We start from the raw sequence: 72,089 nt of genomic DNA on the forward strand, positions 1-72,089 counted from the left end.
AATTCTGAACAGAAACGACAAGTGTACCTTTTCACCTCCCATGTTCTACATTCAGCATTTGCCATTTATTCTGTAACATAACTGAAATCTATTATTTTGATTGTTCAATATTGTCTTTATTTTTCCTCAACAGCACTGAACTTACAAATAGAACATTACCATAATTTTATCTTGCAAACATCTTACAGTCTCTGGAGTCAATACAGTCTCTAGGACAAATAAAAGCCAATTAAATAAAACTGGGTGCTGACATACAGGTCAGAGTGACATCTGAACTTGATGGTATGAAGGAAATGCAGACGTGTAACACATTGACATATAATGCTTAGAAAAGCTTAGAAAGCTTAGATTTCATATTTAGTGATAAAATTGTTACCATGGTGAGTACATATGAGCAGTAAAAATGATTCTTGAACAGGTAAGATTTATAGAAGAATGAGGATAAAAGGAATTAAAATCAAACTTATATGTAGAAATTAGAAACAAATAAAATTTTAAATAAATAAGACAAATATCAGAAGGAGGATTTTTTTGAAGAATTTGATAAAATTATTGAGAATTCTATTATTTCAAACTCAAAACCCAGGTTTCAAATAAGGTTTAGGTGAAAGAAAGCTTAGAAAAAATGGAAAATCAAATTCAGATTTCTGTCACTGAGTGTAGAAAAAAATCCCTTTAAACTGGGTTCATCATATGCTGAAATATTTGACAAAATATTATGACCCAGATTACCCAAATACACAACAAATACTGTTAAAAGAATAGGTAAAATAGAACATTTATATGATAAGAAAATTTAAATGCTGCATAAAATTCAATTAGGAATATGAAGATAGAAGGTGATGTGAAAAAAGACTGCTGCAACAAGAGAGATTATTCTTGAGTAAATAATGTCTTGGGACATTTTTCCCTATTTCCATGATTCTTAAACAAAACCTGACTTATGGGAAAGGAAAGGTAACACCTCCAGCTCAAGGCATCTCAGAGGTGCCGTGGACCTCGTTGTCATACTTTGCATCTGTTGTGTCTGCACCAAGTATTCGACATCACAGAATTATTCTGTACGTCAACAGCAAGTCTGTCACTTTGAATTTATTGTATGTGAACAGCTTGTCTAATCTGTCTGGCTCCAAATGGCTACAAACTGGCTGTGAGACCTGGGCCCTAAGCCTTCATGTTTTCAGATGCTTCCGCATTTTTTAGGAAAGGATTAAAAAAGGTGTATTCTCTGTGTCAAATTGCAAAGCAGTTCTTATTACACAGTAGCCAATAGGCCACATAGAATAATAAAATCTAGGCTGACCAGAGAAGAAAATGACTGAATGAGAAGTGCAGAATAAAACCTATGAGATTATCCTGAGAGCCCAGAAAAAAGAACAACAATTCCACATCCAGCTTAGAACTAGGGATGTATATGTTGCATTAATGATACAACCAGGTTATTCACCATTTAGAGAAAAAAAAGTAACTGATCACTTGTTGCAGAAATATAATAAATATTTACAAAATACATTTTTTTCTTCTTGTTCAAATTTCTTATTCAGTCCCACATCTGCTGTGCTACCAACACCAAATTGCACCAAATGTTCCAAAAACTGAATGTGTTTATATATATATACATATTTTTTTTTATTTACACCTGCACAGATGCTCTTTGTGTTTATAAGGGACAATCTTTGCAGATGATCTTCCTTTCTCCTGTGCTCTCACTGTTCTTGGCAGAAGAAACAATCACATATTTTCCCTGAAAGAAAGAAAGTAAGGCTATTGAAAACCCTGCAACATTTTTCAGAAAAAAAATTCATTGCAGAAATTAATAAGAAATGAACTGTCTCTCAAAAGTTGCATGACTAACTTAAAACCAAATCTTTTCACCTGAGGAAAATTTCCCTTTAATTTAATTACATTATATAAAATTTCATTTATTAAATACATTCATCCATATTTTGATAGGGATTTTCTCTTTTGCCAAGAAATTTTATATGTATTAACATGATGTAAAAATTAACTTTTGGTGTCCTCGTAGAAACACCACTTAAAAAATAAAAAACAACAACTTTTTCACTATTAAGCTGCAGAAGCTTACTAAGTCACAAAACATTACAAAGAATAATAGAAATTGTTTGGAAACATTGTTACAGAACAACAGTAAGCTGGTTCCAGTCGTTCATTAGAGGCTGAAGTCAGATTACTTCTCCTTCTCGTGAGCTAAGAACATGTGCTTGTAGAAATAACATGACAGAGGTAGCACAGTAAATTGTTAAGATCTGTTAACTGGATGGAGAGGCTATTCCAGTAGTTACAATGATTGTACAAGAGGAATAGTGTTTTTTTTTGTCCAGTACTTAGGGCCTTTTAGAGTACAATTGTGTCATACAATGAAGAGCCCAAAGACCTTTCAAGATTTCCCTATTGTAGAAAAATTTGTTGCTTGAAAGTATGTGTATCTTCCCAACAGATGTTCAAATATGCCACTTTTCTAAAGTTTCTAATTGTACAGTGAGGAACCCAAAATAATGTATCATAGTTTTTCAGAAGTACAAATTGTGTCCTCTTGTACTAGCACAGTCTGAGAGATTTTGTTTTTTGTAGTTATGTTCAACAAGTAAAATAAGCATTACTGTGAAATGTAAAACATGCAAATGCCTCAGAGATTCATATATACCTGTCTTGGCAAAGCAATGTTTTTCACACAATGCTTTTCTAAGTCAATTGATTTTTATTTTCTTTTTAAGAAAATTTAAAGTCTTACAAAGAGGCTAAAAATTATTATCTGAACAAATCCCTTTATTTCTTCTACCTTCATTTAAAACAGTGAAATAAAGGGTAACACAAACACCTCCTTGGAAGAATTATAGAAGTTAGTTTAGTTACACAATTTACATAATTTCCCATGTATTAATGGGAAATTAACAAGTAATTGTCCCCTTAATTGGTCAGAAAATTATCCTGGAAACTATTATTCAAATTTTACTGCTTTCTTTCTCACTCAGCAGAGAAACAAATTTTTAATTACACACAAAATTTGATCCACTGTTGAGTTTACTACATAATCAATCTGCAACATTTGTGACAAGGAGACATAGGTCATATTTACAGTGTAAGTTCATCCTTGGTCCTAATGCTACCAATAACAAAATAGCTTTTATTTTTCTGTTATTCAATATATTGTTGTTTCCATTCCTTGGAAACATAGGAAATTTTACTTCTGAAATGTTTTGGCTTGATCATGTCAGGTTCAAAGTATTGTCAAGCTTTTCTGCATTCACCTGAATTTCAGATTTTGCAGAACTATCCCTAACAGAACTATTCAAATAATTTCTTTTCTATTACTGTTTTTTTAAAAACAGACTGTAGTTTTATCTTTTTGATAGCCAGAGCTTCATTTGCAGCTATTTTCTGCAAAATCATGTGCATCCTTATTTAAAAAAAACCAAAACATTAAGAAATGCATGTAAACACTTGCAAATACACCTTTAAAAGTGCTAATAAACAAGTACAACAAATCTGGTTTTTAATATAAATTTGCCATTTTTTTCCAAGTCAAAATGGGGTGGATACATAAGTACGGATGCATTTTTGCCATTGAAAATGTAGATATTTAGTAGAAATGTGCAACTTTAATTTCACTAAATACAGCTGAAGCAGCCTAAAAACTTGAATTCTGTGGACTACTAGCTCAACTTTCAGTGAGAAATAGTGGCAAAAAGCGATCTTTTGTTTGTCAGTAAAAACATCTTCACAGTTAGAGAAATATCTGTGTGCATCACAGGAGAGGAGAATTGAAGGTCAAGAGGCTAATTCTGTTTACCACAACATATGTTCTGTAACTGACTTGTAGCTCTGTGATCTGCAGAACTCTCACTTAATAAGGAAGGCTTAAAGTAGAAAAAAAAGCAAGTTCCTTTTAATGGTAGTTCAAACCACTAGGGTTTACCAAAGGAAAGGAAAGCTAATATTGGGGGAAGGGAGTTGCTGTATTTTCATTTTGTTCTTTGTTGTCGTTATGTTTAGAGGGAGAGGGGAATGTTTGAAAGCATTTTTTTTTTTCAGAGAACTCAAAGGAGAAATAATGATGGGGAGGATGAGCTTTTATCCTTTACAGAGAAGACCTACAAAAAGCTGCTACTCAAAACCATGAACATACAACAAGGTGAGAAGCAACACAATCCACTTATATATAAAGAAAACTCTGGAAATGACAACTCTCCAACTGTAAGTGTCACTGAAAAAATAAAAAGGATGGGCATGGGCCATTAAATGTACTATAATCTATTCAGTGAGTTTAATGTAAGAGTCATCATGAATTTAGTGCTTTTTCAATGATTTATAATGCAATGGCATCTAGAAGTCACTCCTGGGGTAGACATACTAATATGCTATGTTGCTTCTGCATACTGATTAAGTAAAAAAGACTCAAACCAGAGAAAAAATTGCTAACTAACCTAAAGAATCTAGAACCCTCTTATGATAATATTGCAAAAGATATCTGTCACACTGCACTTTTCCATTTCCAAATTAAGAACATGTACAAAACCCCTGCAGATCCCTTTTATTCTTCATCATCTTTCCTATGACTTTGAAAATACCCAAGATAATAGTTAAATATTTCATAGAATGGGTTGAATGCAAGATTCACATAATATGTCTATTACTGCAGTATATGGAACATTACTTTTCTTATACTTTACACAGATTTAGATTAACAGAGCATAGCAGCATTTGCACATCATGCTGAGAAGACATTCAGAAGCTCCAGCAGGTTAATATATTTGTGCATATATGTGTTTCATACTATGCTTGACAGACACTTAAACAGAGAAGGCTTGGGTAGACCTCCCACCACCAGAACTGATAGCCTAATTTCAATATAACTGGGGAAACAAAATCCCTTTTTTCTTCTTCCTTGTCATTGACATGTGAAGAGATTGGATTTTCTATTTTTTTTTTTTTTTCAAATTGCCTGCTGCCTGTGATCCTTTGCCAGAAGCGGGTCTTTCAGGTCACTCAAAAGATCACCAGCAAAAGTTTAATACAAAAGCGAAAATAAAAAATTGTTGGCAAGTCTACTACTATTGTTCACTCTACTACTTATTAAATTGTTATAGCACACTGAGAAAACTCAGATTAAAATCAGCCCAAAATTATCTACATGGAGGCTAGGGTTGGAAAAGGGTAACGATGTGAAAGGGCAAGGATAAAAAGGAGTAATGCAGACTCTTCTGTTGATTCACAAGGTTCAGAGTGGACTCCTTTCCAAATTTAGCCCTGGACTAGACCAGTGGTTTAGGTCAAAGGTTTTTAAAAGAATTTAAAGGTTCAAACAATTTAAAAAAAGATTTTAAAATAATTTAAATTGTTTAGTCCAAGTTTAATAAACTAATAGTTTATTTGGGCAATCTCCAAACACATTCCACATAAGGAAAACGCAGGAGAAGCAAATCAGATAAGATTTGTTTTCTTTTTCTCTGGGCCTTCTCCGCTTCCCAGGAGAAAAATCCTGGGCAAAGGAATTTTTTCAGAGAATGTGGATACCACGTAGCAGGGGAGCAGATAGCCCCATAATTCCTGGAGGAATTATGGAGGCTGTATGCCATGGTCATAAACAGGAAAAAGTAAAACTGAGGCAAAAATCTATGTTCTACTGGGCATTGCCTTCTACTGCATAGTGTGGTAGACTCACACTTGTGCAGAAGCATCATGAAGAAAGGAGAACATACTAAGGAAGAAAATATTTATATGGGGCACAAGTGAATGACTGACTAGAAGGTGATGCTTCCCTGAGCCATGATGTTTGCTGTCTCACAACATAATACGGAAAGTCAGTACCTTATACACTGACGTTTGGAAAATTTCTCTGTTTTCTCTTAATATTTAAAAATTCTTTGATTTCCTTACTTTTCTCAATACACTTCATTATCTTCTGTGTGAAGGTATGCCACTCATTAGTGTCTGCTGTCTGGCTCTCATCCTGTTGAACTTGGCAGACATGAGGACAGGAGATAGCTTACAGCACTTGCCTTCAATGAAACAGACATGTTCTGCCTAGATTTATAATCTGGATTTGGGGCTCTTGTTTTTCCCTTTTCAGTTGTGACTTTGACAAGACAATGTGGGGCAAGGTGATCTGAAAATACTAACTGAAGAACAGAAAGGTCATCCATAGCTGTGAAAATGTCAATTGGATAAAGAGGACCTTTATTCCGGCTGTAGCATATGTCTCTATATGCTGGGAATAGAAATAGAAAACCTACAAAAACTTAGGTTTGTCGAATCAACTTTTTACTATGTAGTTGTGGAAGGAAGTGGTTTCTTTGCACATTTCCATTCCAGTATACATGCTGATATGAAACCTGCAAGATGGAGAACAGCCATCTCCAGAGCTATCAGGATGCTATACCTGGCCTTGTGAAGAAAAGTGGCTGAAACTTTTGTATGGGTTAACTCAGAATGGTGCCAGATGATGCCTGTAAGTTCACTTCCATGGCTGTAAAACTATGCAGGCCCGTAACTTCATGACTCTCAACATCACTGTTGTGAGGTTATCTGGAGTGCAGGCTGGCTGCAAATCCGATCTGTCTCCTTAATAACTGACACTGAACCTTTCAAAGGCTTTGTCTGCACAGCATGTGGTGTTGCTGAGGATAGTGGTCAAAATAAGTCATCCTACGCCTAGTCTGTTTACGCTACAGAAAGATTTACACATAAACTCACAAGGAGATAGAGTACACCTCAGCTTTTCTTCCTGAAAGCCTCAGAGATTGTTTAATAGAGACAGGTAAACATCTCTCCCTCAGTTTTTTCAATGTTTTAGTGAATTTTAGAAATTATATAGAATTTCTTTCTTGCTTTGTACACATGCCACAAGAAAAAAAAAAGAAAAAAAAATAATTCTCTGACTGCCAAATGAAGATAATTGTCTTTAAAACATTCAGGAGAGGTAAAAGTACAACACTATACTGTAATGTATTTAGTTTTCTAAATCTTTACCAGTATAGAATGCAATATTTTGTCTCTTTCTAACTCTTCTGACACATTTAGTGCCATACTTGCCCACATATCACTGACTTCTCTAATATAAAGGTCATCTGGAAGCTAAATTACAAAATGCATTCCACTCAGTGTTTTGCTAATTAAGTGTCATGTGGCCATCATCATGATCTGTAATTTAAGACAATGGAGAACACTTTTTCTCTTTGCTCCTGAGAATATTCACTCAACCAAGTGATCATCAGATTTACTTGTAAGGATGGATATGTCAGAAAATGTTGTCTAGAAAGAGTTAAAGAATTCTAGCAGGTCAGTGGAAATGTGACTGTGACAGATTAAAGGCCTTTGGGCGTGTGCTCATGTAAGATCAAACACCTTTTTTGTCTGCCTGGTACTACATCAACAAAATATCTGCTGACTGTGGGATCACAGAGGGGAATAATTTCTTTTTCTTTTCACTGTGTATTATTCAGTGCAATACAGCCTGAGCAATGGCAGTGACACTCCTTGTAATCATTTTTTAGTGCATTTTCCAGATCTCTGCTGAGAGGTGTATGGCAGCACCTATTGCTTATTGTTTAACTTTTATTTCATTGTGCTGTGGAGAGATAACTGCATCCCCAGTTACAGCTCCAGATATTTTAATTGGTATAGACCTGGAAATACCTCTATTTATAAAAGAGAATGTTCAGAAAAAAATACTATTTAATGAGTGTAGTGACTTTTTCTCATTATTCACTACTCTAAAACAAGTGTTCCAGAAACAAAGACACAACAGGCTTTTGTTAATTAATTCCCTGGCACTTGAAGTGGCTGTATTATGAGCTCATCAGCAAGGTATCTTATCATTTCTCAGGTGTCTCTCTGACCAGTTGTTGAAAATACAGCTATTTGTAACTTTACACGAGACAAGCAACATAGTGCAGAGATCATTTGTCTAACAAAAAAAAACCCCAAAAAACAAACAAAACCCACAAAAAATATCCCAAAATAAAACAAAACCCCACCCCCCCAAAAAAAACCCAAAAAAACAAAACAAAAAAAAAAAAAACAAAACCAAAAAACCCTAGACAAGCTGATCTGACCATGTAGCTTTAAACACTATCATATCAATTTACCAATGACATGTCTTCCATTTTCTTATGTTGTCACAACATCAGGTAATGAGCTCTGACTTACAGGAATCTGTTTGATGAACATCATCTTGTAACAATGCTGGTTTTTTACTGATTCCTGAAGCTTCCGTGGTTCTAGATTCTTTTAGAGTCTTAATATTTCCTAATTATTCTGCTTTAAAAGCTTACAGTGGTTTACCTTGAAATGGACAATGTGAAGCCTTTTCTGCATCCTTTTGAAAACCTCCCAGTTCATTTTAACCTCTGATATTTAGATCTCACTCTGCTTTCCCACATCTTGTCAGTCTACAGATTGACCCCAGACCCCACTGCTTTACACAGCATAACCCACCACAGGTATGTACTGCTCCAAGGAGTAACCAATCAATACAAATGGTTTAGGCATCAATCCCCTGGGGAAAAACCTTGCACATTATTTTATTCATTGCAGTGACAAGCGACATCACAATGAAAGAAGCTTGCAGAGCAAAGTAGTAGAATACAAGACTCACTGGTGGAATGTGTCCAATGGGTAGAGAACTGTACTTACTGTGATATATGTTTGCAAACAGGAAAATAGGAGGGAATGCAGAACTCTGTTCTCCTAAGTAGGTAGACTGACCATCGTGTTAGTATTTCTTTGCTCCATATTTATTTCTGAGGAAAAAGGAAGGCAATTTATGGGGCTAGGGGTAAACAAATATTGAATAAAGTAAAATAATCAAAGTTCACAAAGAGTATACATCCCCAGAATCACAGAATGATCTAGATTGGAAGGGATCTATAATGGCCATCTAATTCAAAGCCTCTGCAATAAGCAGGGACATCTTCAAATAAATCAGATTGCTTAGAGTCCTGTCCATGTCTTTGAAATATTTTCAGGGATGGGACATCTACCATCTCTCTGGAACAGAGACCTGTTCCAGTATTTCACTACCTTCATACCCAAAAATTTTGCCTTATATCTAGTTTGAGACAACTTTGAGACCAGATCTGCAGCTGCAGTTATATGGTCTGTTTGGAAGGCTTTTGACTCTTCAGTACTGTCAGGGTTTAAGCCCAACTGGTAGTAAACACCATACAGACACTCAGTCAACACCCCCTATCCAACCTCTTCCCACAGTGGAATGGGGGGGAAAATAAAAAATAAAACTTGTAGGTAGAGATAAAAGCAGTTTAATAATAGATAACAAACTAATATATAATAATAGTAAATAATAACAAGAACAACAACAATATTAATAATCAAAATGGGAAAAGGAAAAACAAAAAACATACAAACAAACAAACAAAAACACCAACAAGAGATGCACTGACTAATGCTATAGCACATTCCTAAACCTAGACTGGCCAGCCTTCTGGGAAACTCTCCCAGTTCATATACTTGGCATAGCATACTATGGTGTAGAATATCCTTTTTGCCAATTCAGGTTGCCCATCCCAGCGATGCTCTCTCCTGTTTTTCTTAGGTGTACCTGATCACTGGCAGAGCATGTGCACAGACAAAAAAAAAGCCTTATACTTAGGATAAATACAATTTAACAAAAAGCAAATTGACATGAATATTATTAACATTCTGAATCCAAAACACTGTACCAGCTCCTGAGAAGAAGTTAGCTCTATCCCAGATGAAACCAGGATGAGTAACAAAGCTTGAAGCCCTATTTCTGAAATAGCAATATGTGGAGGGATAGCATGTAAGAAAATAAAGATAGTGCAGAAGGTAATCTCACCTCTGACGAGTTGCAGCTGTACTAATCACCAAAGATTAGGAACAGGCCTGCCCTTAACAGGCCACAGCTGTGTCCAATGAGGATGAGTGCTATAAAAGAGTGAGTTAGCTGGAATTTGTTGGCTGTGCTGGGAAGGAGTTAGTACTGTGAGGAGCTGCCTGTGTGATATCACCAAGAAGGCATGAAAGCTTTGTAATAAAATGCAAAAAGCAGTAAGTTATGGTACATTTCATGCATTTGTGTTCAACCATTTGCTGGTTTAAACCTTGTGAGAAACAATCTCCTCTTGGGTAACATAAATCCACCAATTTACATCATAGCATTTGACCCAAATTCACCCATTTATCCAAGTTATAATTGATGGTTTTTCATTCAATGATTCTTGATATAGTTAAAATTAGAAAACTGAGGTGCATCCATTCTAATGACTACAGAAGTTTGGTAATTTTTTAAGATCTTCTTCTTTATTCATTTAAGTAAATTGTTTCCTTAATGCAAATGAATATGAAGTATTAAACTAGTAGCAGAAAGCATCCTTTCTCATGAACATAAGAATATTTTTCTGTGTACAATATTATGCATAGTCTCTTACTCCTTTTTAGAATTTCCTTTTGGGTTTTTGGAAAGTCTGGATATGGGTACCTAGGTGTACCATCTGCACAAGCTCAGAGTTTCAAAAATTTCCTTCCTTTCCTTCTATGATTTTCACAAAAAATAACTGAGTACATCCTGCACATATTCTGATAAATGCTTGATTTCAGTGCTGGAACTCAGAATGCAACTAAGTAGGAAGGAAAAGATAATATATTTCCTGAAGCTATTATTTATTAGTCCATTAACTGAAGTCAAGCTACAGGAAAAGTGTATGCTCATGCTATTTAATATCCCTTTGCATTCCGCTGCCTTCTACTTGTTTCTAGGGAAGCATGAAAATAGGGTATTCTGAAGGTGAATGAATAATTGGAAGTACGAGGAAAGTGACTCATGAGTAGTATGGCATCACAGCATGAAACCTATCCAAACAGACTGCTCATGTAAGTGAGACCTTCACCACATCTTCCTGGATGGAAACCAGAGCTGCAAATGAACTTTGTTGTATAATTGTTTCCAAACTCACACTAATATCACTTATTTGGGGCAGAAAATCAGAACAGGTTAGAAAATCCTTTAGTAATTGGTGAATGACCAAAGAGATAGATCTACTGCTGCATGCTAAGTAAGGTCTTAAAGGTTTAAGCTCTCTAATTCAGAAAACAATAATAATTAAACAATACCTACGTTCTCAGCTGAACACGCTTGTTAGATAGTATAAAAATCTGAGATGAGGAGAAACTGCTAAATGCAGAAACTGTAATGCCAGTGAGGACGAGGACTTATTCACCAGACAGAGCGAGTGTCCTACTAGGCTGACTCAATAGTGCTGATTGGAACTGGACTACAGGAATTGGGGTGGTTTTGTAAGGGAAAATAATTTATTTTCAATATTTTATGGGAATGGACTAAATATTCTTACTCTAGATTCTACTTTTAGTTAATATGTGCTTTTTTTCAGATATATTTTCATGAAGATCTACCTGATTTTTTTCATTCTAGATTTTAATAGGCTAAACAATTTTAATTGATGCAATTATAAGTGCATTAGTATGTCTATTCTTGTTTCCTTACAATCTCACAAGGTCTGGACCATTTTAAGAGAAGAAACTTCACCTTTTCATTCCTATTCACGTAGAGCTAATTAACTTTCTATTTTCTCTACTTTTATTTACTGCTTTCCTTCTGAAATTTAGTGACCAGATTGTGAATGAGAAAAGTAATGTAAACATTGAACCCAAGATATTGGAACTATTAAGTCATGAGAAGACTGTAATGGAATGAATGTGGAAGTGGTCAGCAAGATGAAGAATTCATATAGACCAAAATAAAATAACAAAAAAGAAAGGAGGAACAGATTAATAGAATTCAAGACCAGTTGGAAGAGTAAGCATTGTAAAAGTGGACTCTGTTTCCAATATTTATCTTCCTCTTGGAAGACTGATTAGAAACTCATAGATAAGATAAAACTCATCAGAACATGGTGGGTAGTGAATGGGGAGGGTTGTGTCTTCATATATGTGTGAATATTTAAATGTAAAAAATTACTTTCTTTAAAGTAACAAGACAAAACTTCTATTTTCCTATAAATATATAGAAATTTATCCCTTTAGCTATTTATAATCAAGAATTAGACCTTTCCTTTACACTTTAATACAAGCCTCACAAGTGAGGCTTGTCTTCATGTGAAGACTAAATGTTGTCCTTAAGTATGCAAGCCCTGGAAATTGGCTTCTATTGCCTTGGGAAATTTCCTTTTCACTAATACAATCTGTATCCTTTTCATTAAAAAGAGAAGACATAAAAGTAAGTAACAATAATGTATCACTCCATAGCTTTTAAGTTTTGACAGCTAGCAATTATTAAATCTTTCTATCAGTGCAAGCATCTATCATCTTTAAATCTCCGAACAGTACAACAATATTTGTAGCTGATATTAGGTGATTTGTATGTAAAGCAGTGGAATTCCAGAAATTGTTTACATTAATATGCAGTGTTATATCTTCTGCGTGATAAATACTAAATTTCAGCTAGAATGTGCAGATTGAGAAAAGACATAGGAATATATTTCGCAAGCTTTCCCTTTACCGGATAATGTTTTACACTGAGCCACTCTCTAGTAACGTAAGAAATTACAGGATTTCACTTAGCTGTGAATGCACTTAGGAACACTTTTGAACAGGAAACAAAGATTTGAAGGTTTTAACGTTTAATAGTTAACCTAAAAATTTACCAAGAAAATATCTTCAGTTTTGTGAATTACAAAAAATTTTCATGGTAAAGAAAACTATTTTTCTACAGCATTACTATTTTTTCCTAGGGATATAATAGTTACAGTCATCATTTTCTGAGCTGTAGCATAGAGTGTTCCCATGTAAACTTTAGTGTAGTTATTTTCTCTTAATGTGATATACAGATATTCCAACTTTAAGAATATAGGTAGAGCGGTACCCTTTCCCTTTTTCAAGGAAACTATTGTGGCATCTCATTCTTTCTTCAGTCAAGAATTGATTATTACCGTAAAGACAATAACTGAGACTTCTTTGTGATGCTTTTTACACAATCGTATCACCTGTTCTTTCACAGGCTTGTCCAAATAGGATTATGAATGAAAATTATTAGAGATGGTAGGGTCCTTACATAAAAGAATTACATTGTGTAAAGCTGCTGTATGTGTCCAGAAGCCAACCAGTTATTAAGTATCTGGAATTTTCTATTGTTAATATAGACTTCAACTCAACAGTATCTTAGTACCAAAGCATTTAGACATCTGCCTAAATAATTTGACTGGAATTTAATAAGATTCAAGCAGAGATTTGAATACTTTTTAAAATTAAAGCTTCAGAATTACATGTTTAGAGACAGGGGCAACCAAATTGAATGCTTTCTTTTCTATTTGTATGCCTGATGCAATGAATCTTGCAGCAATCAATTAGGCAAGCTGCACTCTACAATGATCTTAATCTTACATGTTGTCTTTTTGATCTATACTCAGGAGCATAATAAGAAAGATATGTAGTACTGTGCATATACCAGCATCATTTGAAAAATTAATTTAATTTTTAAAATATATCTAAGTGAGATAACAGAAAATAATTTTGTTGCTTCTTAAAATCGCATATTAAATTCTACTACATGATGTTTAATTAATAAAATATAAGAAAATAATGAAATTACATTAAGCAACTTGCCACAAATTTTAATAAAGCACATTTGTTGAGCTCATATAGCAGTAGTGTTCATAGGCTGAACACCACACAATCTACTGGGTTGCAATTTTTCTCATTTAAAGGAAATGGCAAAACTGATTGATTTTATCACAACGGAGAAAGCCTTTTCATCTTATTTGTTTTTTAACCTTCACTTCATGGTTTAAAGAAAAAAATACCTGTTCTTATGGTCATTCATTGACCCTTAGATTAGCTCACTTTGTTAGAGCATGGTGTTAATAATATCAAGGTTGTGGCCTTGATCCTTCTATGGGCCATTCACTTAAGAGTTGGTCTCATTGGTTCTTGTGGATCTCTTCCAACTCATAATATTCTGCGATCTGCTGTGATTTATTTGCAGAGCACAGAAACAACAAAAGATTGTCTAAATTTCACATTTATTGACATTGTCTAGTAATTCCATTTCTATTTTGTTGTTTTATTTTTGTTTTCTCTTTAGCGAGCTTGCACTCTCCTTCTTCTGCCATGCTAAAGCCTGGCTGCAAATATTGGTTTGTTATTTAATATCATACTTGCCTGAGGCTTCTTAAAATTTCTACTTGGCTTAGCCCTCTGCTGTCAATCAGTGAGCTGTTGCCTATCTTGTGTTAGTAAGGAGTGTAGCATTCAGGAATTGTGAGCATAAGGAGGAGCAGAATATCGTGACAGACAAAAACAGCCCAATCCCCGTCACCCTTCTGTCTGTGGCATAGCATTGAACAATCACCTAATAACAAAAGAGTATGCATTGCCTAATAATGAAAACAGAGGTTTGTATCACAGGAACAGATCAAAAAACATGAGACCACTAGGCCAGATTTGCTGGTGGATATAAGAATTTTCTTTTTTTCTTTAATATTGTACAGCAATCAACTCAGCAAACATCATTTTCATAATCAAGGTGTTGTTCACATTTTATGCTTACCAAAGTTGTGGCTGCAGGATGACAGGAAGGATTTGTGAAAGGCCACAAATAGATTTGCTACTTTGGAGGCACTGCAGGGAAGTGTTTTGAATCCTGATAAGAACAAATTATTTTAGTACTTTTTTTAACCCATCCTCATCTTTCTACTAGTGTTCATGATGCAAGAGACTTCTAGTAGAAATTCAACACTGTTCTTGGTTCAGTAGTCTTTAAAGTTACTAAGTTGCAGTATTATTAATAGGTATGTATGCATATCTTTGAATATTTTGGGGGGATTGTGGAGGCTGGAGGAATGGTGGAAGACAATATACATGAGAAAAAAATAGTCTTTTTTGTCATTTAACAGCTAGAGATGAAAATTAATTTTTCAAGTGATAATTGAGGTCTGGCAAAACTCACATCATTTGCCATGGTGCATAGGTATGACATGTAATAAATAAGGTTTGTTAGTTAATTATGCGGCCATTTTCTTTCCAGAAAGTTACAGACGAGAGAGAAAAATCATCATATTCTTGTGTGGATCACAAGGATTAAGTCGTTATTGCTTCCATTATATTGATTTGACCTACCATACCTCAGTAACACTTTACCTACTAGCTGTATTCGTGCTTTATTTTCCATAAATGGATTGTCATTGTCAAAGACAAGTTGAGTATCTCCACAGGTATGGTCTATAAGAATCAGACATCCATCTAAAAAATAGTTGTAATGAAAAATAAAACATCTCCCTTCTAACTTTCTCTTTCCATTTCTGTGGCGAAGCTATCATGCAGTATTCAAATTTTAGCTGAGACCTGACCAAAATGAAGCAGACTCATAGGGAAATGCTAAAAATAGATTCACACAGAACCCAGAACTGGGGAAGAGTAAAATATTACTTGGAGTACTAGGTTTGTTGTCAGTGCTAGTAACTAGCATGCTAACAGGTTACCATTGGAAGAAACAATAAAAAAACTTTCCCTATTCATTTATTGCATGTTATTTATGATTTTATAAATTCTTTCTTATCAATTTCCAGCTGTTTGCTTTTCAGACTGAATGGTACTAAATTTCTTTTGGTTGTGTATTTGAGTACTTTCTCTTTTCCTACTGCTTGGAGAGAATGTTGTTCGGGAGATCAGGAGAACAGAAGGTATTCAAGATGCTGACATCTCATAGGTTTCTAATAGGGAAAATTTTATAAGGGTGTTATATTCTCCTGTACGGCATTCTTAAGAGTAAATTTGTGTTCTTTACCTCTACAGAGCATATAAATGAAATTTTACTGAAATATTTAATAAGGGCACAGCTAAAGCCTAACCTGAACTGAATAATTGCACCACTTCTATTTGAGTTTTCTTTGTTTTCAGGAGAGAGAACATGTACATGTACTAGAATGGAAGAGAAAAAAATTGCGCAAATACTGAAGCTAACTTTTGTAAGTTACACCACTGATATATGGATATAAATATACTCCTGAATTCTTAAATTTCTATGTGAAAACAAAGCATTTTTTAACATATTAGTCAATATATAGGGCTTAGGAAAAAAAAGTATTATCTGAATCCTTATTATCTGAAAATCCATCCAGGACTCAACATATTTTGAAATAATTATGGCAAACAGAACTACAGGAGAAAGCTTATATGGGTGTTGAACTGCTGCTGAAAATTTCTGTAGATATTTATACATATGAACTCAGTATCATTCTGCAGAATGATTATAAGATGGTAAACAAATTTAAGTCTTTGTGAACAGAATAACCAATATGTTTTGGTTGCTTCATGTTAAGTAAACATAAATTTATTAAGGGAATGTTAAACGCTCATTCAGCCTAAGTCTATGGATAATTTGTGTCTTCAGAATGGCAAAAAGACCCTAGAATTTATGGCTAAATTATAGACTGTTATTCAGCAGAGAATCGTTTCCTCCTTTACAAACCTAAGCCATCCTAGTGATCTCCAAAGATGCAATTTTACTCATTAATATTTTACATAGTGTGTCCAGAAATCCTAGTGACAATATTAGTTTTCTAGCTCTATCCCCGAGTCGAGGCTACAGCAATATTATAAATTCCATAGGAGCAGCTGACAAGGAGAGCAGCTTGGCATTTAAATATAATATTAGTTCATTAATATATGGATATTATAAGGCAAATAGAAACCATTCAAATCCAACTAGAAAGAGTTTCTTCTGCATAAGTAATACTTCTGTAAATAATTGCTTAGACATAAGAGATAGCATAGAAAATTTTGAGTTTGTGACATGAAAGCGCGTGATAAAAATAGCCTGCAATCCATTACCCAGAGAGCCCTACTTTTAGGTTTTCTTGGATTCCAAGTATACATTAATAACAAAAATACTTATATTTTTAAATGGGTTTGGGGGTGGTTTTTTGGTAGTGCACTTTTAAATTCATTTATTCAGAACAAACAAAGAAATATGCATTTAAATTTAGTGTTGTAGTGTGAAATTCCCGGTAAAAGACAAGACACTTTGAATCCAAAGCACAAAAACTTAGTAGGTATATTCCCTCCCCAAATAATGTTCCAAAGACTGACAAAGAAACTTTTTTTTTCTAATTTAAAACAGATTTCTTCATATGAAAAAACCTTAGCATCTTATAAAAATATTACTGCACTTATGCCCTTTTATATTTTATGTTCTGCTTTTATTATCTTTTGATTACTATATTTTGATATCAGAGAGGAATGAATTTTGCTTTGAGTGGATTGTCCCTACAAGTGTTTTAAAAGCTAAATATGCTTTCAACTTGCATTTCTGAACAAAGTAGTTTGGATTGTACTCTTTTGTTTTCACAGGTATTTTTTGTTCTATTTAATGTTTTCTAAAGAAATTTTTTCCAATATCTTTCTTTGCATGTTTAATTTATTCAGACTCTGTCCTTTAAAAGCTGTTGTTTTCCTCTCAAATATTTTTGCAAAAGTCAGCATGTCCATAACTAAGTTGCTAAATTTAATAATTCAGTAAACATTTAAACATTCAATGGCATTCAATATACACTGTAAAAAAGTATTGTTTTAAATTATTTGTAATCACATTGGTGTATTATCAAGTTTTTCTGTTATAAATGTATAATCATGATTCTCTAATTTGCTGCAAAGACCTTGTTACTATCAAAAATAAAAATAATTTGAAATTACAGAGGTAAGCAAACAGAAGTTCTTAAAGGAATAACGTGTAAAGTATAGAACTCAGTTACAGTACAAGGCTACAAAGTAGACAGTAATTATTCCTTTAAGTAATATTTGAAAAGATATAATTTGGCAGTAATAAACTATCAATATGAAGAACATATGAAGACAATGCTAGTAAGAAAAAGTTGTGAGTTTTTCTTGAGTGTTTTGACAAGAAAAGAAATGCTAACATAGAGATAACTTTCCCAAAGGTGACCTCACTTATTTCACATACTTTTAGACATATTCAAAATATATTCTTTGCTTCCTCAGTGGTTCTTTCAAACTGTGAAGGCAAAGGGTGTGAAGTCAGAGTTCTTTTCTGCACCCCAGATTTGAAGCTATATAATGGATCATGTTCTTTCCAGATAGGGCCATCTCAGAAGGTATTTTGCTGAGTAGGTTTTCTGGTTATGCCTGAGTGGTTGTATTTTTAAAATTTTTCAGCTATCTTTGACAAAGAGGACAAACAATGGATTTATAGTAACCTTACGTCCTCACGTAGAGCGAAGAATTTATGGTTTTGCCTAAAATTGATAAAAGTCTACATAAATATGTCAAATTTATTCACCTTCACTTTAGATTTTATCTTTTTTTATGGTAACAACTTCAGAGAAAGGTATTGTTGTGTGTAGAAAGAGCAATATTTATTGTAGCTACCTAGCTGCACAAGAGAAAAGATAGTCTTGTTGCACACTAGGTGATCAAAACACACAAACCTGCTTTGGAAAACTTAAAAATGTAATCTTTATTCACATGGTCCTTTTTGCACTGATAGGTGTTGCACTGCTTATCAGTACTTGTTCCCTGTTGGATATACGTGCAAGTGTGAAGTACACATTCATTAGCATTCTGCCATATGTCCCATGGACAACTATCCAGGCATGAATTCTGCATATAGACTCCTTCAGTTTTCCCTAATTAGGAAGAATCATTCATGACCATCTGTCAGCCTCTATACCCAAGTCCTAGGTACATCCAAGGACTTGGATGCCTAGAAAGTCAAATTCAGTCAGCAATTACTCATCCTGCCATGCCAATAAAGCTAATAGTGCTCAAGGTAAATTAACATGGTGTGTTCCCTCTATTTCTGACTCATGGCTAAGAAGATGTTTTAGACTAAGGGGATCTAACTCTTCCTGAGTGGCCTGTGAGGAGCACTGAATTAGAAGTTTACCGTAGCCTCTTTTTTTGTTTAAAAAGCTTTGTTCTGGGACAATAGATACAATAAAACACTTCTGTGTGTTTCCCCTCCAGAGAGGGAAAACATCATGCAGTTTAATATACAAAAGTAAGTTTTCAGCTCTTATTTAGAGTTTTTGATGCTGTTTTATCAGTTAGTTGAAATTATTCTAGTTTTTTGGTCTGAATTAGAGTGCCTCTATTTATATCTCTGTTCTCATATTTAAATGAAGTATTTTTATCTGAGTTTTGTCACTTGAATCATTTTGAGAGGCAAATTCTCTGCTGATACTGATAAATAATTTAATTTAATTGATGTGCTTATTTACCTTCATATCAGGGTATTTTCTGATGCCCTGACTGAAAACTTCTCCATTCCAAACTGGGTGGTTTTCTATATATGTGTAAAAAGGAATTGCAAGTTTTTGTTTTATCCTAAAATAAAATTCACATCAGATTCCATATAGAATGGCAGCAGAAGTGTAGCTCTTAGGAACGAATACAAAAATAATTAGATGAGCAATGGATGTATCTTTGAACTCTTGTCACCCATTATTTGAGTTGCATGTTATAGGATGTACTCTAACAGGAAACATACAGTCTAGTGGAGGATGAGCCTCACAAGAAATGAGCAAGTGCAGCACTGAAACATCATGAGCTGGCTTTGGTGCACAGTAACTCTGTGCAACACCCTGTGTTTCCCATCATGAGTGACTGCCAGAATGAATAGAACTAAAATCATGGACTAAAGGATCTAAATGAGTATTTTATGGACACTTTACAGGAATGGATCATAGACTAAGCAAATTATGTCAGTATATGTATCAAAGGGTGGGGAGTAAAGAAATATCTAATGAGAATGTATTGGACATTGCATATATTGCGGACTGAGGAGTGTCTGGCTTTGGCTGCATTGTTTTTTTTTTTTTTTGCATAGTAGCTCATAGGGTGTTAGGGTTTTGATCTAAAACCAAACCAGTGTTAACACACCGCTGTTTTAGCTGAACAATTGCTGCTGAACAGTGCTTACACTGTATGAAGGAAGTTTTTTGTTTTTGTCACTCCATCCCATAAGCAAGGAGTCTGGGTGTGCAGAAGAACAATAGGGACAGCTGCCCCATCTGACCAAAAGGTCAGTCCGTACAACACAGCATCATGAGCAATGAAAGCTCAGGGAAAGAATGAGAAGGAGGTGACATGCAGGCTTAAGATATTTGTCTTCACAAGTAACCAGCACACATGACAGAGCCCTGTTTTCCTGGAAATTGTTAAGTATCTGCCTGTGGGTGGGAAGGAGTGAATTAATTCATTTTTTCATCTTTTTTCTTTTAAATTTACTTGCATGCACAATTTTTTATTTGGCTATTAAATTGTTTTTTTTATCTCAACCAACGAGTTTTTTCACTTTTACCCTCCCCATTCTCTTCCCCATCCCACCTGTGGGGGAATAAGTGTGAAGCTGTGTGGGGCTGAGCTACCTACAAGTGTTAAACCAGAAAAAAATTTATCAGCTGTATATGTGAAAATAAATTTTGAAACACTTACTAAATAGAAAGAACTGGAAAGGAAATATTAGTCCAAGATGGGACAGGACCAAGTCCTGTTACATGTAGTTGACTTCACTAGTCAGTTTCTCAGGTTTTAAAGAATATTCACACATTTAACAAAAGTTTCTAGCTTTCTGTGGTTTGGGGTTGTTGGTTGTATGTCCTTTTAAACTAATCATTATATTTAAAGTACACCAATAGTCAAAATAGTAATAGGAAATGTAGCAACCACTGAAACCCAGAACTATTTCAAATTATGCATCACACAAGGAAAGCCACCTCCTTTTATACCCGTGAAACTGGTACTTGATTAGATATGTTCTGCTTTGCTAAGCTCAATACCTTTTTTTTTCTCCAAAAAATAGTCTACATATTATATGAGAGAATCAACAGCAGAGTTTGAATTCAGAGCCTGAAGAGAACAATTTATAGTGAATTGAGGCAAATGGCACAGATGCTTACAGACAGTGCATATTGTTGACAGTGCTCATCTCAAACCAACATCCCATAATAACCAGAGGTTATCTTACAGTCAAAGCAGGAAATATGAGAGCTGGTAAGAATTATGACACAGAAGATTTCACTGCTCGGAGGCTGCAAGCTGAGAACTTCTTATGGTTAGAGACATTATAGACAATTTGACCTTGCCTCTAGGTCCCAAAATTCTCCTGTGTCACATATGCCATTCTTTGCTCTTATCGTGGAGCCTCAGTAGTTCTCACTGTACAGCTGCTGTGCCCATCAATTTGTATTATATTTTTCTTAAAATATGTGATTATACAGCACTTGCTGATTAACAAGCTGAGCTTTCTATTCACAGATTACTCTTTCCTACTGCTACATTTTATCATTAGCCTAAAAATGTCGCAGTTTTTAGTTTAGCTGCAAAAATACTAAAGCAAAAAAAAAAAAAGAAAGAAAATGTTTTAATTATTAGCTCTTTAATACCAGGACAGGTACTAATTAATACAATTTTTCACTGAAAAAAATTTACTTTTTTAGTAGAGGGAACGGATTTCTCAGTGATCCTGTGGACACTAGACATCTATGGGGAAAAAAAATAGCAGAATTTGGAGGTGGTCCAATCTGGGCACTAGAGTAAAGCTTGGTCTGTTAAAACACTTTCTTCCTATTCATTGCTGATTTTATGTAAATCTAAAAATCTGAGTCCAGTTGTGGAGTTTTGCTACTTCTGACTATGTGTTCAGTACTGTGCAGATAAATTAATAACCCTTCTGAAGTGAAGCATCATTTCTTCTATTTTTATAAACCTTGAAGGTAGTGTAATTACTTGCTGAAATTCAGGTTAAATCTGTGTACATCTAGTCCACTGAATGAGGCTAAATTTCTGGGGGCATTTAGGCACCTAGATTCTGTGCTAACTGTGGGCATTAGATGCCTAAGTATTTTTATAAGTCTTCTACAAAATTAAACTGAAGAATTAAGAACAAAGCTTAAAAGATATGAAAGAGAGTTGCTGGAACATCTGTTGGACCTCAAAGGTATAATTGTGATACATGCCACATGTCACCTTCAGTGACTATGTCCCACCAGCATTGAAAATTAAGAGAACTGGAAGGTATCCATATGTCAGCCAAAAGACAACACAGTCTTGGGCAATAATAAACACATACTCTTATTTTATCCACTTAGAAGAACAGTGTTTACATTTTTTATATGAGATGATAAATTAGGTTTCATATTTTGTAATTTATTTTGTGCTGTTAATGAGAGATTACATTACCAAGTCCTCCAAGAACGTGTATTTGTAAAGACACAAAATAATAGTGCCTGAATTAGGATAATCTTAAAAAAACCTTCAAGGAGGAAAAAAAAATAGGTTTGTCAATATTTCAACAACTTCTAGACTATTTTCAAATGTAAGAGTTTCTTAGTAAGTTGAAATTACTAAAGTACTGAGAGAGCTGTGTTTTATAGGCAAAATGACTCTGGGAGTATAATATGAGCAATTATGACAGACACATGTAGAAAGAAGGTCAACAGAAGGACTAAATTCCACTAATTCCAAAGACAGGCAGGATGTTGTGAAAACTTCTCTTCAGACACACAACCTAGATATTTTATCATTAAATTTAGAATATATGGAGAAATATAAATAAATATATGGAGAAAAACAAATTTGATTTACTTTAAGAAAGTTACAAAACCAACTTTTCTCCAACTTGCTTTGAATGAATGCATTCCAGCATTGTGCAAACATACCTCAAAGGTATTTAGAGATATTTCAGCCTCTCAACACTGAATTTTGCACTGTTGTCAGGGGTCAGACCCTTTGTTACCAAATATTTTCTTTTTGAAAGCATATATGCTACAGTCTTTTCTGAGATGGCCTTTAGGCAGACGTAGCTGATTCAATCGTTCATTTTGTTTCCCAGCTCAGAACTATAGTGTTTCTGATACTCCAAGGACAACATTATTGTTTTGTTTTCAAGCTATTTGGTATTTAATTTATTTACATAGTGGAATGGGTATTTCCACAATAAATTTTTCTATTCTACGTAAAGAATTTAAAGTCTATTTATTCGTAATCTGAAAATAATACTATAATGTGGGCATTTTTCAGGGCTATTGTTTAAATATAATCACCTAAAATCTACTCTAGATCCCTAGTGTGAAAAACTGATCAAAACTTCATTTTTGTCAGTTCAAAAAATAAAATCATCTTCACTGGGGTTTAGTTTGCTCCTTTTATATGCTTCAGATCAATAAACTAGGAGAATTTAGTGTTTTTTAAATGCATACAGTTCTGGATCTGCCATGATTCAGCAGCAGTATATGTAAATACACGCATATGTAAGTATTTCAGAGATATTAAAGGTAAGAATGACCATCAATTGCACAAGATTATTGTAATTATCATTGCCATTCATAATCAACTTAAAGAAAGGTTCTGTAGGAAAGGGAAAACATAATCATGTAGCAAGTGATTTACCATTTTAATAGCCTCATGGCATCCTCATATATTATTTTAAAGAATCTGTATAATTTGTCTATTATATATATGCGATTAAAAAGAAAACCAAAACAAAAGATATATAAATGACAAATTTTTCCTTAAAGAGCAGCAGATATTTGACATTTTCTTCTATCAATAAGCATTCCTTTAAGAAACGTCTATTATTAATTACTTTTTCTTAATATTCCCATTAACTACACTATGGGGTGATGTCTTTTTTTATTCATTTTTTGTTACAGTTCAATTTTGAAGTGCAGGACCCTTTTGCTTCATTCAATCTGTGCAGTGATACTATTTTCAGGAACTTAAGGTATTCATTTATTCATGTTCCCCCTGGACATGGTCGTTAACAAGTCCTGCTTATTTTGATGCAGCTAATAAGAACTGATTTGATGATAGCGTACTTTATTGTGTTCTAAGTGAAACTAAGTCATTCGTTGGACAGTTTGTGATGGGTAAAAACAACACCTCAACAATACCATCTGGATTCTCATAATTAAGTATAACCTTCAAACAATTTAATTTTTTTCAATATAAAATTGTACCACAATTCTTAAGTAGGTATCTTAACAATACTGAATTCCATGTTCTATATGTCTGTACCTACTTCTTAATATTAAAATTTCTGCATCTCAGTGTTCCCTGATTTTAACATTCTCATTGCAACTGTTTTTTGAGATTTCAGCCCAAACTTATCCACTTTGTTTTAAAAATCAAGTAAACCAAAAGCTTTTCAGGAGAGACTGTAGGGTAGAGGAAAAGAAAAACAAAAAAAAGGTTGGAAATATGACACCAAAAATAATAATAGCATTGATAAAATTCTGCCATATATTTTTTATAATCATTTGAGAGCAGACAAATGGAGGAGGCTGAAGATCCATGTTATTCATATCTGTCTCCAAAGATAGCTCACAAATTCCAGTTAAAAATGTGAAGGACAGCTCTTCCTCAGACTAAAGCAATTTGCGGATCAGCAACCTCATGAGCCAGATAAATTGTTTTTGGATTTTTCTTTTGCCAATCTGTCTGGTTCCTTTCTTAAGTCACCGTACAGTTTCACTGCACTCAATATTCCTGCAGAATATCCATGCAGAACTACATGGTTCTGCCACAAAGAACCATGCAGTTTAAATATATCTTATTTTAAGAAATACCCTTTTTTTGGTTTATTTTAAGTTTGTTTACTTAGTCATTTCCAGTATAGAAGAGGTTCAAGAACAGTGGTCATCTTTGGTGTCTTTTATAAATATTTTTTCCTGTTCTACTTCAGCCTTTTAAAGACATTGACAAGGCCTGCACACAATATTCAACATGAAAGCCAAAGAGGGACATGTGGAGGGACATGGCTTAGTGGTTTCTGATTGTCTTCTTGGGCTTTGAAGGACAGGAATTGGGGCTGTCCTTTTTCTTTTTTTTTTTTTGGTTGGGTTTTTTATTGTTTTTCGGGTTTTTTACCCAGATTTCTACACACTTCAGATAAACTGTTTTCATGGATTATTTAAAATAGTGCCAGTACATCATATTTATAGTCATTCACAACCCAAGACTATTAAATCTGAAAGATTTTTCCTATATTCATGATTTTGCATTTGACTACAGGAATTCCATGGCTTTGTCACTCACCCTTGGTGAGTTTTTCACACCATCTACTCTCCTCTTTATTGCACTGATACAGGAGCATCTGTGCATCTAGCACAGATCCTTGAAGCACTCTAACAGTGTCAGATTCTGAGATAAAAATAAATAATTATTACTTGTTATATCTTTTCCTTTTTTTCTCTCCCTTTTCTTTCGTTTTCATCCCTGTCACTTCCTTTTCTCTTTCCATCCTCCTTCTCTTTTCCTTTTTCCATTCAAGAACCCATCTGTCCTTAAGATCTAAGATGTTGCTTAGCCTCTTCAAGGATTTTTGGAAAGGAATTTTGTTTAATCTCTGACTGGTATCAACACAGATCATCTTACCTCCATGATTGTCTCAAAGAATTCCAAAACCGTTGTAAAGCATGGTTTACAATGTAGAAAAATTGTGGATATTTTCCCCAATATATTGTTTTTATCCAGACATCAATTGATTTTTATCCTTTATTATGTTTACTACTAATTCATTGCACAGCTCTACACTGTCCAGGTTTGTATTTTTCCAGATCTCTCTAGTAACAAATTTATTTACAGTCCTTCCATTATCTACCTTTCTGGTGTAGGAAAAAGTTGCCTTTAATCAAGAGCTTATAAACTGCATGTAGTTGTTGGACTGTTTCATTCCTGAGCTCCTTTTCTTCCTCTTCTTGCAGAACATATCTGGAGGGCTAAAAGAGGATCTTCAATCTCAGGGAAGTTCTGATTAATTCACTGCATCTGTTCCTTCAATTTATAGTCTCCAAAGATGACTATCCCATTGCCGAGGTGATGAACACTTAGTAAGATACAATGCAGAGTATGAATTTTGAATTGTTGGTGATTATGGACCATTTAAAACATTAGACCATGAAAATGAAGTAGTTGAAGTATTCAGTTATCTGTATTCTGGATAATAACAGGGAAACAAAAGCAAGTTAAAAAAAAAAAAAAAGAAATTGACAGCCACAACATCTTTATTCTTTCTTATAATCCACTATCATCTTAAATCTGAAAAAAACCCAGAAACTAAGGAAAATTGATATCTGAATGACAACTTCTCTTCCTGACATAGAGCTGTAAATGTCTATGTCAGAAAAGTGAGCTAAATAGGTGGATTAGATTGTATTTTTCCAAATTCGCCCATTTTGATTATGAAAATGGGAACTATCTTTGCATTTGCAATATCAGTGGCTTCCTTCCCTCATTCTGAAACCTGCCATGTATAATATGTGCATGATGAAACAGTTTGGTATTTTTTAAAAAATAGGTTGTTAAGATTTACGTCAATATTTCATGTTGTTAATGTGCCTTGCAGCAGTAAAATTTTTACACCTAGAAGAGTTATAAAGAAAAAAATATATTTTCAAATAACAAAGAGTAGTTTGTACTGGATATAAATGCACCAAGAATCAAAATGTTTCCAAGTTGAAATTGCTGTTTCAAGGTGACTGCCCTGTGGGACATATTTATTCCTTTTTGAACTTCAGTAAAGCTTATGATACTATCTCTCACAGTATCCTTCTAGACAAAATGTCCAGCACACAGCTAATAACTATATCATGCGATGGGTGAGCAACTGGCTCACAGGTTGGGCACAGACTTATAGTGGATAGGGTGTCACTGTCACTGAAATTGCAGGAAAAGAAAAACCACTCCAACATTTTTTAGTGTTAGAGAATTAAGACATTACAGGATGTTGTTCTAGCCAGGATGTGCAGCAGAAATCATTTCACATTGCCCAGATTATCCAGAGAAAATCCCTCCATCACACATGGCTATTGCTAGGTTTTTCACATATTTATACTGTCAAGACCCAGAGAAATTAATTGATTCAATGTTCATTGGTTCCAAGTCACAGAGTTCTTAGTATTTGGTATTCTATTTGTTATCAATCCTTTCACCTTCAACATTATTAAGTTCTCATTCTTCTATTCTCTTAACTATCTCCTTCCAGACCAGGAGTGACCCTGACCATGCCAGGGCTGATGTTTGGAGTTGATCCTGATTAATGGTCATTATCTTTTTTCTATCTTCTGTCCTAGTCCTACCTGAGATGTTAAGCTCATCAGGTCTAGGGATGTGAAAAGAAGTTTCTTTGAAAAGAAACTTCAATTTCTTCCCCTTTGGGCATAGGCAAACTAAACTCCTGACTAAAGTTATATAAAAGATTTTAAATGTAGTATGATTTCCAGCAACATCAGACTGCTGACCTTGTCAGTAGTGGGATTCCTCAGGGCTCCACCTCTAGGCCTGATTCTCTTCTGTTTGAGACTGAAATGGTTAATGGTTTAAACATTGCTAAAATAATTTGATTTTGCCCACTGTAGCAAACTGCAAAGAAATAACTGTCCTTGTCAAGCACCAAAGACCTCTCCTCCCCAGTAGGGCCACTAACTGGATTTTGGACTGTGAGATAAAGGGGATACTACTGTCCAACCATCCCAGGTCTGGGGCATCCACAAGTGATACTGGAAGAGTAACCAGAATGTTAATGATTCAAACAATCAGAGGCTACAGATGGGTGTTGAACAAGATAGAGGCAAATCCTTCAAGGCAGGTACTGTCTCTTTGTCCTTACTCAAGTGAATTCAGCTGTGATAACTCCCATTGCAGGGGAGTGGAGGGCTGGGGGGAAATACCAGGACATTCACACAAAGCCTGAAGCCATCTCAGCTGCTGGGCCATCATGGGCCATAGCTGACTCAACTGTGTTTGTATAATAGGCAGCTGTATCATCTTAGAAAGTGTCAAAGACTCACTCAGTATGCCACCATCACTTCTACAAGAGTGGACCAATAGACATCAGACATCCAAATTGCAACAACCAAGTCTTGTTGCCTTCTTATCATTTCCTTCTTCCTTTCCCTTATACATTTTCTTAAGTTATATTTTATGTTTTCATATTTTCATATTACTAGACATAATAATAACTGTCTGCACGCCTTTGTATATCTATATTACTGTAGATAATAACAATGAAAATGGCTATACACTTGTTCTCCTTTGCAGCCAAATTGTTCTAAAATAAATCCTACATATATATCTATAAATGTACAAACACAGATCATTCACTGCTGTTTCCCTATAATCGACTCCAAGGGATCTACTAACGAGAATTTGGGTTACCATCACCCCATAATGTTGGGTCGTAATATCTTCAGAATCTTTATTAAACCCTTGGATGCTGAATTTGAAGTAAGAGGAAGGTAAGTAAGTTTGCTGATGACACTAAATTGGGATGAGCTGTTGACTCCCTCAATGTCAGGCATTCTAACCAAATTACAGTCACCTGTTCTATTTTGAAATCCTGTTTGACTAGAACAGTGAAATGTATGTTGACAAACTATCCAGTCTACATAGAGTATATTGAATTAAATATGATCTCCAGAAGAGAGATCACCTGCGCAATCTGCAGGTGAAGAGTATGATTTGGAAAGCCACAGATGTGGCATAGGTTTAGTTATTTACTTTCAGTAATTTCTAGCTAGATTAATGCAGTGAAGCCTTACAAATTCTTCCAGTTCCCCTACTGTGCATATTTTTAGAACTTCCCATATGAACACTGTTTTGAAGTGTCAAGGACCTTAATGAAAATAAGTGAAACCTTCAAAAATACAAATTAGAAGCTTTCCCAATCTTGCTTTGCCATCCATTAAGTGGAGGTAGGGAGCGGAAAAATAGAAGAGCTTCTAGATGAACTTCACTGCTACTCCCCTTGAATAAAAGCCTTTACCATTTTTGTAGGCACCACTTTGGGCTGATGAGAAATTGTCGTGTGCTGCTGTTCCATGGTGTGGTTCCTGCATCTCCTCTGCTACACTGATCACAGCAGGCAATATTGGGATCTGCTCTTTCAAATAAGGGAACAAGGTAAAGAAATTTTGGAAAGAGAAGACATCCATGTGGGGGGTCGTAATGTGTAAAAATAGAACAAGATTGGGGTTCTAGTTCAAGAAAGTGATATTATGCAAAAATGCCAAAGAAGACAGCAAGTATCCTTGCAGAAGAGACTGGATCATGTAGCATCATAATGAAGATAAAATTACATAATTTAAATTGGGGGTTGAAAGGATGTACTTGTTTAGGGGGAGAACATAATACAAATTTATGTTACATTATCCTATTTTGCCATCTTTAACCTATTGCCTGTGCTTGTGTTGCCTCGAAACAGCAAGGTTTCATATTTATGGTCTCAGAAGTATTCCATATACATGCTGAGAAACTTGTTTTGAAGCTCTTGTATCTATACACCTCTTTCCTACCTGTTGGAAATAGGCATGTAGGATCCAAATTCAGTCAATGCAGTGGTTCATGGGGCTCAAAGTCCATAATTTTCCAAACTCACAAGCCCAGCAACAATAAATGAAACAGAAGAAAAGAATGTCTTCAGTGTTAAGTAGCTCAACCCTGACTCACCAAGAAAGATTACATACATTTCATAATTTTGCCACATTAAAAAGTAATATTACTCTCACCTGAAACTGGAAGTCTGCCATTTTCTTGTCACTGCAAGAGATCTAGCAGAGAGCTTGCTGAGGTGGGAGCCGTAAGGAAAAGATACAGAAGAGCAGCAATTCCCCTCTTCAATTCCTACACAGCCATTGGACCATCATTCCTCCACCCCTAACTTGACAATAGTCCTGCCCTCTCACAGTCAAGCCCATGAAGACTATGAGATGTATTTAGCTAAGAAGAGAGAAAAGGAGGAGAGTAGGGCAGTTTGAACAGTGCCTCATACTAACAACTGATTGTTTTCTTAGACCCAGCTGATGTTTTCTTGTTGCTCAGGATCATGTCGAAGTGTCACAGTCTGCTGAGTCTGAGGAGAAAAAAGCTCTACAACATTGTCAGTAAATACACAAGACCTGAGATATGGGGGCATTTTTGTTTAGCTTTTTGTTTTGTTTGTTTGTTTGTTTTTTTGTTTGTTTGTTGGGGGGGTGGAGTACTTTTTTTTGTTTGGTTTATTTTTATCTTTTTAATTTACCTTCAGGGCCACAGGACAAAAATTATTCAGAGGCAAACAAAAGGTCCATCCCAGAAAGCTTGACACTGCATATGGGCTCCTGCTATACTGACATACTCAGTTTCTGATTTCCAGATGAAAAAAAGGCCCCCAGTTATTATGCACAACATAACCCACATCTTTGTAATACAACAGGAATCTGCAGTGGCACTCTGTATTGCCAGGGGTTATTTGTGGTTTTATCCTAATTCAGCATTCAGCTAAAAGTATGATAAGAGACAAATTCTATCTGTTTTTATCAAACTATAGTCTCTAATATATTATCTGAAAGTTTTTACCAGTCTTAGGATTATACATAATAGTAGAATTTATAGAAAGTCATTTTCGACAAAGCTTTAAGTTTTTTAGAAGGGACAGGTAATTTGCGCTTTAAATATTTATGTATGTCATGCACTACAAGGAGCTAAAAATCATTCTGCAATATTTTTCTGTCATCCTGTGAAATACTTGGGTTAAATATGAAAGCAAGCTTCCTGAGTTAAAGGAAATTATTCTTAACCAGGATAAAAAAAAGTTTTGCCACCTTTTGTAGAAGGAAATATTGGGGAAAATATGTAGAAAAAATATAATATGATCATATTTTCAAAATTCAGGTGATCTTCCACTGAATTTAGTTTTTCACAGAAATAAATAATCTTCAGTCAATATATAAAGTTTATATGATCTATTTTTAAGATCAGAGCCTGACTCTAAAGACATCTTCCATTTATACACTCTAACCCTTCTTTTTGTCAGTGAATTTTGATAAATAGTCTAGAAAATATCTTATTCTGTCATATTTTAGGTCTAAGCAGAGATCTTTCCTAAAGAAAATACTCCACAGCATTCCTTTTGTTTTATTTATTTTCTCATAAAGACAAAACACTTTGAAAGAAGTAAAGGGAATATCAGTTGGCAATTTCTGTTTTGCATTGAAATTACTGTAGCGGTGTTCAGAATTTGTTTGGCAACTGTGGAGTGCCATGGAAAACTATTCCATGTGCATAGTGAGAAAATGGAATGAGAATGAACAGAACCTATAGGTGAAGAGTTTGATCTTGTAAGAGTCCTTACTGTGTATGATTTAATTACCCTTGTCTTCTAACAAGGGCATAGCCAAAAGATGGCTAATATTTGTTTATCTGGCTAGCTAATAATAAAAAAAATATCTAAAATCACCTTTTAATAGTTATATATAATTATATCAATGCTTGTATTCCTGCCCATAAATTTGAGATATATGTGAAAGAATCCTGATCATCGTCCAACACAGAATAACTTACCTTGACCTAAACTCCTTCTTTTTTTTTTTAATTGTTTTTCATTTTAAAGACTTTTTCAGAATTCATCTTCAGTTTAAGTCAATGAGATTTGCATAGAGATTTGTCTGCAAATTACTTTTCTGTAGATAACACCAAGAGTAGGAGGGAAAGTGGAACAAAAATACCCAGCACTTCATAAATTAAAGTTGACAATTTTTTTCATCTTACTTATCCTTCTGGTTCCCCAATGATGCTTCAGTTAATCCTCTTGAGATTTGTAAAGGGCTGTGTGCTGCCCACAACTATTCTGAGTAGCAGTGTCTGCAACCTCATTGCCTTTCTGCATAATAGCCTAGAACAGTGAGTTTGCCATGCCCACATGGCACTAAGCTCTGCCCCCTCTCTGCAACCTGGACACAGTCATTCGCATATCTGTGTGCAACATGAGTAAATCATTTGTGTTAACAGGAATGGAAGGCATCTGCCCATGGTCACTAGCCATAACTTCCTACTGGGAAAATCAGTTTAGCCTCGATATGTTTCTATGAAAGTGGTCACATTCTTAATGTCTTTCAAGATCAGCTGTTACAAAAATATATGTATATGATTATTAATATTTGAAAATTTTGAATTTTTATTTCAGGCTTCAAAGACTAAATGATCCAACTTTTACATCCCTAAGATGGACGCAAACTAGGAATTGCAATGATAAAATGACATCCTCACAAATGACCTGTTTCAGGAATTACCATCTGCAATCCAAAAGTCATCCTGCCTTGCAGTTATGCCTGTCAGCTATTTGTACACAATATGCATCTGCCTGTCATCTGACAATTATGCCAGCTCAGACAACACTTCAGAGCAGAGGTTTCATGTGTCATTCCTTGCAACATAAACTGAGCTTTGTAGGAATCAGCAGCCTTCCACAAGATCTCCTGCTCTTTCCTCAGGCTCTGCTGTGCCAGTAACATTCTTTATAATATCCAATGGAAATAAACTGCCTGATGTTTTCTGCAGTATATGAGAAATGTGATACCTGAATCACTGAAAAAGCAAATTTAGCACAGACAATTCCATATGTAACACCAAATGGAATGAGCTCCAAAGTCGCAATAAAATCTTAAAATCATAAGAACAGCAGCAACGGAGCCTTCCTGAGACTAAAAAGTTATAATACTTTCTATACGTATTCTGCAGCAATGTCCCTTACTCAGAAAAATTAGTTCATCTACTTTTTTTTCTGTTTTGTTCTCTGCTCCATAAAAATACCACCTGCCAAGTTGCTGAGTATTTACAGATCTACAATAAATTCAGTATCTTCTTTAAATTTGCTAACAGATGTTGAATTATTCTGAAATTAACTGATTCTTTGTGGTTTCTTGTAGCAATTAAATGTGTAGCAGTTCTCTGAAGTGGTGAAGGATCTAATTTTTCATTTGCATAATTGTTTGTTCTAGTTAGACAGTAGTTTAAAATCAAGTCTTACAAAAGCAGCAGAACAGAAAAACAGAAATGAAAGAGTAATAAATAAGTAAGTAGCTATACAGCTGAAGAGATACTGGTTAAGCTGTTTATATACTACCTAAGGAATGAAGATCACAGAGATTTCAGAAGATGTAGTTTGTGAGAGTTTCAATTAGACTTATCTCCAAGTTACACATGAAGTCTCTAATTGGAGAAGCAGGGGCAAGGAAATAGAGTGATCTGCATGTCTGAATAAGAAAAATAGAAAACCAAGAGATTCTTCAGAAGATCTAAATATATCTCCTTATGCTTCTTTTTCAGTTTTCAGCATCTACTTTATCCATTGGCTCCACTGGTCCATGAATTCCTACAGTATTCCCATTACCTAGAGACATGATGGTTACTGCTTTTTCATAATGATACCTATTTCCTCTAAAAATGAAAAATTTTACTTTGAATGTTATAAAATTCCTTTTACTTCCTTCCAGACTTTAAGCTTTATGGGAAAAGAAGACTTCCTGAAAATTCAATAATTGAATTAATAAAAAATCAAAATGGGATTATAAAATCAAGTACTTTCTATTTAGTTTTACCAGACACACTCTTACTTTTGATAAACTAAGTAAATGGGGCTAGTCCTGGGTTAGCAGAATATTCTACTGCTTTCTCCTCTTCAAAAATAGCCTTGAAACAAAGTTCAACTGGACATTTGCAATTTGGCATCAGGAACGAGGTAACGTTCCATAGCAAAGAGTCGTCACAACAGATGTAATAGGCAGAGAATTGAACTGCAGGAAAAAGCACACTGGCATTTATCCTCATGCTGTACTGATCCTCAGTTCTTTCACATGTTCAGAGTTTGTTGGCAAATGAACTGAATAGACTTCTAATGGATGCAAAAGTTGACATAGGAGTCAGGATTAATGTATCATGTGGATCACAGATACATTAACATCTCATTGCAAAGTTTGGAATGTGCTAGAGAGCAGTTTTTTTATGGAGCACAAAAATAAAAAGTCCAACTGACCCCAGATTTAATTGCATCTCCTTTATTGCAGGGAACTATATTTCCTAAATTAGCTATGATCCTAATGCTGTGCAGCTATGACAGTTAAAGCTATACCACATCCTCTGCAGTAATTAGAATAATTTAATAGTTCTGAAAAATTGTACATCTCAGTGGTGTCTTGTTCTAGCATCCTCTTGTGCTCTTTATTTTGCATTTGCAATCTCTATTTTAGGCAAATTATCTTAGCAGTTGGAAACCCTTTGACTAGCTAATACGATACCTACAACTACAATTGGTCTGGAAACTGAAAATTTATGTAAACTTACTGAAATACCTTATATTTTTCTTTTTTTTCTTTTTCTTTTTTTTTTTTTTTTTAAAGCCCACCAGTTTTTATACCACAGAAAACCACAAAAATCATTACTTGTTAGTCACTGTAGCATATCTAATTTTAGATTGCAAACTGCTTGGGGCAGGTGTCACGTCTCTTACGTGTTGCGAAAACTGGATAGTGAACATCGTATAAGCTAAACAACACAACAACATGGGGCTGGATCATACCCTAAAGTCATATGCAGAGACAGCCTTCTCTACAGAGACTGTCTTGTAGCCCAGTCTGGGAAAAAGGGATATGTCAGCTGGTTCCTTAGTGCTGCCCTATAACAATGAAACCCTGCTTGAGCTGACAAAAGAATTAGCTCTAGGGTTGAATGAAAAGTGGCCAGATGACAGAAGGAAGTTTAAAAGTGAAGATAATCTATTATAATAGCTAAATTCACATTATCAATAAATTCTACTCTAAAGGGAAGCCCTGGGCAAATTCATTAGGTCACAAAATTATAATTACAGCAGTCATTATTACTTATTTTCTAATTTAACTAATAAAAGGAAGAAATTATATTTGATTATGTTGGTATTAGCTATCTATTTCAGTGGAGTCACTCCAGATTTATGTTGGTATGAAGGAGAGTAAAAATTGCCCTAATTCATTCTCCTGAGTTTCTATCAACGTGACTTAGAATAGTTTCTGTCTTGCCCTCAAGTTATTTTAAAGACACCACAGTATAAAGTTTTTTCTTTCCTGCCAGCCTGCCAAAACCTGGACATTTTAAACTAGCTGCTCCTATTTACTAACAAGAGCATACATTTTAAACTTATGTGGAGGCAACTAAAAACATTCCCACTGACAACAAATCCTCCAATTAAATTACCAGAACATATCCAGTCCCTCTAGAAACAAGAGTCATCAGAGGCTTTTGGCTTTATGCACATAGGTTATTCAATTTGCCCAAGCCTCCTTTAACACTCTTCCTTGCATAATTCAAGGGAAACATATACTTGAGCATCTCATCTAAACCAGAGGTAACAAAAAAACAGCTCTAGTCACTGCACAAAGCAGTGACAACTTTCCTGCAGATCTCTGTTAATAAAAATCATCCAAGAAACAAAAAGAATTTTTTTAAGGGGACAGCTTCGCTTCATTTTCTTTCTCTATCTGTTAGTTTTTACAAATATCCATAAGTATAAAAATAGAAAGACATAAATAAATTTTTTAATAATAGAATATTTTTATATTACTTCTTGAGATCTTGAGTAAGAAACAAAAGATTTAAAATGCATTTCTTCAAAACTTCAAAAAGCAGGACTTAGGCCTGCCACTTTTATTAATCTTCATTACAATACTTCTGGACAGAATTGTGTCTCACAATCACAGTAATCAAGCTTTTCAGCATCATAAATGTAATTTATATTCATTTAAATCTATTTTATCTTTAAACCAGTGACTCTTGCATCCAGCATTTACCACAATTTAAAGTACAGCATTTTCAGTATTTTGATACTTCATCAATTATCTGGAGGTTCTGCTTTAGTTTTGGGTACTCAAAGGCTCTCAAAGCACTTGTAATATTAGTCAAAATGACATAATCAAGAAATATTTATTTCATGTATCTTGCAAGAATTAACCTGCAAGGAAATAAATTGCAAAGCTCAAGTAATGCTCAAAAGCATGCATTTTTTATATATACAGCTTTTTTAACTTTTCTGAGATTATGCTCCAGTGCAGTGTTGAATTGTAGTATCCACAGTTTCCAAATGATACCTTCCAAATTCTCAGATATTCTCAGAAAAATAGAGAAAAACAGAAAGGTAGAGAAGAATAGAACAACATTTGAAAATATTGAATTACCAACAATATTCATTAATGTATTTTCTCTTTCAAAATACAGAGATATAGTTTAAACAAATTGTGCAATAAAAGAAAGATTTTGACTGATTTTAAAATTAATTTTCAAAGTACTGTAGGGAAAAAAATAAGTTTTACTGGTGAATTTCACTTTTATGCATCAGAATTCTTCTTTTTTTTTAATCTAATCCTTGATGAGTTTAGATGAAAGAATAATAGATCTTCTATATTATGAATTAACTTTTAATCACAGTGATCCTATTAATCATTATATGACAGCATTAATTACATTATTTTGATGCATGTCACAATAGAAAAGAGTCAGACAGAAAAGAGCTATTTACATTTTTATGGATATTTTGCAATGTTACAGTAGATATCCTGAATATCAATCTGCATTTATGTAATATTTTTTAAATTCAGAATCTGTAAAAAATGTGATGAGTTAAGCAATTTATAAATAATGCAAAACAGAAGAAGCTTAAAAACAGTTGCTCTTCTTTAAAAATCAGTTATTGTGACTCCAGATTATGTTTCAATTGAGTCAAAATTTCCCGTTTCGGTAGGATTTCTTGGATAAGGAGCAGACAAATTCAATCTGCTCTCTTATGTCTCTTTATGTTTCTCCTTCTGGGAAAAAAAAACCCAAAACATAATTACTTCCCTATGTATCCATTTTTATGGACACAGTAGATTACATGGATCTTCACAATAACAGGAGTGAGACTATGATTCATTCTTCGAAGATGAAATAGGGTAATACAACACTGAAGTAATTATGGCAACTAAAGCAAATTAGGGATCAATAAATATCATCCTGCACTGCATTTTACAGGAGGATACCTTCCAGATATGCCATTTGCTTTTGTTTTATGAGTTGCACTAAATTGTTCTGAAGATCTTGTCTCTAGGACATTACATATACTTACAGCCATAATGTTCATTCTTGAATATCCAGCAGAAGCTTAAATTAGCTGAATTTACTTTTTGTGCCAATGCCTGGTAGTGATAAAATAATGTTTGTGTCTTTTAACTGACTCTGTTAGAAGCCATAGGGCTCACTGTTAAGCCACCACAGATTTCCTCTCTGTCTTTGAAACTGCTCATATAGCTTGGCATTCCCATTTTGTATCTCAGAGAGAACTATTTTTTCTTACTTGTAGAAAGCATTCATTCTGCTCATTTGTGAACAGTTGCTGTCTTTACCCATATGGTTTTTTAATATTTTTCTGAGTTTCTTAATGTGTTTTATTAAAAATACATTACTGAGAAACTTTTAACAGGTATGCAAAATTATGTTGTACAAAAATTAGGCACTTTATTGAGTCCCTTGAAGTAGTAAAATTTGGATGCAGACTGTAGCTGTCAATTCAGCTAGATGCTTCTGCTTTTCCTGTGTAGTGAAAGAACTCTTCCTTTACTTCAGTTACCATATTATCAGCTAGTTTCTTATTCACAGATGTTGCACTACATGACTTTCAGCAAAGATAACTGTCAGCATCGTAATAGGAGCAGGGAACACATGTCACAAATTTGTAGTGAGAATGGCCAAATGGCATAGACTCATGAGCAACAAAACTTAAAGGTAATGGAAAGAAGGGATTTATGCCATTTGCTCTGACTAAGCTTGTCATTTGAAGTTTACTGTACCATCAAATTGCAATCCCTCCAACTCTCAAAGTTTTCCTGTTATGAGGGTGATTTGGAAGATTTTTCATTGCATTCATTGACCAGTGCCCTCCACATGGAAAAAAAAATAAAAATCATAGGACTCTAGGTTAGATCCTCTTCAGTAACAATAGCCACCAAAAAGCAGATGACCCACATGTCAGAAGAGACTTCCTTTGAAGAAATATATTTATTCATTTGATAGTAGATAGGAGTGGGGACCTGTGTCCTATAAGTTAAAAATTTGCAGCTTAAAAATTTATTCAATCAATTTATTCAAACATTAACAATGCAAGTATTAAACTCACGTCTTTATGGTTTTGGATTACACTATTATTATATTTGCTGCTATTGCTGTTGTTTCATGTTGGGTTCTCTTAGCCTCATTTATTTTTTATGTATGCCAATAAAGGTGTTTGGAATTAAAATTTGACCCTCAGAATAAAGAAGAGTTTTTCATGTATGTACTCCATCTAACTCCTTTCTCCATTAGGAAACCGTTATTTTGGTTTTTGTGTTCTTTCTTATATTAGTATGATAAGAAATATTGCAATCTGTTCAATTTGACCTTAGGAAATCAGCCATGATGTATGATTTTCCTACCCCTAGGTGATTTATACACTTCTGAAAAGAAAAACTTATTCTTTCTTAAGCAAAATATTATATTCAATATTTCTTTGAGTTCTGTGATAGAGATTAGATTATAATTGGTTCAGGTATGATACAAAAAAGAATCAAAGCAGAAACACTGCTCTGAAATATTTTAGAACCAGAGCTTATTCCCATAAAGATAACTTCCAAAGATCATATCTTGTTTCATCTATTAAAGGATTCAGGGAGACAAGAAGTGATGGACAAAACCAGTGGCCTTTAACGAATGATGTAATGATAAAATAGATATCAGTAGGGATATACTAACGGAAGACTAAGAAACAGTCTGTCTGTTTTAAAAACAAGAAGTATTATTCTCAACCTCAGCAACCTAATGAATCTGAAGAGTGCTGTACCTGGATGTCACCCAAACAGTTTAGCTCTTCTATGCTTGGAGATGTGCTTAAAGCACATTGTTCCTAATGTAGTATTTATATTTAGTGATATTTAGTGAAATATTGTTAGGGAGAAACATGAATTAGAATCTTTAAACTGTATTAAAATGCACTGGAAGAGGAATTTATAATTTTTAAAGCATTACTGCCAAAGCAGCAACCAAATTGCAGCAGCTCAAATGAGAATACAAATATTTTTAAGTCTTCCTCAGTCACAGAACTCCAATACACATTTTTCTGAGAGAATACAATCAAATGTATTTGAGGCGACATTTCACATGTAAATAATCTATATGCAGAATATGTACATAGTCAGCAAGAAAAGCTTTCAGCCTTTTAAGACTCCCATAAATGACTTCTACAAACAAATAACTTTTATGAAAGTTCTGTTCAATTTTCTGAGGGTTGGACTACTGTGTTCAATAATTTTCCATTTCTTGTGAGTAGGTACATTATAAGTGCAGAGATAAAGTAAAATTTGAGTTATGCAACATCATTTGCTACCAAGAAAATGTTAGATGACTTCAATCTTTTAATGTTCAAATGAAAACAAGACTAGAATGTGTTATATCTGTATTCCATATAGCTTCTAGAAAATAACATTCACTGATATTTTCTCTGTTTGTCAAAGTTCCAGTCCATTTAATTGAGCTTTAAGAATATAGGCAATCTGCTTCCAAAAGCTGGACAAATACCATATTTGCTGCAGAAGTGACTACAGAGATCTTCTTGAGGTTAGAGGTAATTTGACCTTTATGTATAACCACTAAATACCCCTCTAAAGACTGAGAAAAAATGTCTATTTTTTCTTCACAATATCTAAATTAGTTGCTTATTTTTTTCAAATAATCTGTGCTTTCCCCCTCCTCTCCCTTCCCTCCCGCACCAATTGTTCCCCCACCAATTTTTGCTGCGCAAAAATTTATCCTTTTCCCTCATCATCTGAATGTTTGGGTTTTTTTTTCTGACAAGGCTTAACAGTTTTCTTCTGGACTATTTGTAACTGAGTCCTACCAGTTAATTTGAATGAAGAAATAACTGAATCTGATCTAGGCATATCCTGCTTAAGGAAAGAGAATTTAGGCCCTTAAAAACTTCCTGCTGAACAGGAAGCTCAGGAACAGGAACAGGAACAATCACATCCATGTATACCTGTGAATGTCTGCTCTCTATATGTTCTATTCCTTAGGTGAATCCATGATTAGTTATAATGTTTCTTGGGTAGCTAATTTTGTGAAGGCACTGTTTAATTATTCATTCTGGTACCCTGGACTTAGTGCTCTGTTGCTGTTCAATTTATGATGATAGTTGACTCAAATCCATGTCAGATCCTGCCAGAAACACAGAGCTTCTGTGATATCAGTGCTGCTTTTCTTGGAGTGACCAAGGTCATGACTGCTGTCTTCTCACCAGTGTGAAGCCTTAAGCTCAAGGCAGCCTTAGAACAAATAGTTCTGAATCCCAGTCCCTCCTCCCCGATATTCCCTTTGCTCTTATTCCCCCACAAAGTATTTGTTAGGGTCATAAGGGCAAATTTAGCAGCAACAAGTCAAGCCTGGGAACAATGTACATGGTGTTGTCATCTCTGGGAGCCAGGCATAGATTAGAAAATGCTCTGCAGGTAAAGTGGCCTAAGACGCTTTATTCAATAGAATGCATTAAACTTTTGTCATCAGGGTAACTCTTCCATTTCACACAGATAAAAACATCACAAATTCTTCTATATGCTCCAAAGACTAAACAGAAAAACTGGAATCCTAGTAAAACCTAACATGATAGTGTATCTATGGCCTTATCACTTCTGCTTGATTGACAGAATAACTTCCTTACTCAGTGGACCATGAACTAAAACACCAATGAGGTGATATCTCAGCTTTTAATTGTTTTGGTGTTTTAATCCCAAAACTTTTACTTATGAGAAGCACTTCTATTTGCAAATATAGACAGCAGTCAGATCAGCAAAATGAAAACATTCTTTCATACCTTTTTTCATTCAGTTGCTTAATGGAATATTCCTTTCTTTCTATTAAGTTATACAAATAGTAGTATTCAGGAACATGTTTTACAAATTTTTAGTTTTGCTGTGTCTCTTCCAAGCAGATGATAATCCAAAACAAAACAGAGAGGGTTTTTTGGTCTTCTATTCTGAATGAGGCAATTTCTTAAGATGTTCTGTAATCTATATTGTCCTCTCAGAAGTACACATTAATCCTGCCTTGGATATATGAACAAATATAAAAATTACTTTACTGGTGTTTGATTCTTCTAACAGTAGCATCTGTATGTGCATCTGTGGTATGTAGAAGCAGAGGCACTGTATGCATATGAAGAAATTGTTCTTAGATATTTTCTGCTTCGCTGCTGCATTAAAGCAGTTATTCTGTCATGATTAAGAATGAATATATCATCTTCTGTCTTACCGTGTGAATCTGCAGTTACAGTTAGTTTACAACTCTGAGCTTTCTTCCACACTTATAGGAGTAGTTGTGATTTTCTTTCCTAAATAAAAATGCTATTAATTTTCACCTATTTGATTACTTGTTTGATTCTAGCTTTTGTTGATTGAAATAAATTCCTTTATTCTTTTTAATGTCATTTTATTCTGAAATCTGAGTTTTCACCCTGTAGAAATTTTAAAGTTTTATACTTTTGGGTAAATTTTTGGGTTTTTTGGATCAGAATGAAGAACCAAAAAGTTGAATTTTTTAACAAAAATAATATTTTGAGAAAAACTTGCTTCAGTGAAGTCAGAATCCATGTCTTCTGTCATTTGTAGGCCAGCAATCTAGGTCTGTCCAACTAGCTTGGGGAACTGGGACCATGCCTGTTTTCTGGGCAGAGATCCTGAAAAATACAGTCAGACAAGAAACGATCTGCCCAGGAAACCATGCAGCCTAGGTTTTCCATGGAGCTGTGGCATTCCTATATAATAACAGTTTGTACTATAAGTTAGCCAGACCTCCCAGGCACTTGGGCAGCCCACACCCAGACAGGTGGGATTTCAGGGAGCCAGGGAAACCACGTCTCAGTCATTGGACCAGTGTGAGAACAGGCAGAAAAACAAACACTCATGAAAGCCTTCCAACCTACCCATCTGCTTTGCTTTTGTGAAGTTTCTACTAAGTCAACAAAGTTGCAAGGAAATCTTTAATTGCATTAGGTGAATTATTTTCAGAAAGAATGGCTAGTTGCAAAGTTTAGTTCAGTTCTGAGTGAGGATAATTCAGTAATGTAAAGGAAGAAATTTTATATAATTTCACTTACACTCCATCTAAGTCCTACAGGACATATGATAAATTGAAGGATGCTGGAGTACAGCCACAATACACTGTACTCCAGAAATTTCCACTCATAATAATGACTCTTAGGGATGTTTCCATATTGGCATAAAATATAGTAGTCCTAAGATTATAAATTTCTTATAAATCTTTGATAGACTCACAAATAGAAGTATATAGGTAGTTTAAAAACAGACTTAAGGTTTCAGTGACTGGGCCCGTGTCTCAAAAAAGTACTTTGACTTATCCTTACAAGCAATGCAAGTCAATCATTAAAATATTTTAAAGCAAAATATAAAGTACAAATAAAACTTCTTGAATAGATCTTAAATTACTTTTCAATTATAAAATGGCAAAAACTAGTTTCTGGTTATTTTTTACTCTTCATGCCAGTTTATAAGATAATCAGTGGACAAATACTTTCTAAGGTATTTCCACTTTGGATTGCTGCATCCTCCTCACTTTGACACATCTAGGGCATGCAATTATTCACAAAGGTCATTTTCCAAACAAGAAAAGGACAGTGACCAGAAGGCAGCATTTAGGCTGTGAATACACCATGACAATTTAATCAATGAGAAAACCCCCATGTCAAGAACCATCTTATTTCTCAGTTGACAGACATCTCATCAGTTGCTTGTAAAACTGACAAAAGACAGGTCAAAAAACAGCACAAAAGGACTAAAAATGCTCTCTTATTTTAGTCATAAAGGTGGAAATAATCTCACTTTAAAATGTTCATTTATTAATTAGCTAGAAGATCAAGGTTTGTTCAGAGTAAGAGCTGAAGTGTTTATGGTTTATGCTCACTAAAACTAGTCTCTGTCCTTCTTCACTTGCAGCCTCTAAAAATAACAATCTTTTTATCTTTTTCAGAAAATTGCAACAACAAGAATTTAGCTGAGGTTTAGTTGTCTAAATGACACACTACAAATACAAAAATCAGAAGCTGAAATCCTAAAAAAATCTACAATGTTGACACCTAGATATGGAACTATTTGTGATGAATGTCATGTGAGCATGCCTGAAATGTTTGAAAGAATATGAAGTAGCTTAACTTTCAAATTTTATCATAATTTACTATTTAAATGCTTGTGCATCTCCCTTGTTATGCCAACTAATAAAGATATGTTGGGCTAGAGGTAATATATAAAGTAGTATGAGCTCAATATTTACTGGATGGTATAAACATACTATTCCATTATTATCTTGAGCTAAACATTATTATCTTGAGCATGCTTAGTGATATGTATGCCCACGAGACTTCTCAAGTGTAAGGACATGGAGGAAGACAGCCCCAGCAGCTTCACTGCAAACAGTCTAGTTTTACTTTTGTTGGTGTCACATGTAAAACTCAGGCTGATTCTCTGAAGAGAACTGTGCCTTTATCTCCAGTGTGTGACCTAATCATCAGTCCGTCTAGCACATTGTGCACCTATATTTATGCTAAAATGCAAAGCCTAACTAGACATCAATAGATGGAGACATTTAGAAGAGCAAGAATTTCAAATAATTTTTCTACTGACTGTTAATTGATTTCTATTTAATAGATCTTTCAAAACTAACTGAATTATCTCAAATGTTTTTCAGATGGCATGAACTAGATAGATTTGTTGACACAAAGGGACTGTACTGATATGCTCAGATTTCTGAACACTTTTGATGTGCCATGAGATTTTAGTTAATGAAAAGACAGACCGGATCCTCTTCTTTATTTTTATTGATTTTTTTTAAATTTATCTCCTAATTTATATTTTTTCCGTGAAAACTGGTCATATTTTGTCTCCATCCTGGATTTACTTCACTTTTAACATTTAATGTTGAATATGGTAGTAGTGCTAGATTGGCTTTTGGACTTGATGGTCTTAAAGTTCATTTACAACCTCAATGATTCTGTGATTCCTTAATTTGAACACCAATGCTCAAGTAGGGTTTTAGTTTTTTATGACTCATAGAAGATTCACCTCTTCCATGAGGACTGCAGGGTGTGGCAGATCTTAATTCAGGAAGTGCTCAGACTTCTCTTGCCATCATCACATGGATCACAGATACAAGAAAGAAATACTTAGAGCTTTGTGGTTTTTTCTCTCTACAAGGACCCCATCACAGATGTATCTTTTTGTATTCTCTGTGGATTTCTGCTAAATGAATTTAACCTGCAGGAAATGGTGGTTCAGGAAGGCAAAAACTGTAGTGCACAAACTCAGTCAAGTTAATTAGAAATACAAAGAATATGGAAAAAAAAAACCCAAAAAACAAACAAATAAAAAAAATTAAAAAAACAAAAACAAAAACAAACCCAAAACAAACCCTATTCTGTATGTATTTATTTATTTACTAACAGCATCTACCAGTGTGTAGAAAGTCACTGGCTTCTTAAGCCTTACCATTGCCAATGCTGAAAGAAACATGAATAGTCTGAGAAATTGGGGCAGCTCTTTGATCTGCAATATCTAAAACTGGTATTCCAAAAATATTCCTCAAAATAAAAATCTCCCCATCTTCTACTACAAAAAGTATATGAATTTTAATCTGGTCCATCCTCATTTTGAAAAGACTTGATGATAAAAGTGGTGGCTGCAAGGATCCTGATGCTACTTTTGTAGTAATAGTAAATGCTTTAAATATTTAGTAATGTATAGCTGCATTACAAAATTAATCCACAATCCAACATGTTTTTGTGGCATAATGACAATTTATGTTAATGAACTTGTTAGATTTCAGATGAACTAATAATTTCTATTTATTTTAACAAAGGTAGAATATGTCATCTTATGTATAGGTATCTGTGTACATTGGCATGACTGAGTGGAAAAGCATTGTAAAGAGTAAGTATGAGTAAAGGAATTGTAGTTGTTTTACATAGGAATTTAAATAGTTAAGAATTACTTTTGGTTACACTATCATTGATCTCTTCTGAGTTTTTATTGGTTTATAAAAGTTTATGGGCAAATGAATTAGGACCTGAGCACAATATCCTTACTCCCATTACACACACAAATAGAATTGGAATAAGTTTAGCACTTTGCTATGAGACTTTGAACATGATCCTCTTGAAAACCTTTAACATACTATGCTAATTAGTTTACACTGATGAAATATCACATTCACTTTCTATTTACACTGTTGGGGTGGATTTTTTTTTCCAAAACTAAAATTTACAAGAGCATAAAATTATGATTAAAATGTATTAAAGAATTAACAAACAAATCAATCAGGATAAATACTTAAGACATGCTTTGGGTGCCAGTTTCAGTACAGCTACCTGTGTGAAGCCTGGGCTTCAGGCTGGGGAATAAGCTCAAAGGCTGATTTTATGCTACATCTTGTATGAAGTTACTAATAGGGTGACTGATGCTTGACTGGATTTACAATAACTGTGAAGAAAGAGATTGCTAAGAATCTGACCTACAAGAGCCTGTATGACCACATAGTGTGGTCATTGCTAATATTAGTAAGGCATTCATATATTACTTCATCACAGTTTAAAAACCATTCTTTCAGGATTCCTAGCATGGAGTTTATCATCTAGGTTAGACTCAAAAAAGCCCCAAAATAGACTTAGTTGAATGAGATGTAAGGTGAGAAATAGCAGTCTTGATAGTCCCTAAATAACATCAAAAAACCTCTGTCAACCATCAGGTACATTGCCGAAATTCCATAGGTACTTCATTGCTTGACATCAAAAGCGGTCAGGGCACACAGCTGCATGTCTGTACCCTAAAGTGTCACATCTTAGCTTGGAGCAGCTGAATGCCTCAGCACTGTCTTACTTAACTTGAATCTAGACATGAGGCCACAAGAGTACTGTGGAAGTCTCGTTGTCAGTACAAAGAAATAGGCACACATTCAGAGTGCATGTGCTGCACAGGTGAAGAAACCATCTGCTTTTCCTGAATTAGGTTAAATGAGTTTGGGTAAGGGAGCCTCATACATATTCACAAATATCCCATTTTCCAGTTAGAGCCCTTCCAACGTGATATAAAAGGGGCTTAAATACTTGCATATGTAAAGAAAATGCAAGATGAAGTCTTCATCATATTATGTGTGTTATAGTTAGTCATCTGTGAAATAACAGCAGGTAGAACCAGCAGAACGAAAAGGTCCTTGTCCAACTAGTTTTGCCTTACAAAGGGGAAGAGAGAAGGGAAAACATTTCAAACAAGCTTCAAGCATGCCTACTGGCTAGAAGAAAATGGGAAGATGGCCCTAATGAACGGGTGGTAAGCTGCTCTAAGCATGCTGAGCAGCATATGAGAAAACATCTATGAAGGTTCACAGATGTATAATTTTAGCTGGGAAGAACTCAGAATCAGAGGAAAAATGTTGTAAATTTAAATGACAACTGAGTTTTAAAGCTCAGTGCCTAAAATGATGTCTAATGACCTTTTCTTCTACATTTAAACTTGCCTTTTCAATGCTCCACTTAAGCAAAAAAAAACCCCCAAAACCCAAAACCACCAAAAACCAAAACCAAAGCAACTAAAACAAAACCAACCACAACAAGACAAAAAAAAAAAACAAATTTAAAAGCCCAAACCAAGCCAAACCAAAAAATGAACAAACAAGCAAACCAAAACCAAAACCAAAACAAAAACAAAAAACCCCAAGAAAAAATAGATTAAGCTATGAGACGATATGGAAAATAAAATATGAGCAAGAACATTAAATTCACTACTGAAGGAAGTAAAAAAGTCTTCAGGTTTCCTTTTCCTTTCTGTAAGGAAACAAAACCTCAGTGTTTTGTCAGTATATTTTCAGGTTCAAATAATCATCTGATCTTCATTTGGAATGATCACTTCTGCTTTCTCAGCCTACACACATACACAAGGTGACAAAAAACTTGAAGAAACTTGAGAGAGGAGTCTTACCCTAATTCCACCAAAACAAGATCACTCACAATTTTAATAAGGATTGTTCTCTCAGCATCCAGAACACTTCTTCATCTCATTGGTAACCCTTTGGACTTCAATAAGAGTATTGAATATACTTTACCATTGTAAACTTTAATTTTTAAAGCTGAAACAGTATAAAATTAGTTTAATTATTTCCAGCTGCTGTTGGTTTTCTACACAGGGCTAAGCTGTACACATGCCATCCAGGGCAGTGGGCTCTAGGTGATTCTCCCTGAACATAGTGACATCCAGATGTCTCTTCCAACCTCAATCGCTAGGACATTTTTTCTGGAGACCAGGGGTATATCCTTCTCCCTTGACAGCTCTCTGTGGAGAAAAGGGATGGCATTCTGCTGGCACTGAGGACACCATCAGGGCTCCTCCACCTGCATTGCTGGGCTGCCTCTTGCCAGGTTCTTGTGCACAGGGAACATTTCTCATCACAGGATCTGATATACCTGAGTTTAAAACCTATCTGCGAGGTCAGAAGAAGATACCAAATGTCTTGCGAGACAGGCTTTCTCCCTTTGAGACACCTGTCTTCCTGGCGTGACAGACAGTGATGGGAGGCTCCTGGGAACTCTTTTATGTCAGAGAGTGACTGAGACACTCCCTTGTCTTGCTGCTTTTCAGCAGCTGCTGGCTCTGTCCCTTTACATTTTTTCCAGGATTTGTGTGAGCACACATGCAAGGCGTGAAGGCTCCAGCAGGATAGTGGTCCTGATCCTCGATTTTTGGCTTGGTAGAGAAAAGCAGGTCCAGGTTCTGAGTGAAGGCAACCTCTTCCAATACTTCTCTCCTGTCTGCCCGGCTGTGAGTGGCTTTGGGTCCCACACAGGGGCTGTCCCAGGGGCTGTGGGTACAAGGAGGGTGTGGCACATGATAAACTAAACAACAAGGAGAGACAAGGCTCAGCTCTCTTTGGTTTGTTCCTACAAGTCTTCCCAAGATAAGGACAGTTGCTCAGCATCCCGTGACTGAGTCTGGAAGGAGCCGTCCCTGCTGTTTGGTCTGACCCAGAAACAGGCCAGCTCCTTCACTGTCAGAGTCAGAGGTACTAAAGGAGATGTGAGGAGGGGGGCCTGGGGCAAGGCAAGCAGCAAAGGACCATGTCCCGCATATGGCGCAGGCATACAATGAATGTGAATGGAATGGAGGTGGCTTTTCAGGGGAAAAGTGCCCAGGTGAAGGCCCAGAGCAGATCTTTGCAGTAGGCCTACAACTTGCATGTTGAGAAGATGGAGTCAGGTTCTCCACAGCAATGCAAGATGGTAGGATGAGAAGCAGTGGGCCTCACCTGAAACAAGACAAGTTTACACTGGAGAGAAAGGGAAACACTTTTCCCTATGGGGACAGTCCAGAGTGTAGCAAAGTGCTCAGAGGGACTATATTGTCTGCATCCATGGGGCTTCTCCAGAGAAGAGACCTGAACCATTTCTGATGTGGCTTTGAGCAGGAGGTTTCACTAGGGACCTGGCATGCTTTCAAAATTGAATTTTCCTACAACCCCATGATTTTCTTTTTCTCTTTCCAGGCTGCTTCCCCATCCAGATAGACCCACCCATTCTCCCATCTTTGGGTCCTCCCTCAGGCATTTTCAGATGAGTCAGTCTCACATATTTCCAGAAAGCTCTGAGCAATATCCTTCGGAAATGTCTGAGTACCCTTAAATGCTCTTGCCCTTCATCCTGCAATGACTTCTTCAGTGACAGAGGCACTGACCCCCTTCAGCCTGCAAGGCCTTTACACAGAATTTCTGTGGGTGACACAGCTCAGTTCAAAAATAATTTAATGGCAGACAGTTCAGCAAATAAAAGTGCAAATTCCTGCACCCAGGAAGTAATAATGCAATGCATCAGCACATGCTGGGAGCAGATTTGCAAACTGGACTTGGAGGGAGCCAACAACAGACAGCAGGTTGGCCATGTGCCAGATCTGTGCCCTTATGGCAAAGAAGGCCACCAATATTCTGGGCTGCATAAGGAGGAGTCTTGAAAGCAGATGAGAGGAGCTGATCCTTCCCTTCTCAGCAATGCTAAGGCCACCACTAGAGTGCTGTTTCAGTTCTGGGCTGCAAAACTGCTGGGCTTTCATTTCTACTTCTACTTGTAAAGAACAAGAATAGGTGATGAGGGACCTGGAGCTTCTCCTAAAGGAAGAAAGGCTGAGAGAGCTGGGACAGTTTAGACTGGAGAAGAACAAGGCAGATCTCATCCATGTATATGAATATCTGAAGCAAATCTGTAAAGAAGGCAGAGACAGACTCTTGAAAGAAGTATCTCTTGAAATTAAAGGACCTGAGGCCTTGATCACAAACCAAAATACAGGAGAATGGAAGGAAACTTTTTTTCATTAAGAAAAGTGACCAAACACCGGCACAAGTTACGTGGAGAGGCTGTGAGTCACTGTCCCCAGAGATTTGAAGATGTTGCCTGAGTATGATCCTAGGCGACTATCTCTATGAGGCCCTGTTTAAGCAAAGGGCCACCTCCAGATAATTCTTCAAACCTCAGCCACTCTGTGATTTAGTGAACTGTTTTATTTTAGAGATTGGGATTAATTCATTTGTGGAAGTGTCTAGCTTCTTATTTTTCCTTTTTTTTTCTACTTTACTTGACAATTATTAATGAACCATAACCTGTTTACCTGATTATTTTTGCTTCACTTCCTTTAAGATGACTACACACATCCATGAACATATACACTTCCCTGCAGATATGCTGCTAACAGTCTACTGTAATATTGTCCTTTAGCAGTACAATTTATAAAATTTTAGAAACTTCATAAGAGCACAAATATTAATACAAATGTTTTATGTTTTATTACAGATACGTTTGTATTTTTTCAGCAGATTTTTTTCTCAATGGCAAACCATTAAAATTAATACCAAAACATTACCCAGCAGCCTACTTAAATTATAGAAATTAATGTATCAGCTGGTAACTAAATATGCAGAGCATATATCCAGACTTCACACCTTCAGTCTTCCCCAGACATATCATCAGACCGATGTGTTTTACAGAATGCACAGATGATCAACATATCACAAGTGTTTTCCTTTCTCCCTCTGATGATTTATGAATCCACCTTTAACACTAAGTTCAGCATGTAAATAAGACACTGAGTAGAGAGTGTATTTTAACATGCATTTGTAGCCCATGTTTAAATGCAGAAATTGTTCTTTTGCTGACTGTTACAAACACTCATTTACAAGATTGTTCTTTATATTTATTCTGGGGAAAAAGGCAAATTGGTCAATTTCCATTTTCTTAGGAAAAAACCCTAATACCCAGAAAAAACAATAAAGAGAACCGGAGTTTAAAAATTAATTTACAAATCTTTTTTTAACACAGCTGATGACCATTTGCATGTTCTTTTGTATACCTGTTTTATATTTTTTTGTCAGTTCTACACAATTCCAGCAAACATAAATTTGCTCCAGCACTTCATGAATTCACAGTAAAATTTAATTGTATATGTCAGTTCATACAAATCTCAGTATATACGGTGGTTAAAACAGAAGGGGTTCATATAAAAGGTAGTGATAGAAAGGTAAGAGAATATATGAAGAATGTGAATATATAATTAATTATAGATTATCCGTGATAAGTTTTGAGCTACATGATAGACAGCATTTCTCTTTTCTGAGCCCTACAGAGAAACACAGAGAAGGACAAAAATAGCAGGATGCTGAGGTGAGAAGTAAAAAATGTTCATAGAGATTTAGTATTGAACAACTTCAGAATTAGCACTGGCATGACAGTGGTTATAAATACACAATATGATTTCACGTATGTAGGAAACCTGACAGTGTGCTGGAAAAAAGATAAAAAACCACAACAAAATAAGAGAAATAAAAATATAACATACAACATGGGGAGAACAAGAATATAAGCAGGGCTATGTGCTTTCAGTATTTTCCTTAATTGTTTCCAGATCTTCATAAAAACTAATAAGAAGCATCTCAGAAATACCAAAGACTGGAAAGAGGAAAACATGTAGAGAAAAGAATGAAGAATAAAGTGGTTTTTCTTTAAAGTCAATTCAGAGCCTTCATACTATGTTAGGTAAGAAAAAGAGTTTGGAAAACTAATCCTTTCTTGACAGACATTTATTTAATCTGCTTAAAAGTACCTTCAGTGACAGAAGGTTGACAGGTTTCTTTGGCAAACTTTTGAGTTCTTCTCTACCTTTTCCTTTCAAAAGTGTTTTCTAATATGTTTTATATAAGACAATGAGTCTTTTTTTTCTTGCAATTTAAGCCCATTACTTCTTTTCTCCTACAGAGAGTATATAAACCCCTACTTTGAATAGCATTTTATTTTCTTGAAATCTATTAAAGCATTCGTTTTAAATCTCCTCTTTATTCTATCTTTCCTTGATGGTTATAAAATCAAGACCTTCAATCAGTATTTTTGTTCATTTCGCTCTCTCACCTATTGGTATGTGCTCAATGTAAAGCCCAGTGAAAAAATATTTCACAGAGTATGCAAGTGTATTCATGGATGCTAAATTGACTAAAAGGATATCTGTATGCATCTTGTATACCACAATAACTGCTTTGTCACAATGTCCACTTTTTCATGTTGCTGACTCGTGATCCTTGGGATTCTTTTTGTTGGTTCATGATGACCTTGATATCCTCTTACTTGGAGATCTGCAGAACTTTCACCTTAACAGTTGTTCCTTAATTTGTACATGTGCAATTTATTATTTCTGCCTGAGCATCTTGTACTTGTCTCTATTGAATTGCATTCTATTATTTCAAACATGCTTCTTATTTGTCAAGATAATTTTGAATTCTGTTGCTGTCCTCCAAGAAATTTGCATGCGTTCCTGAGCCTTGTATCATATGTATATATTCTCTGTTCCAATATCCATGCTGTTCATACTGAAGGCTCAGCATTGCATCTTCAGATTACTGAAGCAGACCTCACAAGAGAAGTAAACAGAGCAACAAAAGAAAGAAAAAATGAACATGGTAAATAAAGCAAGCATATCAATAGGCAAAAAATACAAGCAGAAAAAATAATCAAAGCAAGCCTATATATGGATTGTGCTGCATGAATATATGTGTCTGGATTGTTCTGTCATTAAACAAGATGATCCTTAGTAAGAGTGATCCTTTTTTTGCTTCTTTGTTTTCATAACTAGTACATCTGTAAAATCATCTACAGATTTCTTCAAGCAAAAAGCTCTCCTTGTCCTGAGGATTTTAGAATATTTGAGTATTTATAGCCTCTTGCAAGAGAAAATCGTGTTCCAAAATTATGTATAAATAAAAAGGACAGTTCAGTGGCTGACACAGAAATCTGTGCTCCTCTTTAATTATTGTGACAAGTCATCTGATTCTACTTGTCTTTTGGTAGTTTTAACTTCCACAGAGAAGTAACATAATTTTGTTAGTCCCTCTAGCTAAAACAGTAACAAGAAGAAATATGGCAGTGTTTCTTCTCTGTTTTAATTTTCATTCTAATCTTCTTCCTTTCCAAATTTCAGGATGTTAATATAATTGTAGTATGGAATGGCTGTGCTATCACTGTATTGAACACAGAATAAACACTAATTTGCTATGGTACAGATCAGTATCTAACTCTTCTCTTCCACATCCACAGCACTGGATGTAGATCCATGAACTCTCCCCAGATGGAGAGTAAGTAATCAGTCTTTAGGTATACTTACTTTTCCTCTCCAATTATCCCAAATTACTTACTTAATATTGTCATTATATTGTGATTGTATCAGTAAGAGGTATAGCCATCAGGTGTGTATAGAGGTGTGTCCCAATGCTTTTAACTATGTGTCACCTGCTTAGTGCAGCCACTTGACTCTGGCTACTCTTTCTTTTATACAGTCAATTTTTCATGCGAAAGTTTGACTTAAAAATCATCAGACAGATTCAGGAATCATTAATCACTGTATCTTCTTTATATATTTAACTGCCATGCAACAGATCTGTTCTAAATCCTGTATCTATCACTACTTTTGAGCTAATTTAATCTCTTGCCTTAGCATGAAATTTAAGGTAACCCTAATTTATTTGTATTTTTCTGAATTAAAAACATACATAAAAATCCAACCCCCCTAAACAAAACCAAAAACTCACAACAAAAACAAATAATGAAAACAGGACAGCAGCTGTTAGGGCAATATTGGGTGCAATGCACTCTTTTTTATGTGCTAAAATATCCATGACATTGTAGTAGTGGAAACTAAGAAAGTGTACTCTTTGTGGCAGACTAAAAAGATTGTGTCCTCAAACTCATACCATTAGATTACCGTAGTAGATACTGCACTTATATACATTATGAAATCAGATTTAAAAAGGTAAGTGTCTTGTTTATTGCAATTTAAGTCAGATACATTGAATAATCAGGAGAAAATTCGGTTGTAAAATGCTGTTGGGCAACTTTTTGAAGTGAACTTTTCTTAATGAGCATCTCTCACTTTGTCTGCTATGTATTCTAAAAATTATGCGTTTTTACTCTATACATTCTAGCTACTCCACAGTGTATTTAATATATAAAATCCAATTAATAGAATTTTAATTCTGGTAGAACAAATCTTACACATCGGTAATTATGCTTAATGCACATGGGATACAAATTCTAGTCATACTGATTGTAGTAAAGACTATTGAATATACACCAGATTTAAGCACTTTGTTAAGTTTACTTGAAAAAATGTCAGCATTTTGACTTGAAAGGACAAAGCATTAACATCTGTTATTTTTGTTCAGTACTTCCTTCTATCCATGTCTGTATGTGCAGTTGTGTTTGTGCCAACAAAATTGCCTTTGTGCAATGGTGTGTGCATATGCACCCACATCAGCATGGCTGAAGCAAAATAGTACCCATTCCTCTTTAAAGAATCAACATATAAAATAATCAAATCATAATATTGCTGCTTTTCAATGAGGTATAGATTTTCTATTTCTGCATGTACTCTTGTTTAATCTTTGTGTTGAAGCATAACAGTTCACTCTGTAAAATCAAATAAAAAAAATACAGTAAACTCCAAAATTTTGCAAAAGATTAATTATTTATGATTATAGCCTATCTCCTTGTGTATCTTAACCACTAACCCCAGAAAAAATGTTCAACTTTCAGGAAAGATTTTTTTAAACATGGTGGCTATGAAATCTATATTTTCATCTGTAAAAATTGTGATGTTCACAAAGATCGAGATCCTTATAATATTGGTAAAATAGCTTCCTATTAAAATGAATAAATGTAATTTTAGGTGTATTTGATTCATAACTTAGAAGAACATTATCTAATTTTGCTAAGTCATTCTGGACTGCTCAAAAATGGACTTAGTTGAATGAGATGTAAGGTGAGAAATATCATGATAGTCCCTAAATGACATTGAAAAGCCTCTGTCAACCATCAGGTACATTGCCGAAATTCCATAGGTACTTCATTGCTTGACTTCAAAAGCGGTCAGGGCACACAGCTGCATGTCTGTACCCTAAAGTGTCACATCTTAGCTTGGAGCAGCTGAATGCCTCAGCACTGTCTTGCTTGACTTGGATCTAGACATGAGGCCACAAGAGTACTGTGGAGGTCTCGTTGTCAGTACAAAGAAATAGGCACACAGTCAGACTGCGTGTGCTGCACAGGTGAAGAAACCATCTGCTTTTCCTGAATTAGGTTAAATGAGTTTGGTTAAGGGAGCCTCATACATATTCACAAATATCCCATTTTCCAGTTAGAGCATTTCCAAAATGACAAAACAAACAAAAAATGGGCTTAAATACTTGAATATGTAAAGAAAATGTGAGATGAAGTCTTCATCATCTTATATGTGGATCCAAGGCCTTTGATTTGCCACAGTTCCATAGAAAATAATTGAACTTTTGAAACTTCAAATAAGGTGGAAGACAAAATCAAAAAAATAGGAGGTAACATTTCTACTATGGTTTTATTCCTGATTAACTATTTTTCTTATTAGTAATTTTTCTTGTTTTAGTCTGATTTTTTTCCTATAATTTAACACAGTAAAAACATCAGTCATCTTAAAATTTTCCTCTGTCATTAAATTAATTTTGGTTTACAGCATCGTTTTTCTAAACCAAAGTAAGTTTTAGTATGTGTGGTTGTAATTCTGATCTTCATTTTGTTAATATAAACAAAGGTTTCCTCTGTTTTTCTCCACCGTTAGTCTTTCTTTGCTATGAAGACTATTGTATGGAAAATATATGAGTAATTTTTGATTTGAGTCTGTAGTTTCAGAAGTTAATTTAGATATCTTAAGAGCATACAATTCTTCCCATTTTTCTTCTGAAATATTTTACTGTCCTCTATTTGTTTCTAATTTCAGATTTTACTGGTGTTTGGATTATTCTGATTGCCTTCCTTTTCTCATAATACTTCATCCCTTCTGTTTTGATGCCCTCTGTATATTCCTTCATATGTCCATTTAATCTTGAATAATTAATGAAAATAATCATGGCTCTCTAGACACTGATTTTGGCATGTAGTCTTATTGTTAGCTGTCAGCTTACAAAATGTAATGCTCCTATGAGGGCATTTTCAAAAAGTCACAGAATTAAATTATTCACTTCCACAGAGCAAGAATCACAACATGTTAATACTTTCCTACAGTGGATTTTATATTTTGGCATTGGATCACAGTAAGGCTGCAGCTTTTCAAAATCTGGCAAAGTAAAGAAGAGTCACCAGATGGAGTCCTCAGGTAACATACTGAAATCAATGTAGTTTGTTCATACAGAAGTGTTTGGGTAGTGCTGTGTATTAATCTCAACCTTCAAAAGCAAACCGACAATGACTTGCCAGATTTTGGAGTTCACAGAAAAAGAGACTCGGTTAAATGATGAAGTTATTTCACATATTTGCCTAGATTTATTTTAAAGGATCTTGGGAAGGTTTATCTGCCATTTGCTACTCTATTCCCCTGTCTTCCCAGCCAAATAGATAGAGTTCAGCCTTCCCATTTAAAAGGAGTCCAGGCCGAATAATTATATACTCCAATTGTTCTCCATCTGCTGCTTGCCTGATCTACAAATGCCTTTTCTTGTACCAGGAAGCAAACAGCAGAAACTCAGCTGTCCTGAATTTCCATCTGGGAAACTGCAAGTTGCTATGATCCAGTCCTTAGAAGAACAAACTATTTTTGCATATAGCTAAGTATAGATTAAAACCTATAGGAAGGGTAAAAGATTTTAAAAATTAAAATTATATCATTTACACTGGACTGGCACTAAAGAGTAGGCAGAAGAAAATCAAGTCAGAAATAAAATGCCTATACCACTTTTTACTAAGCTAGAGCTCTGCAAGTCAGCACACGTGCTGCACCATTGGAGTTGTAGATGGTAAATGTGTCTAAATGGTATCTGTGAATTCCAGAAAACATTTATTAGGATCAGGTTCATATTTCTTCTAGATTTGCGTGCCTCCAAGCTTTGTATATGGGGCACATTTATTATCACAATTCCTTAACTTCAGAGCTAGTCTTAGAAAAATAGAAAAGATTTCTCTGTCTAAGCTTGTTATAAAGTGATACAAATCTGATTTCTTTTAAAAGCACAAAAAAAACCAAACAACCCTACCAACATAAATATAACTTACTTTTTGTTTATTTTGCAAAAATACGATAAAACTATCAAAATGAACATTTAAAAATTTATTTTTATATTTTTTCTTTTTTTAAAATTTATTACAGAAACTGAATTCTCCTGTTTTTCCTTAATTTAAATGAATTAAAAGGAAATGTTTTTAGTCATAACATTGATTTCCTTTTTTGCTCTATAGCCAACAACTTCTCAAAATAAATTATTTGCACAATTAGAATTTAATCTTGCTCAAAAGAGACAGAGTGTTTTAAATCCAAACCCTATTATTTTAACATGTTATAATTTGAAAGATATCTATGACTACAAAACATACTGGAGCAAACTCTTCTAGCAGCAACTTTTCCTGGAAGACAGCAAAACCATGGATGTATGCATGGAAGGAAGGAAAAAAAGCCTCACACCTTCTCCTCCTGACATAAAAAAAAAAAAAGAAAAAAAAAAAAAAAGAGAACGTAAGGCAGGAAAATCAGAGAAATTATATATGTGATTGATTTTAACATCTCCAGTACAATTTATGTTTAAAGTTTAATTAATGTTTCTAGCCTGCTCCAACTGTCCCATTGCAGGACATGGCTGAGCCCAACAGCTAATGTGGCTGAGATACTGGGAAAAGGTGGAATGCACCACACAAAATAATCATGAGAAAGTAAAAAAAAAAAGTGAGAAGCAGTCAGGTGAACATGAAGAAGGAACAGATTATCTGCTGGAAGGCATGTCAAGTAATATGGATGCCAGAGAGCTGACAAGAAACAGCCAATTTGGCTTCACAAAGAGCAAATTGTGCATGACTAATCTTACAGTGGCGTGACTCTATTGGTGGACAAGGGGTGATCAGTTTTTATCATCTACCTGGACTTCTGTAAAGCATTTGCTAAGTCCCCGTTCTGCATCGTTGTGGCTATATTGGAGAAATGTGTGTTTGAAAGACAAGCCAATTGATGGATAAGATGGCATAGGCAGTTTATTTCTGACTTGATTTTCTTCTACCTACTCTTTAGTACCAGTCCAGCGTGAATGCATAAGGAACTGGTTAAATGGCCACATCCAAAGAGTTGCAGTCAATGGCTCTATGTCAAAATCAAAATCAGAAAGAACTGGGTACAAACCCTCAGGGGTCTGTACTGGGACTGTTACTGCTGAATATTTGTAATAATTACACAGAGGGTGGGATTAAATGGACCTGCAGCATGCTTGGGGATGACACGGTGTGGGTTGTTTGGCTCACGTTTAAAAGAAGGGATGTGAACCAGTGGGATCTTGAGCAGTTTGAGAAGAGGGTCAATGAGGATGTCAGGAAGGGAGGGAGGCACTGGAACAGGCTGCCCAGAGAAGCTGGGGAAGCCCCATCCCTGGAAGTCTTCAAAAAAAGGTTGGAGGGGCTTTCAGCAACCTGAACTCTAGTGAAAGGTGTCCACAGAAGGGGTATTGGGATTTGATGATCTTTAAGGTCCCTTCCAACTCCAACCATTCCCCTGAAGCCTGCTAAGACTGTGGTGAAGCAGATATCCACACTGAAGGCTTGGGAAAGACCCCTGAGGAAAAACGGTGAGGAGAAGAGTGCATGAGACAGAAATTGTTATGAGTTACTACAATCTGCCCTGCACAGCTTTAGAGGGAGAGGTAGAGAATTTGGGAATAAATTAATGAAGTTGAGGATGGAAAAAACAGTGGGCGGTGGGAGAAAATGTTTTGAAGTCTGGGGGTTGATTGTTTTTTTTTTTACTATTTGTCATAATCGTACACTTTTTTAACTGGTAATTTTTTTTCTCAAGTCTTTTTTGCCTATGATGATAACTGCTAAGCAATCTTCTATCTCAAGAGTAAAAATTATTTTTAAAAAGAGTTTTAAGCTTTTTAAAAGGTATTTAAAATTTAAAACTCCTTTTTTTTTTTTTTTCAATTAAGCAGGGATTTGATCTACATGGATTTTTTGCTAGCAGACAGTCTCAGATGGAATATCCTGGTAAAGCAATTTTAGTGTGTAAAAACTTGAATTTAAAAAGTTTTTGTAGAAGTTTTTATGTCCTTAAATGTTTTTAATTCAAGTACGTGACATGAAGTGTTCATAAGAGCTTTTCCTACAGGTGTTTTGTCTGTGGTTTTCTCAAAGACATTCGTGCCTTATCCTCGAAGTTGTGTGTAGAGTTCTCAAAAAGATTTAAATTTGCTTCAAGTGAAAACAAGAAAAAGCAAGTGATTAAGATGTTCATAAGAGGTATTGATACTAGGTGAAGTTATACTAAAGATTGTAATTAAAGAATTTTATTAAACTTGTTTTCTGTTCAGTTCCTTTCAGCTTGTCAGGAGAAATCATTACTACAGGTGTTTTCATTTTAAGAAGCAAACAAAATGATGAGGGATTAGAGAACAAAATCCTTCTGGAAATGTATCTTTTAGTTACCATACTGATGTCTGCAGATGTGTGATGCTGCAGATATAAATTTGCTGGCTGTAATTTTTTTAGCAAGTTATGGAAGCAATCACTACAAAAGACAGCCTTAAATATATTATTGCCTTAATTTTTGTCTTCTTAAAGTACAGATAGTAAAATCCCTGCTGAGTATTCCTCAGCAGAAATAGGCACTTCAATGACAGCAGAATCTGAAAGAGTCCTTCACATATGATGTGTAAGGGAAAAAAAGTATAGTATAAATAAGTTTAATACTATTTATGTATTATATACTAACCACTGAATGTAATGTAACTCATTCTCAACTATTCACACATTCTTAAGTTCAGTGAGGTTGTAATGTCACAGTGGGTCATGATTGAATCTCACTGCATCTAGGAGCTCTGCATGGGTAGTCATGATCACTGATTTTACTGCAATTCTCAAAGAGACATTAAGTCCCCTTTATATTCAGAACCATATTGGCAATTAACAAGAAGTCCAGCTCCTTCTGTGAAAGAAATAGGTTGGCACAATCAAATTTTGTTTCTCAGTTTGTGGTCAAGGAAGTACCGTACAATTATTTGGATCCTGTGTTGTTTATTGAAACTGTCACTTTCTTTTAAAGTTCATCACCTTTAGTTGCGTGAAGACTTGGTTACAGCCTTTGCAAATGTGTTACTAAGCAAAATTTGGCTTTTGGCATGTTTTGTACTCTGAATGTTGGTCAAGCTGTGGATTTCAAAAAAGGTAGCTCTGAAATTAATTAATGTGGACTTAATAATTAAAACAGCAGTATCAGCATCCAGTAATTTCTGCTACATTAGTCAGTTCACAGAGTTTATTTACTTTATCTGAATTAATTAATTCTCCTTTCAGCACAGTCATTTATTTTCAAGGTAACTGCTATTCTGAGCTATTCAGCCACCCAAGTGAAAATAATTCAGTATGGTATTAGGAAATTATTGTGCCTCCTTTTTAATCTTAAGAGCCTCTAAGTGCATTTGGGGTTTTAAAGGGAAAAGTATGGCTGTTTTCTTAATAGAACAAAATTTCCTGTTGGTATGAACAGTACATTTCATCTTGTATGACAGAAGATGTTAAAACTGGTACACTAAAAAGTTTGTCTGTTTTATTTAGAAAAAATTAAAGTGCTAATCTCTGTATAACTCCAGATTTATAAATCCAGATCCTAAATTCCGGCAGATCTTCACTTTTTTGTGACTGAATAGAATGTAAGCAGAATGAGTTCTTGGCCAGCCTTCAGGTCCCAGTTCTGTAGGACGTCCAGGGCTGTGGCACTGAGCATGAACTATGACAAGATTTGAATTATTTCCGCAGGAAATTCACTCCTGTGAGTTTCCTCCTCACTCCTACAAACCTCCCACCATTACAAATGTTACAAATATAACCAATAAGGTCACAAAATAGAAAATATAAATCTACTGTTGTTATGCTGAGCATTAAATGGATATATCAGGGTTGTTATTATGATAAGACATGGAATCTTTAAAAGGCCTTAATGGACTAAAGACAGAAAATATGTTAAAGTCTCTGTGCAGATAGAGATATTTCACTGAAATCTCCATGAACAGTTTTTGAAAGGTTCAATTACAGAAAAGTCTGGAAAAAAAAGACTTGTCATTCTAACTCACCAAAACCCATTCTCTTATCCAACAAGTTCTGGCTGATCGCAGGAAAGAATAGAAAATTGAAATGAAGCTGTTATTGTCTTTAAATTTTGTTTAAACTGGTCACCAAAAATAAATTTTAAAATGGGTTCTCAAATAGAAACTTTCTGAAAAAAATAAAAGAGGCAAAGAATAGAAAGGAAAATGACATAGAAAAAAAAACTAGCATGAACAGTCACAATGTTCATTGAAAGCATGAAAATAAAATGTTGGTCTTCTAAATTCTTATTTGACATCTATTTATAAGTTCAAATTACTTTCAAAATTACTTACATAATGATGCATCTTTCAAAACAACTTTGAAAAATCAATTAATATTTTGGAAGCTAACACTATACTATTTTTATATATTTATTATACTAATGTACCCAGAAAGCAAACAAGATATTTTTCTTACTGTACTGATAAAAAAATAACCAAAACAAACTCTTGTATAATGCCTCGAATACACTCTAGATTAGAGAAAAATTGTTATCTATTCTTTCTATTCTGTCAACACAGCATGTGAAAAAAGATTTCCTTACAAAAAATAAAGCTTAAAAACAAACTTAGATAAGTACTTTATTATGATAAACTCTAATTGTGTTTTTTAAGTGTTTTTACTTTTTTAATTTTAGGGGCTTTTTCATAAAACATTGAAATAACAGGTAAAATGGTTTTGTGAGTTTGTCCTTGATTAAGCTAAAAAGTCTTTCCAGCTGGAATGATTATGTTTAATCTTTTGTGTTGTGAGGAAAAGTAATCCAAAAGACAACAGCAAATAATTGTGTTTCCACCTTGGTTTAAGTCTGTATAATCAGTGTTATTGAATAGTGTAAATAAATAGCAGAAGATAGCTCACATTGTCCAAATAAGTATTACTAGATAAGAATAATACCTTGCTCTGTGAGCCAGGATCTTTTTTGGTAGATGGAAGGTTAACAATCTAAAAATACTCTTATACTTTTTGTCTCTTACAAAATGTTTTCCTTAAGTGGTATTTCAAAAAAATTGTGTAGTTTAACCTTAAAGACTTCTCCTGTTATTGCTGGAGAATGTGTGTTTTCTTGTTCTTTCTAGTTTCTAGTTTTGTTTTAAGAATCTGTATCAATAACAGGTTCACATACTTGACCTTGTACTGTAGTGAGGAAAAATATTCTAATATCAGACCATTGATAGAAAAGACCAATTAGGTCACCCAAGGTCACAGGTATTTGAACCATCCTTACTTTGCGTGGGCTTTTTTAATTCTCCTGACAAGCGTATCCACCAAGCTCCGCTTATCAAGAAACATCCTATGAGTTGGAGGTCTGAATGTAATTTCCAGGACAACCAAAAGGAGTTGACAATGTGGCAACTAAGAACCGTGCAGCTACTCACTCAACACCAACCCTCTCAAAGCCACCATCAACGTCTTGCCCCCAGTGATGAGGAGAATTGGAAATAAAAAAATAAACCTCATGTGTTGAGATAAGAAAAGTTTAATAACTGAAACAAAATAAATAATGGCAATAATAATACTAATAATATTAATAGTTGTATTGAAAAGAAGAAAGAAAGAGGAATAAAGCCCAAAAGAAAGAAGTGATGCACAGTAAAATTCCTCACCAGCTACTACCCAGTTTTCAGCCTGTCCCCAAGCAGCTATCAACCCTTCCCAGCCAAGTGTCCCCAATTTATATTCTGAACGTGGTGTTCTATGATATGGAATAAAGGGTGGATAATGTCTTGGTTTCAGCTGGGATAGAGTTCATTTTTTCTCATTAGCTAGTAGGAGACAAACATTGATAACACACTGATCCTTTGGTTGCTGCTTAGTAGTGCTTACCCTAAGTCATGGACTTTTCAGTTCCCCTTGCTCTGCCAGTGAGCAGGGGCACAAGAAGCTGTGAGGGGGCACAGCCCGGACAGCTGACCTGAACTGGCCCAAGGGAAAGGAGGACATTATTTTCACAAAAGCAGCACAAGGTTATTTTATAGAACAACCATCTTTGCTCCACTTTACCCTTCAGCAACTGCTAGGATCTATTCAAAGCATTTCATGCTGCCAAAATCATCGTTTGCTTGTTTTTTTTTTTTTTGTTTTTAGCTTACCTATACAGTCCTGAAAAGAGAAGACAAATTTGTCATGGAAATGCTTTCAGAGCTCCAACTACTAGAACTCTGTGAGTTTGTTATGTAAGAATGAAATGTGCCATCTCTCTGCACTCTGAAAGGCAGAATTCCCAGAAGGGAGTTTCAAGTAGATCACTACCATGTGTTGGAGAATGTTCATTGATGATGTGAGAATAGTTATTCACAAGCTCTTTTAGCAGATCTCATCACTCCAGAATTTTGAAATCCTCATTTATATCAGCAGGTCATTGAGGTGAAACCACATTTCTTTGGAAAAAATATACACTAAAGTGAATGAATACATTTTCTGAGCATAATGTAACTTTTAGTATCATCTTGTTCACATTACAGAATTTCTGTATACTGTGAGGGTTGAAGTATTTTGTGTTAAATCACAATAAATTGATGGAGTTTGCAGTATCAGCACCAAGATCTCTTACTAATTTTTTCCTGCAAAAAACAGTAAAAGCAATTTTTACAGTTTCACTTCTAAATCTTATAATTGCTTGTGTACTACATTAAAACTCAGAATTCCTATTTGAGTCCCAGAATTTCTTATGCTAGGCAATATATAAATAATGTAAGAGACGACAATGCAAAAACTAGGAGACTTTCCCCATTATCACTTGCCCAAGCAGAGAAAAAGATCAGAAAGTTAGTTTCTACCATCTGAGAGAAATTATTCTTTTCATGTCAACACTATATTGAAATCAGTTCTGAAAAAAACTTGGAAACAATTCTAATTAATCTGTGTAATTTTATTAAAACAGAACAGTCCTTCATTTTAATTTAAACAGAATTTAAAATTTTAAAATTCAGTTTAAACAGAACTATTTGTATGGTCACTCAAAGTGTTCAGCCAAGACTAGCTAACAAAATTCCCAAGGCGCACCTGGTCATGCCTAAAATAACCCCCATGGGGAAAAAAATCAAAAGAAAAGGGAAAGGGAAAGGGAAAGGGAAAGGGAAAGGGAAAGGGAAAGGGAAAGGGAAAGGGAAAGGGAAAGGGAAAGGGAAAGGGAAAGGGAAAGGGAAAGGGAAAGGGAAAGGGAAAGGGAAAGGGAAAGGGAAAGGGAAAGGGAAAGGGAAAGGGAAGGGAAGGGAAGGGAAGGGAAGGGAAGGAAAGGAAAGGAAAGGAAAGGAAAGGAAAGGAAAGGAAAGGAAAGGAAAGGAAAGGAAAGGAAAGGAAAGGAAAGGAAAGGAAAGGAAAGGAAAGGAAAGGAAAGGAAAGGAAAGGAAAGGAAAGGAAAGGAAAGGAAAGGAAAGGAAAGGAAAGGGATAAAAGAAAAAAGAAAAGAAATAGGCGCGGATAGGGAAGTGTCTTCTCCCTCCTTCAGCATTTTGAAAGCAAAATTGAATTGTCCTACCTTATGGACAGATTTGCTTAATCTTCATCCTAGCGGTGAAAAATTCAATAGTGTGTTATTGACAAGGGTTGATTACAGAGAGAAGAGTTTGTAAACACAAGTGGAGAGTTTTGAAACTGTCAATAAGGAATGGAAGGGGTCTGTGAGGTTTGTTGGAGGAACAAGCGACCTGCTTGCCAGCAACTGCTTTCTCCACAGGTGCTCCCCTTGGTCTGCCCTCTCCCACCGCTTTGTCTCTATGTCCTAAACACTGCTGCAGCTCTTTCTCAGGCCGCTACCATGTCAACAAGGAGGAGCTTATCTAGTGTCTGCTGCTGCTGCAATGATGGGATGAACTGGGAAGGAAACAAGCCCTGGTGGCAGGACAATAGTCCAGGAGGGGTTGGTCTATTTGTCAATACTAAGTGTGAAGGTAGACATCAGTTTTGGAACACCAGTGCCATAGTGAGGGACAAGATGTGAATAGGCATTTAGAAAAATAAAATTATAGCTGGAAAGTTTGGTTTTTTTTTAATAAAAGGTAATATAAGCCTAATTATATCAGCCCACCATGTAAATTCATGATGTACACTAGACAGATATTTAAAACAGCAGACCAAGAAAATAATATTTTGTCTGTACAATTTACTATCTTTTACTTTAGTTTTAAGGTCTAGATCACATTCAAACATCATCTTTAGTTGCCTTTTCAATGACTATATAGATTTTTTTCTGAAGGCATTTTTTGTTTTGCTTATGACAACATGTTGTAGCAATGTGTTTTCTACTTTAATATGCTTTGTGTGACAGTTGTTTCTATAATTTAATTAAAATTACTTGCTCCTTGTTCTGATTCAATGTCATCCAAATCTTATGCTGTAAATTTCCATTCCTTCTCTATTTTCTCATGGTAAGGCACTATACCATACTATATTTTCCCTTTTTTCTTTCACCTTTATCCCAGCAGAATCTTTTACAATCTTAGAAGTCCATAGGATCCCACGTTTCTTTGTACAGAAACTGCTTCAGTCCTTTCCTCAGCTCTCTCTTGTGCAGGTCTACTACATATATTGCATATATTCTGTTATGTAATATTCTAGGTACATTTTAGGTCTATATCTACTTATAGGCATATAGTTAGAGAGAGGAATAGAAATACATGGGGTCACTAGATATGCACACCATATTAAAAATTCAAGCACATGATGCTTTATACAATGGCATATTGCACTTTTGGTTAATTCCTTCTTTAATTTTTTTTTTCAGTATCTGTTTAACAAGACTAAAAGGAAAAGGCCATTGTGCCACAATTGCTAGGCTAACTGTACTAATTCCATGTAAATGCCAGAATTCTGTAAAACTTCCATCAAAATTTATCTTTAAATGGGCATCCAGAATCTTCTTCTGGAGTGGAAATTAATACTCAAGCCTCAAAAAAAAAAGATTATTTTATTTATGCTGCACTTATACTCTTAGCTTTTTTCAGGTGCTGAGATTATTTAGTGAAATAGCTATCTCTCATAAAACCAATGTAATTTTTGGACAAAAATAAACCTATGAAGTCTACCGGAAAATAAGAGATAAAACTTAATTTCCTTAAACAGACAATTCTACAAAAATTTAATCAGTCTTGAAAAAAATCTGTATAAATAGGAAAAAACACTCAGGGTTTTTGTCTTGGTCAGAGTCCTATGTCATTTTTTGAATAGAACATGATCTGTCCTGCCTGTAAATCATCATTGATTCTTAAAGGAGTTTCGGGCTCTTACCATTTCTTGTCTTCCAGATCATTATAAAGGATAAAATGTTATTCCCCTTATATGTAAAACTTAGAAGAAACTGACTTCATTAATTATATTAATTACCTACCCTTTCAGTGAGTCTCCTCTTGATATTATCCTTTGTCTAAATCATTCAGCAGGAATAAAATTGGAAGAAAATAAACAACAAAATTATCTTCATATAAATGTATATCTATATATAAAGAATAATTATTCAGTAGTGTCTAAATATTCTATGCTTCCAAAGTACTTGAAAGTAAAATTTTTAAAGCATAAACTTGAATTTAAGTTTTGTTTTGCACATTTGAGGCTCCTGGGCATCAAATGTGGCGCTCAGAAGTGATTTAATTACCAAAATTCAAGTCCATAATCCTCAAAACACCCTGAAAAGAGACTGCTGACATGTAAGATTGCCCCAGGAGATTTCTCAAGATGTATGGCATGCTGCTGCCATGAAGAGCCAGGACTGTTGCCATTTTGGCATGGCTGAGTACTATGTACTTGTTTGATACTTAGCGCCCTTGGTAATCTGCATAGTCTTGCTTTCCTCAAGGACTCAGATGAAATTGGAGATACTCTTTAGTGCAGGTCAAACACAGAAAAAAAATCAGGTCAACACAACATTTAGCAAACATTGCTACTTTCATTGAAAAATGTAGAAGTGACAATTGAGAAAAAAAAGGATACAATTATCCTTGTTAAATACAATATTTGTACTGCTTCAGAAATTGGGAGATACAGTCTCAAAATCCTTCCTGATATCAAAAAAATTCAAACTCAGGTATCCCATTCCAAGCTTGAAAGTGAGTTCATTACATGCTTCTGGGGAACCTGTGTTGATGAAAACTAATAAAAATTTTATGCTGTTCATTTAATTAATAAAGATTTTAAATTAATAGTAACGATCAGTTTTCTTTACCTGTCAGATAGACTAGAAGACCAAAGGAACATATGGTCAGTTCCCACAGAAATAAAAACTTAATTGTCAGTATCTATAATAATTTTGTCTTATCAGCATTTCCCCTTTTTCTCCTTAAACATTTATAGTTTTATAGTCTTTCTCATTATGTCAACTAGTAGGGAAGTATATACATTTTAATTCTGAACAGGAACCTTGCAACCTATATCTAGACCTTTTTTGTGGCCATACCAATATCATGTGGAAAAATAAACCATTCCAAGAACTTATACAGTTGGGTATAAGTGGGTACCTACTTCCTAGGTACCCACTGTTAAATACATTTAGTGCAATGATACTGGTCTGGAGACCTGGTGTGACTGTTCTTACTGTTTCACAAGAAAGTGAAACTCTCTAAAAGTATATATATTCATGCACTACAGCTACAACTCATATGACAGCATTCATAGGAGCAGAAATGTGATTTACTTTTTTTCTTCTCCACATATCTAACTTGACCATTTTGTTGTTTACAATTAACTTATGTGAAAATTAAAGTTAAATTCCATTCAGAGGGCATTAATTTATTTATAATTCTACATCTATTGTAACTGTGTTATTTAATGTACTTTCTTCTATCAAAAAGAACTGGAACTGAAATTCTATTTGAATGGATTCTGTCAGGGTTTTCTCCACCTTTTAGTTTAATCTTTACCCATCCCTGTCACTGCAATCCCATTTCCCCAGAAACATCAATAAAGATTTAGGCTTTGATGAGGACACATCATAGTATAACAATATTTTTCTCTTTTCTCATCTTAACATTGATATAATGCACTTTGAATTGGCAATCAACATCTTATATTTATAAATTTGCAGTTGGAAATTAGTCGTAGCTTGTAAGAAGCATCTGTTTTGCCTATATTTGGCATAACTGTAATTGGTATAATGTTTGCTAACTGAGAAAGACAGGGTGGATTACAGCAAAGCAATTCTGAGACTATACTAGCTGTCATACTGAGTTATAAACCAGTTTTCAGTGTCATTGATCTTTACATGAAACCTCCATCACTCAGTAGAATAACTGGGGAATGCAACTAACACATGAAAAATGATAGCTTTGTGCCTCTAACTTTTTTGATTTCTCCCCTTCATCTGGCACGGTAGAAAAGTCACCTCTCTCTGTATTTGCATGCACAAAGAAGGGAAGTTCATTGAGTATTAAGGTTTAGCCTATTGGTAGGTGATAAGTTTGTGTTAGCTACAAAGATCTAGTTTACAAATACCTTGATATTCCTTCACTTGATGATCCTTTTTATGAGAAAACTTTGAAGTCAGCGTAGGTTCCTTTAAAGTTTATTTAGAAGTTAAAGCAATTTGTTGGAAATATATTTAATATATTTATCTAGTTATCCATTAATTAAGACATTGGTGCATTTCCATATTTTCACAAGTGTCAGCTTATTTACACATTTTTAAAAAAATATTCCTGCCGTTTATTTAACTTAAAAAAATGTGCACTCATCAATGACAGTATCCACAAACAAGCAATAATAATGATGAAAACAAGTCTTGGGGCAATCATTCATTCAAAACCAAAACAAAATAAGCTAAACTAAATTATGGTTGGAAATTATACTGAGTAACATTAACTTTATCTAAATTAAGGAATTCTATTTGTTTCTCTATACATTGACAGTACCCAAAGATGTCTGAGACATCTTCATAGGGCTGATAGACACTAAATATCACCATCTGAAGTCTGTTTTCTCTGTCTAAGGAAAAGAAGAACGACACTAATAACATCCTGAATGGCAATAGATGCCTGTTTTGATCAGCTGAACTCAGCACTAGCTGTCTGAAATGTCTAAATATGAGCAAGGTGTTCTAATTTCTCATTACAGAAGTTCTCTTACCTATTATAAACTTCCACCAACTCCTTCACAAGATATGCCACAATGACTTTTCAATTAAATATAAGGTGATTGATGCCACCAGGCACAAAGAAAAGGGTGGGAAGTAAGTAATGGAACCATATGTCGTGCAGGTAGACTAGGGAGAAGTGAATTACTAGTTACATCAGCACTGCCAAAAGAAATTATGAACTTAAGAAAAGGTCTAAACCAGAAATTGATATCCCCATTACCTTTAAAGAAAGTGTATTTGTAGCTGAGCAGAAAGTATTTACAATTTTACATTGATATCCCAGTCTGAGCCTAACTAAAATGCTGTCTCATGTGCAGAGACATGATAATTAAATCTTACACAGATGATCTCACAGACAGCTAGCTAGTCAATTTGAGATTGGTCACTCCAGACCCATCAAAATATGTGGTCGCTGATTAGCTAATTTCAGTGTTCACAGTGTTCACAGCAGACTGGACTGTAACATGGACTATAATAAAGAGAATAATGCATGTAAAATACTGGATTGGCCCACAGTCCTACAAAGGCTAAATTTGAGTATAGATTCAGTTCAGAAGTAATTTCAGAAATATCCACTGGACTGTCTCATTTTAGTCAGCTATCTACATCTTAGCACAAGTCTAAATACAGATCCTGTCAGGTCTTTTTATCACATTCATCTGCCTGTGGGTTGGAAGAGGCCAAAGGTGAATAAGAAGAGGGGAGGCATCACAATTCTATGGTTACACCAATGAAGAAAAAGATAGGGATAGCACTGTGTCTTACAGATGCTGGCTGCCCTGGCTGCCACTTCTAGTCCTAAAAAAGCTATGTATAATAATTATAGATTCACAACTTTGAGTTCCAATAAAACAAAACCAGACAATTTTTCAGCACATGACTCCAGACCACATAATGCAATTTGGGCCTTCTTTTTAAACCTTATAGTGAGCAGCCACATCTTCACTTTTGTACCACTAACAGTACCTGAAAGGCACTCTACTAGGAACTGTGCCAAGCTATTTTATGGAAAACTGCTAAGTGAAATAGGCCATTTCTTCACAGAAGTTTGATAATGATTGAGCTAATGATTTGAGCCTGCCTAATGCAGCCTCCTTGATTACTTGTCCCAGTTACATGCTAGTAAGCCCAGCTGTAGCTGGTAAGTCAGCCATGGAAATGCAAAAAAAAGCTTTCTTTGTGATAAAGAAAAAAACATTGAAACTAGTGGTCATAATCAATGTTCTTCATTAAATACTCCAGATAAAATAATGTTTTCTGAAACTCAAATATCCTTACTAGGTAAAAATCCATTCTCAAGAAAGATACATGAAATCTGCTCAAGAATGTGATCTAAATGGAATGAGAAGAGCAGTGAGAATTTCCAAGTTTACCTGTAGGTTCATAGTTGAGGTTTCAGCAGAGAAATAATAATGGATTAGTGAAGAAGCCAGGTATTAGCTGTAGAATTCAGGGCAGGGGGAAGGCTTTTGCAGAATGATATGCTTATTAGTAGAAAAGGAAATAGCAGTGATATGCCTTGTTTTTTTAACCATTCTGGAATGATGAATAAAAAGGAAAACCCTTTGTATCCCTTTTAAAAACAGCAATAATTGCATCAGAAACTCGTGATTCAAATTAATCAATTTCTTCTCCTACTGCAAACAAAGAACTGAAACTTGAACTTTTGACTAGATTCTCAGGCCAAAATAATGAGATTATAATAGACTATAATAGTCTATAATAGATTACTATTATAGACTACTTCCAAATCATAGTTTTAAAAGTCTAGGTAGCTGAAAAGAAGACAAAAGATGAATAGCAAAAGTTTAAAGAGTTCTGCTGTGAAATCATGCAGCTTATTAATTTTAACTTTGTTTAAAATATAATTATTACTGTAGTGTATTACTGATATGCAGTAATTTCAATAGAGAAAAAGTTTCAAGCAAGTGGGTAAATCTTACAGTACAAGTGAAAGGACTTGAGAGAATCATATTGTCTCTCTCACTGAACAGATCAGCAGCAAAATTATTCAGGCCAAGTCAGAGGAAAGAAATAATGTTAAGTACAATACTATTCCTGCTCTGGTCTCTCCACAGTCCTCAAGGACTCTCATGTCTCTGACTCCGATTTCTTTACGCATCGCTCTTTGTAGCCAGTCTTTGTGCCCTCGTACACACGCAGCCTGTTCATCCGCATTCACAGCTATGCACGCTCAAGACTGGAGGGACACCCAAGGACAATAGCTCTTCCTGAAGGTCTAGTGCTGTACTAAAGATAAATATAAACTACCTTATTTCCTAAGATTGCTGAGCCTACTTGAACACTAGGACTAGACAATGAAAATGAATGTATTAATGTCTTTGACTTATTCTCAGTAACATTGAAAATATCTGAATTATTCTTTTGTGAACCCTTATATTTACCTATACTCTCATCTTGTTGTGTTTTATACAAAAACCTATCATTTGGACAGTCTAAGGAAAGGGGAATTATTTCCCTGCTTGGTAAATAGTAGCAGTAGATTTAGTTTTATCATTGTTGTAACAATGTTTTATTGAAAACTGTAGTATGTATTAAGCTTTACAAAGACAGAAATATTTTGTCAAACTTACTTAATTTAAGCAAAAGCAAAAAGGAAATTACTGCAAACCAAGGCAAAGGACAGTTCTCATAACCCATGCAGAGAGATACTTGTTCATTCTTGCTGAACAGAAGCAGTGTCTACAGTTGATTATTCATAGCTCCAGTTTTACTTTTTGTTTTCAATTGATCTCACCTAATTTAAGGCAACAAACATGTATGTATGAAATCATCTTATTTAGTCTATTAAAACATATTTGTAGATATCTCCAAATGTGAATCAGATCTCAAAAAGTCCAGAAAAAATATGCTTTTATTTAGAAGGAAAGACCTGGATAATCAGAATAGTATTTTTTATTATGTTTTCTGGGGTTTTTTATGTCTAAATCCTTAGACATATATATTAGTAAGCACATCATATGCTTTGGTCTGTATGGCAAAAGATGTTCTTAAAATACGGTTTAACAGGTGCTTGATGTGTTTTTGTATAAAAGAGGGCTATGGGGCACTCTAGACTGCAACTTCCTATGGAAAATTGTCTGTCTGTTTCTACTTTGTCCAGAGCACTAAATTTTGGGCATTGCACTTGCACTGCAGTACAACTTCTGTAAAACCAGAGATAATTCCTGGTTTCCTCCTCTGACAATATTGTTACTGCTTATACATTCATTGCTGGAAAAAAAATATTGGTGAAAGATTCAGTCTCTTCTTGGTAGTGGAATAGAATATTTTTTTCTCACCCTGAAACAAACTTATTTGTGACCTGTTTCCTCACAAAGCTATGTGATGAATATTCTATAACAGTGTGGATATATCAAGACAACATTTTGGCAACTACAATAAAAGTGAGTTCACTGAATTTCTGGATATATTTCCCATTCACTGTAAAGACCATGATGCTAATTTAGTAACCAATAAAGAAATTAAAAAAAA

General features: G+C 34.8%; 1 long non-coding RNA gene across 1 annotated transcript; it reads left to right on the top strand.

The window, feature by feature from the left end:
* Positions 1–10,756: 10,756 nt before the first annotated feature.
* Positions 10,757–32,656, top strand: LOC132069935 (uncharacterized). The gene is made up of 6 exons (XR_009417848.1): positions 10,757–10,872; positions 23,685–23,755; positions 25,737–25,848; positions 27,390–27,619; positions 28,807–28,932; positions 31,973–32,656. It is a non-coding gene; the product is annotated as an uncharacterized LOC132069935 (long non-coding RNA).
* The last annotated feature ends 39,433 nt before the right edge of the window (positions 32,657–72,089 follow it).

Source organism: Ammospiza nelsoni, chromosome 2, assembly GCF_027579445.1.
Source record: "Ammospiza nelsoni isolate bAmmNel1 chromosome 2, bAmmNel1.pri, whole genome shotgun sequence".
Classification (NCBI taxonomy): Eukaryota; Metazoa; Chordata; class Aves; order Passeriformes; family Passerellidae; genus Ammospiza; species Ammospiza nelsoni.